Below are 72,089 nucleotides of genomic sequence, written 5' to 3' on the forward strand. Positions count from 1 at the left end.
CGATATCTATCTTTTAAAGATTTATGTTTTAAATTCGATATCTACCATTTAAAGATTTATGCTTTAAATTTGATATCTACTTTTTTAAAGATTTTCTCAATTCTCTCTCTTAGATTCTAATTAGATTTTCATAAATCTCTGCACATTAATTTACCCATTTAAGGAGTTCATCTAAAAGAATCAAAACGATTAGAGGAACTGGAAAAAAGCTCATATTTGGAAGATTATATACAATGACGAGATGGAGAATAGTGAACTTCTTGGAGAAAGAAAAAGGAAGTAATTTGTGAGTGATTTTGAAGAAAAAATTAGTGATGATTTTGAAGGGATTGAGAAAAACATTTGAGAAATCAAAGGTTTTCATTTGGATAAAGGATTGATGATTTTGAAGTGATTGGAGACTTTGTTGTTTAATAATGGGCGTTGGTTCCAATCTCTCAGACATAAAAGCATCCGTTTGGCTTTGTACATGTCATGACAACTATCTTAGTATAACGATGGTCTTGGATCGAAGATTATTGAAGATGGAGGGCAATTGGCTTCAAATGCAGGGTATTTTGTGCATAATTTTATTCTCTGAAGTTATTTTCTGATCAAGTTAGTACAAAATATTTTGTGTGATTCAAATTAAGATATATTTTGTGTGAATCAAGTTAAGATTTTATTTTTTAATATATAGACATATTTGCGTACTCAATTTGATAAAGATTTTAGATGTTATAAGGTATTTGTGTGGTTTAGTCCAACTAGGATTTAAATGTTTAGTATTGTTTTTGTAGTATGATGTGTTCTAAAGCTTAGTGAGACTTCATATAATAGTGATTTTAAATATAAGGTATTAATTGTGTTGGTTGAGAGTGTATTTGCAAGGAAAGTTAATCGTAAGTGAGTAAATATTAAGGGAGCTTGTTGAAAATTTCAGGTAACTGAATGTTTTTTTTTTTTTTTTTTTTTTTTTTTTTTGAGAGCATATTGGCAATGAAAATCCATGGGTGAAGCTTACGATTTCCATCAATTTTGTTTTGAGATAATGAGTTTTGAAATTTCATTAAGAAACAGGTGCATCTGACATAATAAAAAAAATGAGATTGGAAGGTTTTTGGGTTTGGAATAGTATTCACCATGTTATGGCACAAAATGTTGGATATTGATCTCATGATTTGGGTGATGTGCTTTTTATGATGGTAGTCTATGAAACACAGATACTTCACGTGAGGCAAAGAATCCGTATCAGACATGCATCAGATAACGATATTTTCAGATACTTATTTGACGAGCGATTTGATATATCTATTTTTACGCTTACTTTTTTTAAAGAAAAAAGACAAACAACTCATCTAATTTTTTTCAATCTAAAACTAGGAAACCTATTTTTTTAAGCAAGAGAAAATGTACCTTCAATGTATCAATACCCTCGTTTTTTATAAATATATATTAAAATAATATATAAAAAATGATGTATCCTTTAACGTATCTGTATCTTTGTTTTTTTAGAAATTGACGAGTCGTCGTATCCAATGGTATCCATATCGTGTAGCCGTATTCGTGCCTGTGCTTCATAGATGGTAGTTGTTGCATAGAAGGTATTCTTTTCATTAACAAGTTTTTTTCTTTGTTAATTTGAATGAATGTTAGATTTTTTTGACACATTAGATTTTTTTTTTAATAGATTTTTTTATTATTATTTTTCTTGATCGATAAGAAGGATTAGGAAGATTTTTTTATTAGTTTTTAGAATTATGTGGTCAGTTAATAAGATTTTGTTTTATTCAACCAATTTTATTTTTAAATACACCAAGAATGTAGGGATTTAATAGGGGCATACTTATTATTTTCTTTTATAGTTTAATGAACTGTTTGAGTGTTCTGGTCATTTTTATAAGTGGAAACTGTTTTGGCTAAATTTTGAAAAGGTAATTTCGTTTTGGCCATTTGTTCAGACAACTTCTTTTATTTCCTTTTGTGGAAAGTAGATAAAACGGACGAACGCATTTTTGACAAACATTCATAAAAGTTTGTTGACAATATTAATTGAAAAATTAATAGTAAGTTGTGGGAAAGATGGCGACACATATTTTTATAAGAAAATTTATTTTAAATGGTAAAATTGCTGATAATATTTACAAGTAATAGTAAAATATTATAATCTATCTGCAATAGACCGCGATAGACTATTATTTGTATCTATTATGGAACAAATTTTGTTGTATTTGAAACTATTTTGGTTTATTTTCCTATATTTGAAAACATTCTTTTGATAATTATGACAACTTTAAGAATGACCGATCGCAAAAGTTAGTATAGTTCAATTTGTATAAAGTGTGCATCATCGATTAAAAGGTTAAAGTTTCGAATATTTCATTGCCATGTTAAGGACCGATATATTTTAAATGGAAAAAATTTCACGGATAGAAAAAATATCAAATTATTTATAGAAATAATAATAATAAAAAAAAAAGAATATTGATAAACTTCTATCCATCTCTATAAAAAAGATTTAATTTTACTATTTTATATAAATACTTTCTCTTATCTTTCTGTTTTTGAAAATCTCCTTTTTTAAATGAGCTTTATTGTTATTATTTTATCATAGGGGACAAATTTTTTGGAATTAAATTCCAAAGTATGATTTAAATACGAGGAACTTGCTAAATTGTGAGAGTAAAATTGTGTGGTTGATTATAAAGGCCTATTTCAAATTTTTTTTTTTTTTCAATATATTCCAAATTAATATTCTTATCACAAGGTTTAGAAAATGATTTTAGATAATCTTTGAATTCATTTGACCATTAGTTAACTAACAAAAATATTATGCATTAGTTTAATAGTTGAGATTCGACAAAAATATATTAAATAAAATTTGGAGGTGACGTTGTCTCCATTTTCTTCTTCTTCCCCCCTTTGACAAATCTTGTCACTTATTAGACATCCATCATTTAACTATTTTGTTCTACATCTAAAGGCTCTATGTAACGAAGCGATTAGGTTTCGGTTGAGCTGCTTTTTCTTTTTTGAATTGTAAATGGAATCGAATTGGCTGAGTCTTGAAAATTTCAACCTATCGAAATCTAAAATTTTCCTAGTCTAACCCAACTCTTACGATTAAGATCAAGTTGGTTGAGTTTTTGAGTTTGTTAATTTTTTTTGAACAACCCTAATCTTATGTCCCTCAACTGTTCATTTGTCTTTTAACTATTAATGTCCGGTCTTTTCTAGTAATTAATATATATTTATATGATGGGTATGATTGTGACTTTATTATAATATAGCCTATAGTCGTAATTTTTTAATTATTCTTATTGAAAGTGGTTTCTTGTTGTGACCATGAAATATAAATTTTCAAATAAACTAAAATATTATATTTTCAAAAATTGAGTTAAATCTAAAGTACAATAATATAAGGGGATTATTCCTTTTTCAACACCAAATTAAATAGGTACATGTCATTTTCTCATTTATGGGGCAAAATTTATTATATAAATATGGAGCAAAAACTATTAGGAGCTCACATGGATTGGTTTTTCTTGATTTTTTTTTTTGGTTTAATTAAATCAATGAAATTGACACTTAATTTATTAAAGGACCACATTACATATTTGAACTATAAATAGAATTTCAATTGATTTGGTAACTTGGGTTTGGTTTTGTTCTTTATTTTTGTCCCTCTCAAGATTTTTAAAACATTTATTTTCCATCACATACATTAGTGGAAATGGAATACATGAAACTTCTATTCTTAGAAAAATACACAAACTAATTTTAATCATTGTTCTTTCTAAAAAATATTGAAATATAGTAAAATTTAGAATAAAAAATGAAGTTTAAGTAAATTAAGACGATTGCTAAAAAAAAAAGACAATTCTAATCCATTTGAAAGTTTCACGTTTGTTTAAATATTTAATTTTGGTAGGTACTAGGTAACTTTTCATTTATGTGTCAAGTCAACCTTAACATAACTCAATTGACATGAATTTGTACATGCTATCAATTTCAAGGTTAGATGTTCGATTTTCCCAACCTATATATTGTAAAAGAAAAAAAATCTTCATTTATATCTTTTAATAACATTTGTAGTACGTAATGTTTGTTGATTTTGACAATAAAACATGATAAATTTAAAACGGTTAGAAATATGTTAGATAACAAATTTGGTCCATATAATTTAGAGAAAATTAGAATCTAGTTTCGGTTTATAATTAGAATTTAATCTTATGGTTTATCAAATTCTCCTAAATAGTCCTATGGTGGAGGTTATTCATAAGGAGTTTATCAAACTATGGAGACTATTTATAAGAGTTTTACCAAATTTTAAGGACTAAACTCTAACTTTTAAAATGGTAGAGATTAAATATTAATCTTCTACTAATTATAGGGACAACCATAGAAATAGAATGACTTGATCTTTTTCATACTCACAAAAGTGAATCCATTAGAACCCTAAATAAGTAAATAAACGAATAACGGAATCAACTGAAACTCTAAACTTTAATTTTAGTCTGTGTTAGTGATTCATAAATGTTCTCACTTGATTCTATTTAATATTAACTTAAAATCATCTAAATAAAAGTATTATTCTTTCAAATTTCTACTAAAGTATTAATAAAAATGATTGTGTTAATTCTTGCTAAATAAAAAAATGAAAAATCATGGAGTGTCACCAACTATTTATTTGATTTTCGTTCCTAAAAGGGGTTTAAATAGATTATTTATGAAAGATTAGGTCTCGCTTGGTTCATGATTGAAAATTTTATTTAAAAAACAAAGAATTCAGTAAAAAAAAAAAAAATCCACTCCACCTGTACCAGGGCTTGGGGCTTCCACTCCACCCATCCCAGAGCTCGATCAATCTTCTCCCTCTATTGCACTCTCAGATGAGAAACCCCTTATTATCTATAAGACTATCATTGTTTTTCCACTACTATGTCCTTATTTGAATCGCAGTCCTATAGTAAGGCTTGTACTAACCCTCTTTGGTAGCAAGCTATGGATGAGAAACTCCAGGCTTTAGAAAAGACTTACACTTGGGAGTATTTCGATTTACTGCATGGCAAGAAACCTATTGGATGTAGGTGAATCTATAAAAACAAGATTCGTTCTGATGGATCTGTCAAACGCTATAAAGCTTGTTTGGTGGCCAAAGGGTATTCACAGGAATATGGTATTGACTATGAGGAAACATCCGCTCCAGTTACACGAATGACTTCTGTCTGGAGTTTGTTAACCGTAGCAACTACCAAGCAGTGGCTCCTTCTTCAAATGGATATTAAGAATGCTTTTCTCAATGGCACATTGTCTGAAGAATTCTATATGCAGCCACCACCTGATGTCTCCTCTCCACCAAAAAAGGCCTGACTTCTTTATCGAGCATTATATGGGCTCAAACAAGCTCCTCGTGCTTGGTTTGAAACCTTCAATACTATTGTTACTCAGCTTAGGTTTACCTTTAGTACTCATGGCTCTGCCCTGTTTACTAGGAAAACTTCCTGTAGAATTGTTCTCTTCCTGTTATATGTGGATGATATGATCATTATTCGTTATGATCCTCAGACTATTTCGGATCTTCGACACTATCTAGGAGAACATTTTGAGATGAAAGATCTGCGACCACTCAGTTACTTCCTTGGTCTTCAGGTTTCATCATGCTCTGATGGATACTACCTATCTCAAGCGAAATATGCATAAGATCTTTTAGCTTGTTCAAGTATCACTGATTCTGCCACAATACCAACACCGTTGGATTCCGATGTTCTTCTGACCTCTTTTGATGGTGTTCCCCTCCAGGATCCAACACTGTATAGACAACTAGTTGGCAGTAACTCGTCCAAACATAGCTTATGCAGTTCATGTTGTCAATTAATTCATGTCCACTCCCCGCACTATTCATTTCACAACTATTCTTCGTATTCTACGTTATGTTAAAGGTACACTGGGACATGGGCTTCAATTCTCCTCTAAATCCTCTTTGGTCTTGTTTGGATACTCTGATGCTGATTAGGCAGGCGATCCTACGGATAAACGATCCACCATAGGTTATTGCTTTTATTTGGGTGATTCTCTCATCTCTTGACGGAGTAAGAAACAAACGGTTGTATCTTGATCCAATACTGAATCGGAGTATTGTGCATTTGCTGATGCACCTTTCGAGGTCTTATGGTTGCGTTGGCTCTTGGCTGACATGGGGCTCCTCAAAATTCTGCCTATTTTTCATTGTGACTATCATAGTGTCATTCAGATAGAACATAATGATGTGTTTCATGAACGAACAAAGCACATTGAGACTGACTGCCACTTTGTCTGTCATCATCTTTAGAATTCTACTATGCGCCTTCAATCCATACCTACAACCGAGCAACCGACTGACATCTTCACCAAAGCCCCTCTGGCCACTTTCTTTAGCTATTGTGCAAACTCAAGTTGGTCTCTACCATTTCGTCTTGAGTTTGAGGGGAGACATTAAATTATAAAAATTGTTAGGATTTCCATATGTGAGGTTGGGTTTTGTTAGAAGATCTGTTAGCTATTTTTGGTTATTGTATCCCTATTTATACAGACAGAAACTATTCATTCAAGCCTATTTTCTAAAAAATGAAGTCTAATAACAAAAGTTTTTTATTATAGCTTAATAAAAAGAAACAAAGTATACTTCAAAGTTCTCTCCCATAAGAGAAATCCTTCTCAACAAGAGAAACTAAGAATAAATCCTTCTTTCTAAACCTCCATTTATTACATCAACAATTGTGCATCTCTTTCATAAAATTTGGTAACTTTCATTTTGTTGATTTTGCTATTTTAGAAGTAAGTTTACATTGATAAACATAAAAGGGAAAAATTCTCAAGGATATTTCAAATCTATATCAATGACATAAATTTTCAACTCAAATTCAACGATTACTGAATCAGTTAAATTAAAACGACTCCATTTAATAGTTTTTCTAAGTTTGAGTTAAGATAATCGAGTCATAAGAAAATTATTTAATGCAGCTATCACATTGTCGCTATCTTTGACATTCAATGATATAAAACTGCTAAACACGTTATACCAACGTCTTTAAATAATTTCTTGAAGGTATAGGGAAAAAATCTTAATCTCCACTCTCCAAAAAAGAGGGAGAAAAATCTTTTCACCTATCTTGTTGGATATCAAATCTTAAAAGAGATCTAAACTTATAAGACTTTTCATCATCCCTAAATCTTCTCCAATTAATACTAAAAAAATTGACTTAGTTATACACACTCCTATAAATTTTCAAAGATGGGGGCTATAAATACACACTCACAAACTAACCAAACTAAATGTACAGATTTAAAAGCTCCAATCTTTGTCCACGACGATTACCTAGAAATCAGTGGGAATGGAATAGGAATTGGGATTGGGAAAAAGATATAGAAGGGAAGGTTGAAATTTGAATTGAGTTGACTATTCAAAACCAATTTCAGCGTAAGAACAAAGGCAACGACGTGACCATCATTCATTCATTCACTGAATGACGTTTCCTTCGAATATTACAAAGACATGGCCCCGCGCCAAATCACCAATTCCTTTTTCTTTCTCTCCTTTCCCTTCTTTTTCCTTCGCCAAAATAGTTTTCTCGAGGACCCATCTTCTTGATTTGCTCCAAATCACTCACTGTTCATCAATTTCTCTGTTTTCCTTGAACCCCATCTCGAAAAATGGTTGCTGCTCAATTTTTACTAGTTCTTGCCATGGGGGATGGGTTAACTTAGCGTATTCTAACAACCCTTCTTGGGTTTCTTATGATTATTCTTCTATCTCTCTCTATCTATACCCTTTTTTTGCTGGATTCGATTACTTCTTGAAACGTGTGATTTAGCGGTGGAGTGAGTTAGTCCCGAGGGCGAAACGAACGCTTGCCCCTGACCCTGTTTCTGGGTTTGCTCGTATCAGCTGGCTTTGTCTCCTCAGCGATAACCGATGTGATTTGTATGAAATCTTATTGAGATCTGCATTGACTGTCGGGGAATTTTATCGGGTTTTATTGTGGAAGAGTTGAGATGTTTATATATGTTGACTAGTCAATCCTCAAATAGCTTCAATAGTGCAGAATTTGGAGTGTTCTTACTGTAGTTTCATCTGAGTACTTTCCCTTTTTCTTGCATTATTGAGCTTTGTCTTTTGGTTCAGCTTGCTACGAATAATTTGGATCATTATCAGTAGATATCGTGTGTTTACTGTGCTTTGATTTTCTAAGAATTATTGTAGCCCTGAAACTTCTGTAGATCTTGGAAAAGGAGAATTTTGAAAAGCCGTTTTCTCGGGAGAAGGGGGTGTTATGTCATCATTGAAATTAGCTTTTATTTGAACCATGATTTTTGTGTTGAATACGTGTGAATGGATTTCTTTTGATCTTTTGTGTGTGTTTTCATTGCTTTATTGGTTGGTATGAATTACTTTTATAACTAAAGCTATTTATGATGATGTTGAGTTTGCTTAAGTGGCATGTGCAATTCCTTCAAGCGGTTCTTATTTTCTTAGATGAGTTAAGCATTTAGAGAGTCCTTTTGAGTTTAAGAAAAACTTAATAAGCCAGATTCCTATGAGCTTGTTGGCTAGATTGGAACTTGCACGATCACTGTTAAGATTTCTTTGATAATTTGTAAGTAATCTTCTTCTTCCTAAGGATCTGATTGTCATGTAAAGCTGTTTATATCTTCTTAAACGTACTAATTTTGCACCATCTGGTGTCAACAAGGCATGTTAATTATTTCCTTAAACCCACTTTCTACTTTTCTGCTACAAATTTAAACTCAAGTTCAAATAATCTGTTTATAGTATTTTTAATCAATCAAGTTTGAGTAAGTGTTAAAGTTTCAATAAACATGTGGTTGAAGCATACTGATGATGCATTTTCCTTGTTGTGGTTCAATTTCACGAAACTTTATTAACACACCATCCGTATAAAACTTCAGGAGGTGCTTCTGAAGACGAGGTGAATTTTGTTTTTTGCCTGGAGCCTTCTGACAGTGACAGAAGACGTTTTGATCTTTTTTTAATTCAAATGCAAGATGGCGAAAAAGAAAAAAATCACACAGTACAGGGAGAGGCTAGACAAAACACTTGCATCTCCTGATCTGACAAACCAGGAGTCTATTAAATCCCATGTGTCAAATCAACTTTGTCGTTTGAATTTGAAACATGATACTGAAGGTTGGTGATGGTGATGGGTCAAGATATTTAGACATCTTGAGCTTATGTATGTCCTCATCATGTTGGTTTAGCCATCCATTCTGGAGGTGCTGATATTTCTTTTATATGTTGAAGGATCTAGTGAGAACGTGGTAGCACGAAGAACTGCTGAAGTATCAAATTTTCTTGACATGATGAGAAGTGCTTCAAGTAATGATAATGATAGCAGCAGGGCTTCAGAGACGGTGCATTCTGAATGGAAAGTATGTTATTCTGAAATCTCATCTTCATTGTTTCTGTTGTATTTAAGTCTAAATTCTGTTTTCTCATTTCACAGAAAATAAGAGGGAAAGTTGGATAAGTAATCCAATAAAAAGAAAATCAATTACTATACCTAAAGTCTCCATCACTTTGTAGGTTACCTGTATCCCCAATTGTTAAATTTAAAAAAGAAGCGGGGAGGAAGAACATTCTGATGATCTGTCTTTATTCTTTCCCTCCTCCCCCCGACAGAGGTATTGGGGGACAACTTGTTTGTTGATCTTTGTTGCCTCTGTATATGGTGAAACCTTGCCAAATGCCTTAATTATGTTTACATGCAATTTGCAGAAGTTTTGAAGCTTTGACAAGTTGTGTAGTTATTGTCGCAACTGATTCTTACTCCTACATATCAGAAAATGTTAAAATTTTCTTGTATAATACAACTTGTCTCAGGGTCCGTGAAGCCAATTTTATTTGAAACAGGTGGGTAGCATGTGGATTCTGTGATAATTTTTTTTTCAATGTTCCAGATAAAGCACGATGATGAAGAATTTCGAGTTATGTATCGTGAAGGACCAAAGGGCACTCCATATCATACGTTACTTGTTGAAGGCTTTGTAGATGGGCCTGTTGATATTTGTAAGTGTTACTGATAAATAGTTGATTTTATCCTAAAAATTTGAATTTGTTATATCACCTATAACCTCAATGTGATTAATGATCAGGACACAACTCCCACTTATTTGTTTGCAGGTTTGTGCACGTCCTGGGAGTCTGAACTTTATAAAAGATGGTGGGCATAATTTTTGATCTTTTGTGTATTTTGGAAAAGATGTCTAGTTGTGCATGCCTAATATAAACATAGTTAATCTCTGTTTGCTAAGCATGTACTAGTTTGCGAAAAAAAAAAAAAAAAGAAACAAGTAAAAGAAGCTTCTCTTATGCACTGAAGTCGATAAGATAAACATAAGCTAAATTCTATTACTCTACATTTTGTCTTTTGTTCTTTCTGTTCTTATCAACTTTCCTTCCAATTATTATAAAACATCTTTGTGGATGGTCAATGGTATTTGGTTGGAATGATCTTCCCAGCATCCAGTTATTCTATCTCTTCCTTTTTTTTTTTTTTAATATATATATATGTGTGTGTGTGCACGTGCGCACGAAGAGTATTAAGAATCTTATCTGAAGTGGCCTATTTCTCAATTCATAATGCGACTTCACTCACTCAAAGACCAGCTTCAGGAAACAACAATAGATAAGATTATTACTAGGGGACTTCATCTGGCTATGAAAAAATCACCCTAATTCACCTTGAACCCACCATCATGGCATCGGCCATAGCCGAACCACTGAATAATAGGAGTTCTATATTAACTCTTAACAATGAATTGATTGAATGACGTTTGTAGGAGTTTTAGTCACTGGTTTCCTCTTTCCACTGTTCTCCCTCAGGTGGCCTCAATTTAGTTTGCCATCTTTCAAAATTCTCACCAGCAAATGTCTCCAGAAAATACGGATTGGTGAACAGATTGCTTTAGTAAGGTTTGTCTAGCTGTACGGTTGGCACTTACTACACACACACACACAAACATGTCAACATCCTTCATCACGTCTCATTTCTATTTTGAAATACTGAACTTCTTTTAATTTTTTGAAAGCAAGGGTGAAGGTTTCATGGCCTCTGTCAACCAGGGAGATTGTTGTACACTACTTTTTATTTGAGTACTTTCAGGATGACCTTATCGTTGTTCTTCTGAACTCGGTAAGTGTTTCATTAAGTTTATGCAGTTGTAGATCTTCTAAACCATGTAAATCACTGTCAACTACTTGGAAGTTTGTTTGTATGTTTTTTTTAATGCTCCTTGTTTTTTTGGGGCAAAGTTCTAGATTGAAATCTGAATACAAAGATGATTTATTGGTTTTTTTTATATTTTTTATATTTCAGATATCTGATCTGGACAGCATCGATGTAACTACTCATGGATTCACCAGGCATGCTATCCCGGACGCAGATGACGTTATAAGGATCGATGTTGTGGGAGGCTTTGCTCTACAGAAGGTGACAGATAACAGGAGCTACTTCCGGTGAGGAGTTTCTCTCTATTTTATCTTTGACATTAATTTACTAATCCCAGCTAACTCTGTTGTTAATAAATGAAGTTAAACATAAACATTATCAGAAATTGATGTACCGTTGATAAGGATTGGTGTGATCTTGACTTAGACAATAATTTTTTAATCTTCATTAACAGCAAGGACCACTGGAATTGATAAGTTGAACGATGAGGATAAAGTAGAAACTTCTACATAAAAGTGCAAGGTTGAAAAGTATAATTTAACCCTTTTTTAAACAAATGTATAAGTTAACCTGAATCGAGTAGTACCTTACCAAATTTATTTTTGTAAGCAGTTCAAATGTTATTGAAGTTTGCAATTGAAATGGCATAAAATAGCTCATTTGGGACAAGAATTTATTAGAATAAAGTTATTGATTCTGCTATGCCAGAATTATTTAGAATCTCTTCTATAAATAGCTTTTTGTCATGAATTTTCTAAGATTTAGTTTGTAGTGCATTTTGGGTTGTAAAATAACTTGAGAATCAAAATTATCATCCATCTGCTATAATGCACCACCATGGGAATTGGAAAGAGACCTATCTTAAAAATTTATTGCCCTTGACTCCTTGTTTGGAAAAATCCTTTTTTAATACCTAGTCCATATCACAAGGAACTTGAACAGTGAAAAATCTTGCAGGACAATAGCAAACATGGACATGAAGCTGGATTTTGTCCCCCCATCGCTCATTAACTTCGTCTCAAGACAACTCATTGGCAGTGGTTTCCGTCTCTATCAAAAGGTTATACATTTTTCGAACCCAATATAATCAGGAACTAATCCTCAAAATCATGTTATTTGTTGCTCTATTCTTCTAGTTCTCATTTTCAAATTACCTAGTTTTCCATTTGGTATGACCAAGCATACTCAAATAATTCATGTGTAAGAGGGTTTGGATACTCGTAGAATAAACTTCAAAATTTACCTGAGATGCAAGTATTCTACTCTTATGTTCCGCTTAATTTTTAAAATTCAATTGTCAATAATATTGCAGGTTGTGTCTTCTATGTTCAAATCTGATGAAGATTTTATGAAGGCTTTGAATGACCCACTGTACACTCGTATAAGTGAAGCTCTCTACCAGAGGAATAAAAAAGAGAAGGCACTCGAAGAAAAAGAACGCTGTTATCAAATCGATCAAGCTGGAATGCATCATTTTCAAGAAGAACAGCTGGAAGAGCAGCAGGAAAACTCTATGGAAGACCAGAAGGTTCATGCCATTTATGATGCAAATGGGCCCCCAAAAAGTATCATCCAAATTAACGAAACAAAATCTTTTGGGGAGATTGAGGAGGAAGATAGCAAAGAAAGTAGGGATGATAAAGAAGAAGAAGAAGAAGGAGAATATCAGGATAAAGATGACATTTTAGAAAAAAGTATTGAAGAAAAGTGTAACTTTAAGGGTCAAAGAATCTCTATAATCAGTCCAGAGGTGGAAAAAGCTCTGCAAACTTTAGATGAGGTCATTAATATGATGAGGAAATGTAGACTCAATACTGAAGCGAAGGCTGCTTCTTGTTTGAGTGATGAAAGGCCTCCAGATATGGATAAGGATATTGAGAAGAACTTAAGTACTTCCAAAGACAGCAATGTTCATCCGGAAGTCTTAGCTTCAGACGAACCACCTCAAACTAGCTCTAACCGTAGTTCCAGGTAATAATTTTGATTGAACCGCTTCATTTTCTTTGTTGCTCTTACAATGAATGCTTTCAAAACCATCATAGCTTGCCTTAGTGGTCAGTAAGGATCACAAGTTCAGTAAAGGGCTTTGGAAAAATGAGTTTAATCTATGCAAGCGACTCCTATGAGTTTTCTTAACACCTAAATGTTGTTGGGTTAGGCGGGTTGTTCCATGAAATTAGTTGAGGTGCACGGTATATGACACAAATAATTACTGATATAGAAAAAAAAAAAAAAAGAATGCTTTCAAATGATATTTGAATCAGATGGCATCTAGTGGTCTGGGATTCTTTACATTATTCTCTCTGAGTTTGTTCTTGAAACTCCATGTTTAGTTCATTTTTCTGTTATATATCTGGATCATGCTATCATAGTTAAACTAATTTTTATGGATTATTGTATAGCTATTATTAATGTTTAGCCAATGATGAATCTTTTATCCTCAACCCTCTTTTGTGCTGCCTTCCTTGTGAAAACCCACCAGATCGACCCGAAAGGCTGAATTATTTTTAAGTGTTGCCAAAGCAACGTCTTGGGATCCAAGAGACAAACAGTAAATCTAGACTTAGGCTATAAGGTCAAACTTGGTTACCATCTACTTGTGACATTGAATATATCCTAGGAGGTGTTTGGCCCACTGACTTCATAAATCGGTTTTAAATAACTTAACACCACCAACTTCAATAATGTTCGCTATTGAAGTTTGCACATTTATGAGGAAGAACTCCATCTTCCCCTCTCTCTTTTACACGTTGATCGAGGAACTCCATCTTCACAACTCTACAGATCCTATACTCAAACTTCCTAACTCCAACATATTAACTCTAAATTTTAGAACTCAACTCAATACCCTAAACACACTATCAGTTTTTTTTTTGGTCAAGTTCAAACGGTTGTTCTATAAGATTAGTTGAGTATGTATCAAAATCTACACTGATTTAGGCAAAGAAAAGGGGTCCATTTTATTAGGGTCTTAAGGAGGGGCATGGAAACATACAAAAACCCGAGGGGCATGGAAACATATAAAAACTCTGGAATGAAAATGCATCTCAGTAGTTTGGCAAATTTGCATAATCAATTGAATTGTATTGCAGGCGTTTAGGATCATCAAATTCTTTGTCCAAGGATGTCAACCACAACAAAATAGTTCCAGCATCTCCAGAACAGAAATTTTTACCCCCTGGACCTGCTGAAGTTAACCACACAATATCGAGTTTCATCGACCATGGAACAACAGAAAACCTGCATTCAGATCAAAATTCACACGATCATGCAAAGCAACCAATCAGTGAGCGTAATAGCATTGACGAAATCAGTGAGGATGCAGTTGAGAGGTATATGAGGAACAGAAAAACCCGGTTCTGGTGTTTTCCGGGCAGTCCGATACGGCTTAAGAAGGGAAGGAGTTGAAATCTAGTTAAAGGTGAAGCAGAAATGGGAAAAGCTTTTCTGAAGAAGCCACCCTTAACTGATGATTTAACAAGGTTTCTTCTTAACATCCTACTACATCTGTAAAAATATCAATAAACTCCAATTTGGCTGAATTTTTTGTGTTTTTTTAAATTACCAATGTTATATTTATTTACCTTGGCTTTCTTTCTTTTATGTGATTCTAACTCTGATAATTTGAGGAAGGAATGAGCTCCCTGAATAAACCCTTCTGGCATAAATTAATGTGCAAAGGTTTCAATGTGAATACTCTTTTTTCAAAAGACAGTCTTGATAAAATGTGTGCAAGTCTTGCAAATTTGGCAAGTTCCATAGCATTTTGGAAACATTATTATATGTATCATAATGGAGTTTGGGAAGAAATTTTATTATGTTTATTTTTTGTACAATAATAATAGACTTGGGATTCAAATATCGTGTAATGCGTTAACTAGTTGAGCAATAATTGTATTTGAATGATTATTTAAGTCAATGTGAGAATCAAAATTCCTATCTATATTTCATGTGACATTAAGAATCAACATATTAGAAAGCTACAACATATTCGAAAGCTATTTACTTACTCTCTTTCAAAAAAGAAAAAAAAAAACTATTTTTTAACTCACTTCTCTCACTTTCGTTTTTTCTTCGTTCATTTGTTGATAAATTTCAAAACAATATGAAGCGTCTATTCTCAAAATTATTTTAAAACCTATTCATTAATAATAATTATAAAGTATATATTATAACTACAGTAAGATTTTGGTTAAAAATCATTATTAGTAACAAATTTGGTCAACAATGACATGCCAATTATTGTTTTTAGCGATTGTATACCATGTGGTCAATGATAGTTTTCCATTTTGAGATATGCGATTGCCTACCACTAAAGGTAACCACATATATGCTTATTGCTAACATGTAGCATAGTGATCCATTTCCACAAGTATGTGATCATTAATTAATGTTAGCGATTGCTATGCATAGTTACATGATCGTTAATCCTCTGTCCGTTTGTGGGTAAGATGTATGGTTGTCTTCTTTCGATTATAAGCATTTTTTGTCTTGCTCTAAATCCACGAAAAAAATGTAAATCTTCATTGCAATACCTCAATAAATGGCAAACAAAGAATGAGTTGAGAGTGCATAGCTTGTTCAAAAATCGAGAGTAATCAATCGAACTGTGAAGCAGAAAAAGATTGATGTTTACTTATCCTATGTTTGATATCAGTAACATTGAGTGTTAATGGTATAAGGTTGATGGAGAGTAGATGTTAACATAGAATAAAAACTATTGGTGTTAAGTTCATGGTCATTGAAGAGGAGGAAGAAGAAAGATATAGATGAGTGATGCATTTAATATTGGGGAAATTTGGTCCAATGACCTAATATCTAGGTCCATAATGCCAAATGACCCGATTTTTTAAAAAACTGTCAATTGATCTTTTGCTGACATTATCACGGCATGGACCCGATTTTTTAAAAAACTGTCAATGACCTAATATCTGGGTCCATAACTATCTCGCTCTCACTACGTGGATCTCTCTCTCGCTGTCTGTCTATCTTCCATCGTGATGTGATTGTCACTGTATGATTGATTTGACAATTTTCAAGAAATCTATCTACAACTTAAAATAGTTAACACACAACAAACATGTAATGGTGAATTCTTTAAAATCTAAACTTCATTTGAACTGTCATTTCTTTGAACGGAGATTTATTAAATGAGGTTTTCCAAAATGAAGTTTTTCGGAACCAAACGGAGTTTTCAGAACAGAACAGACTTTTCTTGAACCTGATTTCATTGGTGTTTGTAGGAATGTGGTCTCAAAAAAGGTATGTAAATAACATAACGAAAGGGGTGTGAGAAAAAATGACAACGAGAAAGGTGGAGAGAGCAAGATAAAGCGACAACGAGAGAGCGAGAAAGAGCGACAGCGTGAGAGCGAGAGCAATTGGGAGCGACAGCGAGAGAGATCCATGTGTATTACTATCTACTTAATAAGAAATGTTCTCTTTCTTTGTAGGATGATAGAAAAGTGTCTACTAATTCGATATGGAGGTCATTGGGATGAGAACCAAAATTTGTATGTTGAAGGCGAGCTAACAAGAATCATTGTGCCTATTACATTGAAGTATGAAGAACTTAAAGCTCACATTTATAGGGTTGCAAATGTAAGTTGCTCAGAGTTTGATGTTGTTATGAGAGCTAAATATAAGCTTGACTTTGAAGCCCTTTCATAGTGCATACGGAATGACGGTGATGTTCACTCCCTTATTTTCTGGGAAGATCTTTGTAGAGTTTAACTATATGTAATGCTAAATCATATCACGACGGAGACGTGAATATGAATTATAATGGTACAAGTGTAGACAGACAATACGAGGTATCATTTGAACTTAATTGAGAAGAGGACAATATTCCATTGCCTATGAACACTCAACCTTCAACAGTATCAATAGACAATGACAGCATTCATGCAGTAGACTTAGAAAGAGAAACTCAATGTAACGGACCTGTGCTTGGTAATGAGAGACAAGGAGGACTTACTTCAATGGATTGTGGTTCTTCAGAAGAGCATGATCCTTTCGTTGTTGGTAATGAGAGATCAGTAGGCTTGAATTTTATGGATTGTGGTCCTTCAGAAGAGTGTGATCCTTTCGTGGTTGATAATGAAAGATCAGTAGGATTGAATTCTATGGATTGTAGTCCTTCAGAGGTGCATAGACCTTCAGTGGCTGTTAATGAGAGATCAACATGATTGAATTCCACGTCTTCATGTCATAGAGAGGAATTGATTATGCATCTGAGACAGATATTGAAGTTGGTAAACTTTTCTTGAGTAAGAGTGATTTAAAAATGAGATTGTCTATTCTGTCCATAAGTAATAATTTTGAATATAAGGTAAGGAAGTCAACTAAGTCTTTATTTACTGTCAAATGTATAGAGGATAATTGTAAGTGGAGCCTTCGTGCAGTGAAAATTCCAGGGTGTGACATATTTAAGATCACGAAGTATATGCGGTCGCACATATGTTCTATTGAAATTTTAAATCATGACCATAGACAAGCAATGGTTGTAGTAGTTGGTGAACTAATTAAAGATAAGTTTACAGACATAGGACATGTTTATAAACTTCGTCACATCGTTGAGGATATGAGGAAAGAGTACGACGTAAACATAAGTTATGATAAGGCATGACGTGCAAGGGAAACCGCTTATGCTCTAACTAGGGGTACTCCAGAAGAGTCGTACGCTGTTTTACATGCATATGGTGAAGTGTTAAAAATGGAGAATTCAGGTACAAGGTTTGAAATCGAACTTGAAAATGATGTCCATTTCAAGTACATATTTATGGCATTAGGGCCTTGTATTAGATGTTTTTCAAGTTGTCAATTTGTGATAACTGTTGATGGATCGCATCTGAAAGGAAAATACAAAGGGACCATGTTGGTCGGTGTTTCCATGGACGGTAACAACCAAGTTTACCCACTAGCATATGCCATAGTGGACAATGAAACTGATCGAGCTTGGAAGTGGTTTATATCGAATTTGAAGTGTGCCATTAGAGAACCCCCTAACTTGGAGTTCGTGTCTGATCGAGCTGTATCTATTGGCAATGCCATTTGTGCAGTTTTTCCTATGGCATTTCATGGATTGTACACATACCACCTAGAAAATAATAATCTTTCCAACTTTAAGGACAATATGATTATTGTGATGTTCAAGGATGCAACCAGGGTATTTTGCATGTTAGAGTTCCAAGAACACTGGAACCAACTAGGTACTTTTCGAAATGGTGTTGTATCGAAATATTTGGAGGATATTGGTCTTGAAAGGTGGGCGCGTGTTTACCAAACATAATGAAGATATGATAACGTGGCATCCAATAGTGTAGAGCGTTTCAATTCGTTGACCAAATAATATCGACAGTTGCCCATAATGTGATTATTGGAACATGTTCGAGGCCTCATTAGTTCATGGTTTTATGAATGGAGAAATTATTGGGCATCTTGAGCAACGTCACAGCTGGATTGCTGTGAAAATCGATTAGCAACTGAGTGTGACAAGTGTAGACGATATTGAGTTGAGCTGATTGATTGTTATAGGATCAATGTGCAGGACAATCGATTGGACGGTATTGCGAACCTCCATACGAAGGAATGCACGTGCAAGGAATTTGACTCACTCGGTATCCCATGTTCGCATGCAATTGTGGCTCTGCAAGAACGAAACATCCCCATCCGAGGTTTGTGCAGTCCATTCTATAGCGTTGACTTCCTCATGGCTGCTTATGCAAAATCCGTAAATCCACTTGGTCACATATTTGAATGGAAAAGACCACTGGCATATGTGGAAAAACATATTGTACCTCCTAGAAGAGTGGTACAAGTCGGGCGACGAAGAGTAGAAAGAATACCATTAAGAGAAGAACACTGCATACAAATAAAATGTGGTAGGTGTTGGAACTACGGGCATAATCGACAAAACTGTAATGAACAGCTCACGTCTGGGCGACCTACTGATTCTAATCCAAATGATTCAAATGTCGGTCGATTGTAATTTTCTATGTGCCACTTGTAATCCTCAAAACTATAATTTTCTATGTGCCACTTGTAATTTTCTATGTATTGGTCGATTGAAATGTCTTGCTCATCTCGCTCTTGCATTTCTCGCTAAACTTGCTCTCCTTTTTATAAGTTTAATTAAGTGGTTGTCTATTCATGAATCATTCTGGAAATGTCTCGCTCTCTCTAGATCTCGCTCTCGCTAATCTCGCTATCACTTGTAATCCCTTTTATAATGTCTCCCTTATAAGTTTAATTACTAAAGTTTGTCTATTCACAAATCTCTTCAAATGTCTGGCTTATCTCGCTCTCCTTTTTATAAGTTTAATTAACTTGTTGGCTATTCATGAATCTTTCTGCAAACGTCTTGCTCTCTTTGGATTTCGCTCTCGCTAATCTCGCTATCACTTGTAATCCCTTTTATAATGTCTCATTTATAAGTTTAATTACTAAAGTTTGTCTATTCATGAATCTCTTCGAAAGTCTCACTTATCTCACTTTCCCTTTTATAAGTTTAATTAACTTGTTGGCTATTCATGAATGTTTCTGGAAATGTCTCGCTCTCTCTGGATCTCGCTTTCGCTAATCTCACTATCACTTACACAACTTTCCTCAAGTTTGTCTATTTATGTTACTCAAATGTTTGTCTATTCATGTTAGTTCTACACTAATAATTTAAATAACATGTTAGTAAAATTACATCAATAATATACATAATATACATATACATCAATAATATGAAGTGTTCGTCCACAATTGACATGCCAATTGCATTCAATAGTGACTCATCTTCTCCTGAGTGATTATAGATAGGGCATTACCAGTCACTAAATGTTATAAGAATTTTACAACAAATATTTCACAATCTAGTGACCCATGTTATGTGTTCATAGAGGTAGGTCGGGATATCTTCCAATGAGACGTTTCTATGTCCGACTTCCAACGTTTGAAGTCACAGTAGCGAAGAAGCGATGGTAGGGTGTAAGTCAACGGTTCAAGGCAAGACTCTAGCTTATTCTTCGACGTCATGGATGGTAGTGAATCAAATACGAACAACCGGCCTTTATTTAGATCGAATGCAATCAACATCCAATGTTGATCGATGTTTTTTGTCGTACACACGAAGTCCATATCTGACCACTTGATGTCGAATTTACCCATGACATAATCCGAAAACGTCTCTTCCCCCCATACAATGGCAGCATGCAAAGTTAACTTATTCTTAATATGTTTGTAGACCCTATCTCGAGAAGTTAGGTGACTCTACACAGCGAAATGAACATTAAAAACACATAGTAGTCAACCAACGTATTCCTATTCAGAAGTGCAATAAATGGTTACCGTTATTCCAATTGGCAGGATGGTGAAGCTGGCCATACACATGTCTGGTCGCCTATAGAATTTATCTTTTATGAACTGAAATAGTATATTTAGGATCTGCATTTAGAACAAGATATACGTTAGGAGAGGGGAGTAAACTGTATATACTTGGTAAAAAGGACAAGAATCGTAAACTTACGTCACACTCAACCCATGAACTTGGTTCGATAAACTCCTGGAAAAAGGACTTGGATAATGGCTGAACTGCATTTTTCTCAAACCTCGTTGTCCATATTCTTATCGGCAATCCAATTCATCATTTCCATGAATACAACAGCTGGAACCTCATGCTCCAAGAAGTACTGGATCGTCGCTTTAAACTCTATCGTAGGTACCCTAGGGAAAGGGTACTTAATATTTGGATGATCTGAAGGAAGTTGAACCTTAATTTCCTTCTCTTTTGTTTTTTTTTTTTGGTTCGATCAGAGGTGTGTATTTATCAACAGCCTTTTGTCTCATGTGTTGTTTTTCGACTCTCGATCATAACCTACATAAATATAAAAAATGGTGAGCATGTCAAATAACAAATATGAAGAAAGAAATTTTCGAATCATATAATGATCATACCTGTGAATCGAGATGTATGGTGTCAGAAGAGGCCATGATATCAAGCTGTACAGATGAATCGAGAGGTAGAGGTAGGTTAGGTGATTAGGTGGAGATGGGGTAGGTGACTTAGGTACAGGTTGGGTGGGTGATCGAGATAAAGTTGGGATGGGTGACATGGTAGCATCGTGGCCTATCTATAGAGTAGGGGACCTCGCCACCTCAAACACTGTGGAATCCTTTATAGACTGTAATAGAGACAAAATGGTTGACAATTGTGCTATGATATCTCTTGTGTCCATCTCCAGGTTCGATACAAGGGCATCCAAGCTCGATATTGAGCTGTCAATGCTCCGCAGGTATGAATATATATCAGGATCAACATTGACTCCTTCCTTATAGCCCAAAACCTCAAGCTCAGAACAATCCTCCTCCGGGACAGAACACTCCTCCTCAGGCTTAGGATGTACCCACCAGCACATCATGAAACATATCCTCGCTAGGGTGTAAGTAGACTGGTGGATGTTTTGGTCCCCATCAGATTCGTCGTCCCTCATTCCACCTTATGAATTACCCTGCTGTTCACCTTCCCCACCTTCTGAACTGTTCTCTGAACTACTGCCAGTCTCTGAACTATTAGAGCTCCCTGAACTCTTGGTGTCGGAGTGAACTTGTCTTACGACTCATCTATCAATTGGGATGTCCCGAAACTCCTTCTCAACATTGGACACGATAAGACCCTCTTTGAATTTTGTCTGCATTAAGGATCCAACCCAGTAAAATGGTTAGTGTACATTTTACAACTGAAAAAACATACTGTGGCTGGATTATACTTACATTTTTAGACTCAAAAAATGTCTCTCTCGAGTACTTTGAATGACACTGAGTGGGAGCATGACCACCGTAATATACAAGGCACAGCTACCTTGCTCTTTTGAGTGGCAACGTTCCTTACTATCGACGATAGGATCTCGTACGTCCACACCTAAATCCAAACAACTCGTATTTATAACTATGTTAATGTTAAACCAAAGATAAAGTTAAATTAAGGAACATCTAACTGAAATTCTAGGGAAAATCCACGGAGCGAGTATTTCACAACATAATTTTTATTTCTCCTCACATTCTCCTTGTATAAACCAACCTTGTCATTTAGTGCAGTCTTCAGGGCGTTGAATGTCCTCTACCAAATAATTGTACCCCAATCAAGATTGTTGTAGTAACTATGTCTTTAACATCATCAAATAGAGTACGATCGACAACATTATTTTGCTTGTTTTTATCCGTCATTGCAACCTCTATGTAATATACTAGGGTGATTTTAACAGCATCATCGTCGTTTTCAAATACCAATTTTTTGTATTCTTTTTCCAGTAAATTCAAGTGGAATGCATCTGAGGTCGATTGATTACTAAAGTACCTCGTCGCAAGTTCTTGTGAAGACTTCTTACTTCGTACAACTCGCGTAGGAGACCGCCACAAACCAGTGATCAATAAAAAACCGTCCTTCGAAAATCTAACGACCTTTCCTCTGACAAAGAAACTAATCGAGTTCGCTCCCGACTTCTTCACTTCCTTCAATAACATATGGTGGATTAGTGAGCTTTTGAATACAAGTTCAATGTCTACAAATCGCCAAAAAACTGTTCTCTTGAACATCTCTAACTGCCTTTCGGTAAGCTTCTACTTTACAATCTTATTGGCATTGGCAACGTGGGCAGGCTGGTTACTTGCCCGGAAAACCTATCAACTTCACGAATTTTCAAAGATTTTGACATCTTAAATTACTCTTGCATTGTATGAACATTCAAAATAGGTTCGTACTAAAAAATCACTAACAATACATACTATTAAAGTCTCGCTCTCGCTAATCTCGCTCATCTCGCTCTCGCTTGCCTTGCTCTCGCTTATCTCCCTCTCTCTTATCTCACTCTAGTTGTATACCCTGAGCCCTAATTTCTCTGCTTGTGTATGTTCACTATTGAGACCAGTATGGTGAGTAGGTTAATGTGAGAATCAATGTTTAATTGTAGGGAAAAGGATGAAGAGCTAGAAGAAATGTTTAAGTTTGGAAACTTGACTCTTGGGTGAAGCTAGAAAATTGGCTAAGTGTTTGCCCATGCATTGGCCTTGTGCTAGGCATTGGAGTTGAACCATGTGTTGGCTTTACCTTTTGTTGAGGTTAGTTGGACTCTTAAGGAAGCCAAGTGTGGCCGAGTGAAGAAAAACCATGCGTTCGTTGTGCACGCTAAGAGGAGCGTGTTGAGAGCAAGCAATATTATGCATGGACAAGGCATGCGGCAGCTAAGTCTTAAGAGGTTAGAATGCATGCGGCAACATCAGGTGTGCGTGAGTGTGGGCACTGGGAATTAGACGTTGTGCGCGTAGATGATCGTGTAGCTACTTGCAGTGCTAAAGATGAGCTAGACGATAGCACTAAACGATGGGCGATGGCGCTACACGATAAGCATAAGCGCTAAGTGATGGCGCTACACGATAGGCGTGAGTGCTGGACGATGGACGTGATGCGCTAGAAGATGGGTTAAGCGCTACACGATGAGCGACAATGAGAGCTATGTGATGTGTGCAGAGCTAAACGATTGAGGCTTGTGTGCAAGCGAACCAGGATAGGCGTTTAGTGCTGGCTACTCAGTGTGCTTTAGAGCTGTACACTGAAGTAAGACTGGCTATGCGTTGGTCAAGCTTGTCATGCGATGAGTAGAGCTTACGTGGGTCAGGCTATACAAATCTCAAAGGGCTAAATGTATGATGATTGAGGTCGAGAGGAGGCCAAGGCATAAAACAGATGCGTTGGAATAGGTTTGCGTGAGAACTAAGGTGTGCGTTGAACCTAGTTGGAAGCCTGTGTTGTTAGTAGGTGAAGCATCAGTCTTAACTCACTCAAGGGGCAACGGCTGTCATAAGCACTAGATTTAACTCCACTTGAGCTGAAGGTGTCATGCTAAGCATTAATGGTAAACGGTGGGAAGCAGTATAAAAGGGAGGTTGAATTTAAAAAACTTAGTTTGAAAAATTCCTCTGTGCAAATTGAGAGATCTTGGTGCTTTTGGAAAGCTATGAGAGTCTAGTCTCACAGGTGGTACTACTGGAAGAAGATCTCACCAGAATAATGCCAGAGAAGGGAAAAAGTGACCAGAGATTCAGTTCACAGGTGAATCTGGGCCGTCAATTAAGAATTGAGGTTTCAGGATGAACCACAGAGAGTTTGAACCTGAAAGTTTAAGATAAGCTTCCTAAACAATTCTAAACAAGTTTGTAGAAGGAAATTTCTTGAGATGAGCTCTAGAATTTGATTTATTAATGATGTAAGTCGAATATGGAATTTTATGAATAAGTAGGCAGCTGCTTGGGTTGAGTAAGTTGGCAGCTCAAAGTAGGTGCTCGGGCAGACTAAGGGCTGAACACTCCTATGCATTGGATTTGTTGTGTGGGCTGAGAAGACTTGCGTTGAAGGCTAGGACGTATAAAGGCCTTTGTGGATGACCATGTGCGACTGAAGGAACACTTAGAGCAAGTGTGGTTACACAAGTGGGGATGCGTTTATGAGAGGTGTTAGATGCATAGAAAGAGCCAAAGTCTCAAGGAAATTTCTAAGTACTAGACCTACAACCAAGTATGTGTTTGAGTGAAGGTCCTCTAGGTGAAGGCTAAACGCAAGGCTTACTTAAGAGTTAATCTCAAGAGGGAGACCAATGCTAATAGCTAAATATATGCTTTTGTATCCATAGGATTGACACTATTACTAGAAGCATATCAACCTTTGAGGAGTAGTCCTAAAATTTGTGAGGGACTAAGTATTTACAATGTTTTTAAAGAAACCATGTGTTAGATGTCAGAATGATGATGATGGGAATGAACGCAATTATTATGTGTGCTGCATGCTTAAGCTATGCGTTTATACCCATACATCGGAGGTCATGTGTTGGAATGAAAATGAGTTAATCTAGTATGCAATGACCATGCATTCTTATCACAAGTTTTCTTACCTTCTCGCTAAGTATAATGAAAATGCAAGTTTCTCGGGTAATTCGAGGTCGAACACAGGGACTTGTCACTCAATAATGCTTGTGAAGCAATGCGTTTGAGGTGATGAATAAAAGTAAAAAGAAGAAGTTTAATGGATTTACACATTACTTCTACTTCTAACTAAATAGATTGAGTAATAGAAGACTTGGGATGAGAATTGATAGATACACAACAACTGTTAATGCATAGTAATGTTTATTATCTTAAATCGCTCGAGTAATCCCAGCTCATCACACTAACGCATCACACACCTCTCAGTGGTCAGCGGCATGACTATGTCTCTATAGTGCATGGGTGCATTGAGCATAAGACCGTGCCTATCTCTAAAAACAATACATACTTTGCTTTAGTGCGTTCCATCTCTTACCTTCTCAGGTAGGTAGATGCAGTTAATTAGCTCATAGACAAGCATTGCAACAAGCCATCGAAAAACGTTGCTACAACCTTTCACCAAGCAAAGAGGATTAACTTACTATACTCACACAACGCACACCTCTCAGTGGGTTGCTACATGCGTCCTATCTCTAGGCTATACGATTAAGTATGCGATCGCCTTTGATAAAATAACAATGAAGGTAAACGATGATAAAGATAAAGAAGATGAAGAAGACGGCATTGAAGGAATCAAGATATGCATTGATTACAAAATGTCTTAATATCTTAAGCCAAAATGTAATACAATACAGAGGTTAGAGGAGAAATGAAAGACTCTACGTCAAGGCTGCTGGTAGTGCCATGGAGGGATGGTGAAGACGTCTCTCTCGAGTTCTATCTCCGGCGAAAGCTTCGGTCGTCACTTGGTCTGGTTTGTGGAGATGAAGAATTCTCACTGAAAATCTCGCTCATGTTCTCATCTATGATCGCAAACCTCTGCCTTAAGGTAGAAGTTCAGATACTTTGAAATGAAGGTCCAATGGGCTATTTATAAAGTTTAAACGCCGATGGCTATCATGATTGCATTATGTCTCACTGCTGCCTTTGTCGTGGTATGGCAATGTCACATCATTTTATCTTGTTGATACTCCCAAGGTATGCGTCCGAGCTTGATTTAACTGAAGTATCAACGCATTCTACCCATCTTGCGATCACCTTTCTATTATGGTTATCACTTAGTGGCCGCAACTCCAAGTGATTACCGCATTCGCTTGATCACTGCAACTTCCATGTGATGGACGCATGCGATCATCGCATCCGTTCGTCTTTGTGATAGCTCGGCTTTCAGCACATGCATTTGTCTTTGTGATCGCCTGGCTTCAGCGCATGCATTTGATTACGATTGTTTATTTCCAGCGCATGTGTTTGATTCCTGTGATAGCTATAAAAATAGACACTTTGGCACGGAGTAACGCATAATATTGGGGTCAGTGAGGATTTAGGTGCTAATCGATGCAAAACTCAATTTTTCATAAATTCTAAGTATTATCACCGCATTTTCTACTTGTTAGCCCTCATAATTCTAAATAAAAGGCTTAAAATAACCGACATTTCTGCCAATTATCACACCTCCAAACTTAGAATCGTGCTTGTCCTCAAGCATGCATTATACTTCAAGAAATTCTTACCTCACTTTTCGGCGTTTCTTTGCGATGACCAGCTTCTCAGAATATAATTTACTCGTACCTCTAACCATGACCGCAATGCTCTCTTCCACCTTGGCTGCTTTTTCAAAGAGATCTTTTCTAAGTTTAAAGTCAACAAGCCTTTGCTCAAAAGCTTTTTATTCATTCTCTGCAACTTTGTGTTCAGCTCTTGAGAATGCTTTCGTTCAAAACAATTCAAGATTATGCGATTACTTATTCGAATGCGGCGTTGAACCTGGTTACGCTCTTCGTTTTGGCTTACCCCCACGTGTGTCATGATGGCATCCAACTTCGGTCGCATTCCATATTCAACTCAACTTTTGTCTTGCTTAATTTGGCTTGCGTCAGACAGAGGAGTTGTGCTTATGCGTTGATCCTGGCGACTTACCTTCATTTTGGCTTGCCCCCATGGGTGTCATGCGGACATCGAACTATGGGCAAGTGTCTTTCACAACTTAACTATTTATCAACATAGGTTTCCCCATTGCGTTGACATTGGAGTTGTTATTCCAATTTTTTTTATTATTTATTTATTTTTTTTATTATTTATTTTTTATAAAAGATCGCAATGTAATCAACGCAATTCTCTGAGACCGCTGCCACCCCCAAACTTAGAGGTTGGCAGCATTCTCACCGCAAGCTAAAAGAAAACTCACAGGAATGCGGTAACAAATGTTTAAACAAAGGTTTGCGCGTAATAAAACTTAAGACTTTCAAAATTCAAAGAAGGTATTAAAAGTAAGGAGAACCTTGCGATGCTTAATTCGCGGATGCGGTGAATTATTTGTACCATCATAGATGCGCAAAGGACCGCTATCGAACAAGGAGAATTTCAAAAGAATAATGCATAAAAGATAACAAGAAAGGAACCTTAAGTAGAATAACGCATGCGACAATGCGTTGGAATTCATGCGATCGAAGCCATGCATTGATGGATGTGGAGGATTCTTCCATTATAGTTGTGCACCAAGGATAGTTATTATCGTACCTACAAGGAGCAAACACACCACAACCAAGGAAGCAGTCGCATATCCAAAATAACAATAAAAATAAACTAAACTAAGAAAGCAAGGTAAAGATAGAGTAGAAGACTTCCTTGGAGAAATTGGAGTGTTGTCACTGCAAGGAGCCTTCCATGCAGGAGATTGATCTCAACTGCTTAGGTCAAGACTCGTTGTCCTGACCATTGGAGCTTCCAACAATTGTTGGATGCATGATAGTTGACATGCGCCTAAGACTGCTTCCAACTCATGCGACAAATAGCCTTTCTATCTCGGGGTCAACATTGACTTTTGGCGTCTTTCCTTTACTCAAATATTGTTTGCAACTTGGTCGCACAAGCTACAATACGCCTAAGACTGAAAGGGTGCCTGCGAAAACATAGAACTTAACAAACCATTAGCTGCCAAGTCCTCGGCAATGGCGCTAAAAACTTGTTAGATGTAGGAATGATAATGATGGGAATGAATGCAATTATTGTGTGTGCTGCATGCTTAAGCTATGCGTTTATACCCATGCGTCGGAGGTCATGCGTTGGAATGAAAATGTATTAATCTAGTATACAATGACCATGCATTCCTATCACAAGTTTTCTTGCCTTCTCACCAAGTATAACGAAAATGCAAGTTTCTCGGGTAATCCGAGGTCGAACATAGGGACTTGTCACTTAATAATGCTTGTGAAGTAATATGTTTGAGGCGATGAATAAAAGTAAAAAGAAGAAGTTTAATGGATTTACACACTACTCCTACTCCTAACTAAACAGATTGAGCAATAGAAGACTTGCGATGAGAATTGGTAGATACACAACAACCGTTAACGCATAGTAATGTTTATTATCTTAAATCGATCGAGTAATCCCAGTTCATCAAAATAACGCATCGCACACCTCTCGGTGGTCAGCCGCATGACTATATCTCTATAGTGCATGGGTGCGTCGAGCATAAGACCGTGCCTATCTCTAGGAACAATACATACTTTGCTTTAGTGCGTTCCATCTCTTACCTTCTCAGGCAGGTAGATGCAGCTAATTTTCTCATAGACAAGCATTGCAACAACCTATCAACAAGCGTTGCTACACCCTTTCACCAAGAAAAGAAGATTAACTCACTATACTCGCACAACGCATACCTCTCGGTGGGTTTCTACATGCATCCTTTCTCTAGGCTACACGATTAAGTATGCGATCGCCTTTGATAAAATAACGATGAAGGTAAACGATGATAAAGATAAAGAAGATGAAGAAGACGACATTGAAGGAATCAAGATATGTATTGATTACAAAATGTCTTAATATCTTAAGCCAAAATGTAATACAATACAGAGGTTAGAGGAGAAATGAAAGACTCTGCATCAAGGCTGCTGGTGGTGCCATGGAGGGATGGTGGAGACATCTCTCTCAAGTTCTATCTCCAACGAAAGCTCTAGTCATCACTCGGTCTGGTTTGTGGAGATGAAGAATTCTCACTGAAAATCTCGCTCATGCTCTCATCTGTGATCGCAAACCTCTACCTTAAGGCAGAAGTTCAGATACTTTGAAATGAAGATCCAATGGGCTATTTATAGAGTTTAAACGCCAACAGCTATCATGATTGCGTTATGTCTCACTGCTGCCTTTGTTGTAGTATGGGCAATGTCACATCATCTTATCTTGTTGTTACTCTCAAGGTATGCGTCTGAGCTTGATTCAACTGAAGTATCAATGTATTCTACCCATCTTGCGATCGCCCTTCTATTATGGTTATCACTCAGTGGCCGTAATCTCCAAGTGATTACTGCATTCGCTTGATCACTACAACTTCCATGCGATGGATGCATTTGATCACCGTAACTTCCATGCGATGGACGCATTTGATCATCGTAACTTCCATGCGATGGACGAATACGATCATCACATCCGTTCGTCTTTACGATAGCTCGGTTTTCAGCGCATGCGTTTGTCTTTGCGGTCGCCTGGCTTCAACGTATGCATTTGATTGTGATTGCTTATTTCCAGCATATGCGTTTGATTCCTGCGATAGCTACAAAAATAGACACTTTGGCACAAAATAACGCATAATATTGGGGCCAGTGAGGATTTAGGTGCTAATCGACGCAAAACTCAATTTTTCACAAATTCTAAGTATTATTACTGCATTTTCTACTTGTTAGCCCTCATAATTTTAAATATAAGGCTTAAAATAACTGGCATTTCTGCCAGTTATCACAATGATTTTAAGAAAGATTATTCTTATGCTAGCTATTTTACAAAGTAGCTTTCCAAACAAACTATGAGTTTATATTTTCAAACGCATGCCATATATGAAAGTTTGTTGAAAAACTATTTAAGTGTGTTCATATACACAAAACATGCGTTAGTACCTTTAAAGACATGTTTTCATGCGTTTAGCTTTACATGCTTTAAAGAGTAAGTCATAGTATGACTAGTGTTACTATAAGCTTGATATTGAGGGACATTGAGAAGGTATCCAAGCAGTTCGATACTGAGAGACATTGAGAAGGTATCTGACCAGTAGTACCTAAGGTATGACAGTACTCATAACCACATGCACGTAGGTAGTTTAAGGTCAGAGATTGAGCAAAAGGGTTCTCTCTTGACTAAGTCAGAGATTGAGAAAAATGGTTCTCTCTTGACCAAGCAGTTGACGTTGGGATTTAACCATAATAGGGTTACTCTCGACTAAACAGTTTAATGTTTTATGATGAAAACAACTTTACATGTTTTATGCTTGGAAAATGTTTATATTTTAGTATAAGGTTACTGGTGATGGAAATTAGGTGAAACGCAATATGCGATGCATGTCTTAGGTTATGCATTGGTTCTTATGCGTCGGTGGTCATGCGTTGGAATGAGAATATGCGATGACCATGCGTTCCTGTCACAAGTTTTCTTGCGCTCTCGCCAAGTATAAAAAGAACGCAAGTTTCTCGGGTGATTTGAGGTCGAACTCAGGGACTTGTAGCTGAATGTATGCGGTGATGTGTTTGCGATGGATGAATAAAAGAATGATGGGGGTTATAAGCTATAAACTACTCCTATTTCTAACTAACAGACAAAGCAGTGGAAATACGAATGAGAGGTAGAGACATGGTAAATGTTGACGCGTAGTAAAATGCATGGAAAAATAGATAAAATGTGAGGATGTCTTCACTGCAACATTAAGCTTGACCGCAAGGGTAACCCCAGCCAGCGCAAGCTATGCGATCATGCTACACACACTTGTGCCTAATTCTAGGACACATGCGATTGTTAGAGTTAAACAACATGCAACGGAAGTATCAAGGATCCATAAGCATTCTAATTCACTAATTTTGGCAAAAACTAAAGCATGTTGTTCATAAAAATGGGTTTTCAGAACATACCTTTGAAGAACTCTTCAAGAAAATCATCTATTCAGTTGATGTATTCACTTAATATCAACGTGAACCACCTCAAAGCCTTCCCTACTATGCTCTTGGAGCTTTAGGTAGAGTTGTGGGACTCAAGAACAACTTGTAGATATGGAGAAATAAAGAAAGCTCACAGCAGCAAGTTGAAGAAGACAACTTCTTCTTCACCGTGATTTTTCTCTCAAAATTCTGTATTCATCTTCTTCTCCAACAACTCCAACCTTCTTTATATATCAAGATGAACATGCAAAGAGATGGAGTGCATGGCTTGCAACTCATCCTTGGAGAATCAAGGTAGAGAAGATCATGGTTTGTGTGTGAGCATAAAGATGATGATAATGGAAAAAAACTTTTTCCACTTTGTGCCATGCAAAACGATCTTTCCATTTTCCTTTTTAAAACAAAAAAATGACTTTTAAATCATTTTAATTTAAAAATAGATTTTCTTAAATTAATTTAATATCAAATATTAAATTAATTTTTGCACAATAATCATCTTTATATATTTAAATCATATTTAAATATTTATTCTCTTGTTCCGTTTAATTTGAACGTTTCAAATTAATTTCACAAGCTACCCTAAAGCGTACCCATTTACGAACTAGTAGGGGGACCTCGCGGACCTACAAATCATGGGCTCCAACGATCCGAGATTAATCGGCTAAACTCATAGACCGATCTAACCCCCATTCGTTAACTAATGGGTGATTCCACTAAAGCCCATAGCTGAACTCTCCTCACTGTAGATATATTATGTCCACTCGATATAATCATGATTAGTAAGTTAACCCTTCACAGGTTTCTCGTAATAATGGCTGGGTCGAATCTCTGCTTTACCCCCAAAATGGTAAGCTTATTGAGAGAGGAAATTGGTCTACTCTCACTATTTGCAAATCAAAGGATAATCCCGAACAAACAAGAGTTCATAGTTAGCTCAGGATTAAGGTTAAATTACCTAGGTCATCGCTTTAAAATTGTCAGTCTTAAACAGTAAACATCGTTATAAAGTAAGAGTGATAAGTTTCGTGGTCCGATCTTGCACAAAACTCATTTGCACAGGATACCCTCACTCCTCATGTCTCAACATGCACGAATTAGGATCACTTCGTATGTAGCACTTTACAATACTTTGTAACAACTACAGTAGGCCGCATCCAATAGTGTTACCAGAATAATGTACCTAACCTTATTCATATACTATAGATCATTTTGACTATTCACTCGAACCTGATCCACTTGTATGTCTCCACATAAAGTTCAAATACTCATATAATAGTCAAGGGACTTAGGTTTATTGGATTTCTGAAGAACAATATATTCAACAACAACTTTATTGAATTCTCAGAATAAGTTCTAATGTTTACAAACCACGAGTTTTAGGACCTAAAACCCAACAATGTATATGCGATAATGCCGAGAAGCCTATTTCTAAGCCTCCATAACCCGCTCACGTGCTCTCACACATAAGCGTGATGACCACATACCACCGTATCCTACTTCTGGACGCATGCAATATCTTATCCGTAGGGTGCATATGCTGTGTAATAACAAACAGAGTTTATCTCTAAGTTCCCCATTCTTGCTTATGCGATCCGATCTGCTCTCTCGAGTCTTAGATCTAGTTTTTAGACTACTCTCCCAAGTATGCCTAAGTGATGAATGATGCGCTCATAAGACAAGGTAATCACATAAACATGACTGACGTAAGATTATTTCTATCTCTAATGAATACTTGCTTACATTTCTTAATACGACCAACCACTTACCCTCCCGGGCAGTTAGTTGTTGCTGATTCTACTCATAAACAAGCATTGTGTCCACTTATAGAAAAACGTTGCTATAGCTTCACACTAAGAAAATAAGGTTTTCTCACAATACTCACGCAGCGCACACCTCCTAGTGGTTTGCTACATGCTTCATATTCCTATGCCGCATGATTAAGTATGCGATACTCTAACAGTCTCACTAAGTGATATAATAAAAGTTAAGGATGCTACATAAATGAAGATGGAGATGGAATCGAAGGAAATATAGAAATGCGTTGATCACAAAATGTATTAATTCCTTAAGCCAAAATGTAATACAATACAATACAAGGAAAGAAGAGAAACGAAAGGCAAGTTGGAAGCAATGTCTTGCTTCCAGCAGATGTATGTCAAGGTTGTCGGTGGTGCCATGGATGGGCGGTGGAGCTGACTCTCTCGAGCTCTAGCTCCGACGAAGGCTCCGGTCGTCACTCGGAATGGATGAAGGAGATGAAGAACTCTCAAGCTTTCTTCTCACGCTTTCGTCTGGATTAAAGGATCCACTCGAAGGTAGAAACTTGGATAAATAGAAATTTTGCTCAATGGCTTCTATTTATAGAGCTTGATCGCCGACAACATTAATGGACTTGCTCTGAATCTGACACTCGCAGCGCGATGGTCCTTTTCTGAATCTCTGCTGCTAACGACATGGTAGGTGAAATGTCAACATCATCTTTTGATAATCCCAATGTATGCATTCATGCTTGCATTCCACCAACCTTGCGTTCATCCCTCTATTATGGTTATCATTATGTAGCCACAATCTCCTTGTGTTGACTGCATTTGCTCTATGGCCGCAACTTCTCTATGATGACCGCATTTGCTTGACGACCACAACTTCTATGCGATGGACGCATGCGGTTGATGGCCGCAACATCCATGTGTCGAACGTATGCGTTCGCCTCTACGATGGAGAGATTCTCCGTATGCGATTGTCTTTGTGATAGCCCGACTTCCGCATATGCGTCCGCTTCCTGCGTTAGCTACAAAGATAGAAAATTGAACGCATAATAACTCATAATAGTGGGTTAGTCGAGATTCTTAATGCCGATCGACGCAAACTCATTTTCTCATGAATTCCTAACATATTCGCCGCATATTCTACTTAACAGCCCTCATAATTCTAAATAAAAGGCCTATAATGACGTGCATTTCTGCCCATCATCAGTTACTGTCAAGATTTATATTTCAGTATGATTTCTTTATTGAGACTTATACATAAGAACCAATTTTCTTTCTCAAGTCACTCACTGGGCTAGCAAGCTCACCCCATTTTTCAAATGTTTTCTTTCCCCAGGTAGCAGTCAAATCCTCCGAAGGTAGCTCTGCATCTGCTCTGCCACTTAAAGACAAGAGTTCTTGTAACCCTTCAACTGTGTGGTTACTGTAAATATTGTGCACATGTTATAGTTGTTTCATGTAGGGACTAAGTTTGGGTGTTGAGACCTATGAGACTTGTGACGTAATCTCTGTATATTTTTTGTATTTAATGGTTAATGTTTATTTAGTCATAGTGGCAACCGCTGTGTTTGAAATTACATGTTGTTATCAAATTAGTTACTAAAGAGTTAGTAGGCAGTAAGTGAAAGGGTTGATAATTGCTGCAGTCATGTCACCTTCTAGGCTAAGAGAGTAGTCTGGGAGGGGGTGTGACATTAGCCCATCTCGCTTTCACTCGTCTCGCTCTAGCAAAACTCGCTCACTACCTTGTCTGGTTCTAACTATATCTTCTTCGTCCTCAACCAATGTAGAACATATAAAAAACACATCCAAACCCAAAATAAAAAAAGACACGGCCGATTAAACCCCGAAACCAGTTATGAACGTGACAACTGATCAAACGAAACCAACCTAAACAGACGCAACACAACATGCAAGACAAAAATTAAATTCACTTACCCAAGGACTTCGTTTACGACAGTAGATGGACGATGGTTTTACAGAACAAGATTGAATGGCACTTGCACGAAAGTTTTGAGCGTGAGATGATCGTTGAGTTTGAGCGTACGAGTATCGTATAGACTAGAGGGACATTTATGTAATCTCTTATCGTGATGACGTAAAGAAATGGTCAATTGACAATTTTTTTAAAAATGGGGTCATTTCACATTATGGACCGAAATATTAAGTAATCGGCCCAAATTTCCCTTTAATATTGAGGGCAAACTTAATTTGATTTAAGTTTTTGGGTTTTCAATTATTTTTGACAAATTTTCCTTTCCAAACTCCAAAGCTATTCGACGAGCACTCTAAAATCTCGTTAAACCCCTCCAGAGGAGATTCAGTTCCAAACAAATCGGACCAATTTTTCTTCCAATGTTGAAGACGAAGCTTCGAACTTCACTTTTCGCCGTTCTACGCAGCAATTCAGCTCTCTCTTCCGCCATTAATTTCCCAAATGTTTCTAATTCGGCTCTGTCAGCCCAAATTTCTTCAAATCCACAACTTCCTTCCACCGCTGAATGCTCTCGACCATGGCGATCCACTGCATGTGAATTGCTCGATAATCTCAGGTTTCCCTCGAGGTGTTTTTGCTCCCGGTCGGTGGAGGCGTCGGACCTGAAACCCAGGTGCTGGAATTGTGGCACTTTGGCTCCAACGTCGGCGGTGTTTCTGGTGTGTGATTCTTGTCGGAGCATTCAGCCCGTGGACCAGTCGGTGGATTATTTTCAGATATTTGGATTGTAAGTGTATATAACAACAAGGATTGCTTTACGCTTTCTTAATTTATGTTAATTTTGTATTGGTAGCTGAGGAGAGTGAGTCGAATTTGGAATTTGATTGTCTGCTGATCATGGGAAGAGATGAAAGGTTTGGACTTAGGGCATGATGGGTCTGTTATAATCCATTTTCTTTGAAATTTGCTGTGCCCAAATCGAATGAAATTTTTTTGATGCATCGATTTGTTACAAAGCTTCTCTCTCCCCGTCTCTCTTCATGTCCTGTCCTGTCCTATGTGAATGTACTTCTTGCCTTTAACTGCTCAAGGTCCATGGAAACTTGGGATAATGGTTTTCTGATTTCGATAATTGATGTAATCAACTGGCCATGTTTCTTACCTTGAACCTTCAGCCTCACTTACTAGAGGGCATATGGGATCTCTTCTCTGACTCATTGCTAGTTGGTGGGTTATAAAATTCTCGAATGAAGTGATGTATAATTAAGATTCTTAAATCTTTTTCCAGGGAAAAGGAGTATGAAATTGGAGATGTCAATCTGGAGAGCAAGTATAAAGATTGGCAGAAGAAATTACATCCCGACTTAGTTCATTCTAAATCAGACGTCTGTCTCATTTCATCTTTTTAAAGTTTGGTAGTCTTTGAGGGGCTCTAATTTTCCTTTTTCTTGTGCTTTGTAGAAAGAAAGAGAATATGCTGCTGAACAATCTGCTCGAGTGATCGATGCTTACCGTACTCTTAGTAAGCCGTTGTCAAGAGCAATATATATTGTAAGTGTGCATGGCTACCTTACAATTTTTTTTAGCTTATTTGAGTTTTAAATGCCATGCTATCATCCATTTCTGCCTCTAAATACTTCGTCATGTGATAGTGATTCAAGCTGGGTCATTGGAACAAAACATTTTAGGAAATTTCTGTATCAAGTTTTCTTATTAGTTCGTTTGCAACCCCATCCCATTTAGAGTATACATGGAAGTGATGGTAATTGGAATTGATTGTGCTTCTTCGTAGCAATTATGCTTTGAAAGAATTGATTACCGCTATTTTCTGTGATTTGCTATTTTGGAGTTAGCACGTCTCATGTTTGAGTTTTGATGCACTCGGTGAGGGTTGTTTTTCCATTTTTTCCTTTGGAGGCAGCACATCAATCAAAATATAGAGTCAGACTTATGAGTCCTAGAACGGCATGGACTTGTTTGTAATGTCTAAATGGAAAGACGTAGAGACTGCACTCTTAAGCATAATCCTCAGTGATGTTTAGTCTTGGGATCAAATAACATTTCCCCATGACGGCTGAAGGTTTTGGAAGGGTTTACTTCCTTTGCCCTACCTACGCCAATTTTATTTCCTACTTGTAATCTTGAATAAACTCTATTAGAAGAGAAAACTTTATAGTCCATATAACATTTGCTCTCCCGAAGGGCAACCTTGCTGGTTAGAACTTGAAATGTGGGAATACCTTATAGGTTTTGAGTTCAAACAGTCGGCACGAAAGATCATGGAAATTAATTCTCCTACTCTGGATGTCTCCCGGAGCTAGTTTTAGGGGCATCTAGGTCTCTTTTTCTTACGATTTTCATTATGGAAAGCTCAACCAATTACTTATATTCTGGTGTTAATTTCCTTTTTCTTATATTAATGAGATACGTTTGCATCTCTGTAGTTTGATGATTGTGATCTTGGGTTATATGCATTATGTTTATGACATCTGCAATCTAAAATATCAATTTGAACATTTTGAAGTGGTCTTGGTGATAGTTATAGACTTCCTTTCTAACGTTCAAATTATCTACATTCTACAATATTCAGTCTTTCCCTCCAATGAGTTTGTAATATTTTCTTGCCATCCTTTTCAGCTGAAACTCGAGGGTGTAGATGTCGATGAGGAGGATACAATTTCTGAACCAGAGTTGCTAAATGAGGTAATTAGTAAGAACCTGTGTTCAACTGAGTCCAGGCTATTCAGTTCTATGAGAGCTTTTGGCTTTTTCGTTTCGTAAGAGCATTTTTATGCGATGAGATTATGCATTGCGAGGAGAAGAAGAAACACATGCGGCTGATTTTCAAAGCTCTAACTGCAAGCTTGTGTTCTATTTAGAGTTTGATTGATATAAAGTTATCAAACCCACTTTTGCAGATTATGGAAATCAGGGAAGCTGTAGAAGATACATCTGGATCTCAGGGATTAAACCAGATTCAATCACAGGTGCGTGCTACTGTTCTCGTTCTGTCTATTGTCATCATTTCTCTTCTTTATACATTCATAGATTTGGGTGCGAGATTGGAGGAGGGGAGTTGCATTTAAAGAATTAAAGTAGCATTGTATGACGCCTTAACCTGTTTCATCTGCCTTCTTGTTCATCTAGATGCAAGAGAAACTAAATCATTGGTCTAATACATTTGCAAAAGCGTTGCAAAACCGGAGATTCAATGACGCTGTCTCGTCCGTGCAGCGAATGACATACTACGAGCGAGTGAAAGAAGAAATTACAAAGAAGCTTTAGTGCAGGAGGTATAATACATGGAAGCACCGTGTATCTCTTGGAGAAAGTTTTGATTGGTTATAAGTCAGAAATAACAAATGATTCAATCTTTATTTACCTCTTTAAAAACTTCCGCATATTTCAGTTTTTTTTAGTATTTAAAAGATTCATAGGTCGCTGGTTAATATTCAAGCCGGGAGTAAAATATTTCATATTAATTTTGTAATTCTTATGTTGCTCAATCTCACTGCATCAATAAAAAGACAGACAATCAGGAATGTTAAAGAAACGGCCTACATATAATAAATATTCATTAATTTGTCTTGTTTAAGAAATTTTGTGAGTGTATTCAAAGAAAAAAAAGATGGAAGAAATTTTGTGGACGGTTTTTGGATTTATCATTGGGAAATTTGGGCAGAGGATCCAAGATTTGGGCCTAAAATGTCAAATGACTTCTTTCTTTCTTTCTTTCTTATTATTTTTTCTATTTTTAATGTCAAATGACCTTTGTCGATGCCATCACCATACCAGATTACAAAATTGCCCTCCCCTTTTGTCTTTCATACGAAATTTCTCTCTTCAAATGTAATGGTACTATGGTGTTGAAGTGTTGCTCGGTATTTTTGTGTGGAAGTGTCACCCAATCTCTCATTGCAAAATTGCCCATCTGCTGTCAACATTCGAAGCTCTTGGGTAAGTGAATCTAATCTTCGTCGTGCATGTTGTGTCTGTTTAGGTTTTGGGTTGCAATCGATTGACACGTTATGTGGGTTTCAGGGTTTAGTAATCGGTCGCATCTGTTTGTATTTTGGGTTTTGATATGTTCTGTGTCATTGAGGATCAAGACGAGCTATAGTTAGAGCCAGATAAGGCAAGAGCGAGATTTACGAGAGGGATATAGGTGTGAGCAATATATGTGAGAGCAAGACTGTCGAGAGCGATCCAAGCGAGAGTGAGACAAGTGAGAGCGAGTCTAGCGAGACTTAAACAGAATGTATGGTTATTGATTTTTTTTTTTTTTTTTAAGAACATGCTAACTAATAAATTGAATGTTCATTTCATGCTGGAGTAATTTAAGATGTCAAAGGTTTGAAAATACGTGAAGTTGATCGGTTTCTCAGGCAAGTAACGAGCTTGGCATACATTGTGAATGCCAATAAGATTGTGAAGGAGAAGCTTACTCGAGGACAGTTAGTGATGTTCAAGAGAACAGTTTTTGGGTGATTTGTAGACTGTGACTAGAGATGTCTCATTTCCCCATGGGGACGGGGCCCCGCCCCGATTAGGTGGGGAATGGGGGAAAAAATTTCCCGTGAGCTAAACAGGGACGGGAACGGGGAATGTTCCCCGTCCCCGTTTAGCTCACAGGAAATTCTCGTCCTCGTCCCCGTCCCCGCCCTCGCCCCTGTCCTGTTCCCCGTCCCTGTTCCGATTAGCTTTTATATATTTATTTAGTATAGTTATCTATGTTATGTTATTATTATTATTATATAAATATTACATTTAAATTTCAAATTTGATTATTTATTGGGAAAGATAATAAATATATTTGAATATTTAAATTTAGATTATATATATGAATCATTTGACTTATATTTATTTCTTTCTACTAAAATTAATTAACTTTTTTAGACCAAAATTTGAGTAATTTATCTTTAAATTCAATTTGTCATGTAAATTTAACCATAATAAACAATTTAGTGATAAAGTTAATTATTTAATTAAAATTTGTTCACATTAGTGATTAAATTAAATGATTTTTTACAAAAAAAAAAAATAATAATAAAAAAGTAACGAGAAAAAATTTCCCGCAGGGAACCTGATCCTCGCGAATTCCCCGCGGGGAATCTTCGCCCTGATCCCCGTAGAGAATTTCACGGGGATGGGAAATGAAATGGGGAGCGGGGACGGGGATGGGGAATAACATCCCTGGCCTTACTCCGCCCCGTGGACATCTCTAACTGTGACATCGTGTTCAACAACCCACTTGTCCACGATATGTTGTTGAGGGGAGTGAAGACGAAGAAAGTTGACTCAATCAACTTCTTCATTAGGGGAAAGGTCGTCACATTTTTTAAAGACGGATTTTTGTTGATTATTGGTTTGTGGCGGTCTCCTACGCAAGTTGTTCGGAGTGGAGAGCCCTTACAAGAACTTGCGACAAAGTACTTTGGTAATTAGTTGACTTCAGATTCATTCCACCTGAATTTACTAGAAGTAGAATATAAGAAGTTGAAGTTCGAAAACTATGATGATGTTGTTAAGAATACTTTAGTGTATTACACAGAGGTTACAATGATGGGAAAGAACAACAAAAGAGTGCAGTCAATTGCACACTATTTTTAGACATTGAGGACTTAGATAATTACAATAGTCTAGATTGGGGTACAATTATTTGGAAGAGGACATTCGACGCCCTAAAGACTGCATTGAATGATAAGGTTGGCCTATAAGGAGAATGTGAAAGGAAATAAAAATTACATCTTGAAGTACTCTCTACATGAATTTCCCTAAGCATTCCAGGTAGATGTTCTTTAATATATGTTTATCTTTGGTTTAACATTAACATAGTTTTGAATATGTGTCGTTTCATATTTAGATATGGGCGTATGAGATCCTATCATCCATAGTAGGTAACATTGCCACTTGAAAGAGTAAGGTAGTTGTATATTACGGTGGTCATGCTTCCACTCGATGTCATTCAAAGTACTAGAGAGAGACATTTTTTTAGTCCCAAAATGTAAGTGTAATCTAGCTACGATATGTTTATTTGGTTTTTAAATTGACACTAACCATTTTATTGTATTGGGTTGAGAAGAAGTTTTGGGACAAACCAGTGGATAGACGGGCCGTAAGATAAGTACATTCCGACATCAAGAGTTTGGGAAGCTCTAGTAGTTCAGAAAGTGGTGGTAGTTCGAATGGGGACGATAGTTCAAAAAGTGGGGATGGTGATGAGTAGGAAGATGCTCAAGGTGGAGAGAGGGACAACGAATCTGATGACATAAACATCTATGAGTCCACTTACACCCCTAGTGAAGATATGTTTCATGATGTATTGGTGGGCCATGTATGTCCTGAGCCTGAGGAGGAGCATCTTGAGCTTGAGCTTTCAGGTCGTAGGAAGGGAGCCAATGTTAATCCTTCTATATATTCATACCAACGGAGTATTAAAACTCAATATCGAGGTTGGATGACTGTGTATCAAACCTTAAGGGAGATACGAGAGACATGAAAGCACAACTGTCAACCATTATGTCTCTGTTACAGTCTTTGAAGAGTTCCACGGTGTTTGAGGCGATGAGGTCACCCGCTCCATAGACTGGCCATGATGCCACTAGGTAACCCATCCCTCCTCTATCTCGGTCACTCACCTCACCTCTACTTAGGTCACCCATCCCACCCCTACTTCGGTTACCCATTCAACCTCTACCTAGGTCACCCACTCTACCACTACCTTGGTCACCCATCCAACGCCTACCTCGATCCCTCATCCAGCCTCTACCTAGGTCACCCACCCCACCATTACCTCAATCACCTATCTCACCTTTCCCTTCGGATACCACCACCTCACATGCTTCACTTCCACTTCAGGATCCTGATACCACCACTTCACCCATTCCTCTTCTACCCGCAAAGCTCGATACTATAGCTTTATCTATTTCTCACCCACCCGTAGAGCCTGATACCAGAACCTCACCTACCTACTTCCACTTTTAGACCTTGATACCTCTACCTCACCCACCCTACTTCCACCTCCAGAGTGAGATACCGTTGTTTTACCCACTATCCTTCCACATCCAGATCTTAATTCGAGTAAAGAGGACATTGAACCTCCAGTTTCTAAGATACAATGTCTACTAAAACCAGTGCCTATTGCACAATCTGATACCACGCATCTCGATCCACTAGTATCCTTCTCTGATTGGAAAATCTCCTTATTCATATTTATTGCTCGACATGTTCACCATTTTTTTTATATTAATGTAGGTTATAGTCGAAAGGCAAAAAATCGCTCGTAAAAGGAAGAGTGTTGACAAGTACATTATCACTCTCGAGTTCGCCTTTGAAACCTAAAAGAAGGCGTGAGGACGACAGATACCACCCTTTTGTGATACCTATTGCCTGGATCTTCTCTATTCACTTTAACCTAATTTAAATCAGGATTTAGAAAAACAATTGGAAATACAACTCATTTGAAAATCATCAGTTTATATAAATTTCAGTAGGATTTTTACAAATATTTATTCAATACCAAATACAACTAATTTAATAACATTCTAGCTCGTGGCAGACCTCGAATTTTTGCAACAACCTAGACTCTTCTGCTACCTGCGAAGGAAAACATAAGAGAAAAGTGTGAGCCTTAAGCTCAGGGAGTGGTTACATTCTTAAAGAGTCTCTTTCAACATAAAAGCATATCACATCACGAGGTTAATACTCAAACCTCCATCTTGAACGAGTCTGTTTTCTGCTCTACCTACACGCACAATAGATATTCAAACTCATTTCTTATAATCTCGTCATATCTACTCTCTCTCCTATGAGCAAATAGCTCCTCCTATTATGGGCTCAGAAACTAGGCTCGTAGGCCCTCTGACCATCCCGCACGAGGATTCCTTCCACATGCTCAGGAACTAGGCCTCATGACCTCCTAACTATCTCGGGTCTAATATTCTCATTCTCGTTTAGGCTACTCATGCTACAACAAAACATAGAGTCTAAAGGATATGCTTAAATTTCTTAAAAGAATACCGCTCACAAGTTAATCGCAGGAACCTTATTCTCGCAAATTTCCTAGTTTTCCCTGGTTCCTTCTTAACTCCCGAGCCTGAACTAGTTCATTATTCAGCTTAGAATCTCATGATTATGGTTAGAATAACCTTAGAATACCTTACTAGCCTTAAAATTAACTTACCAACTCGTACTGATATGAAACTAGGTCTCTGGACACTTTTGGACAACAGTTGGACGCAAGGCAAGACTCCCTTAAGTAGTTGGACACATGGTAGTACCTTTTGGACCCCTGGACAACACTTGATCAATGCATGGGCAGTGTTGGGCACATGGCCTACTTCTGATCAATGCATCCCTCTTGTGGTCAACGCATGGCCTTCCCCTAGAAACCCTAATTCTCCCTCAAACAATCCATTAGTTTCTTTTGAAGGAAGAATGTGTTGTGAGCTAGAATGAAACCTTATTGGGGTATTTATAGGCCTTCAAAATCTCCTCTGTCATCAGCCACAAGCCTCCAATGCATGCCACATGTATTGCATGAAAATCCTAAGTGTCATCACCATGCAATGTTCAGCACAAAGGTCTATCACATCGCCTACTTGCATGAGAGCTTGAGGTGTCCTTACCATGCCATGTCCAATGCATAGGCTTCCTTTGGGTGTCATTCCGGCCTCTTGCATACCCTAATATTCATCCACCTCCTCTTAGGCTCATGCGGTGCTTCATTTGGTTAAGCCACGTACTCAATTTTGCTATCATTCCGACCTTGTTTCCCCAAGTTTCCTCCCAATAACGCATATGACCTAGGTTGGGCGCATGGTTGCATCAACCACCCACCCCATGCATCCAATATTCCCCCCTATGCGTTTATGGTGAAGTTTCCAACGCATGCTCCCTTAGTTTTGTTGATTTGGTTCTCTATGCTCAACTCATAGCTTCCTTTTAAACTTCAACCATAGCATGCGCCCAAGTTCTTATCATCATGCGTCCATCTTGCTCACTATGTGGTCATCTAAGATTTTAGGCTCTCCTTGGTGTAACTTTCTCCCATGGGTTTATCTTACGCTTCCATCTTGCTTCTTCTAGTTCCCCAATGGAAAACTTGTGTCCTTTTATGTGCCAACCCTAGTTCTCCATGCGCTCATCATGCTCTATGCACCAACTCTATTTCTTCCTCCTTCTTTCTTGGTTCCTATTTTCCCTTGCTAGGCATAGAATTCCTTCCATACACAAAGACTTAGCCATTTGTTCCCCTTGTCTTGCTTTCCCTTCATGTATGTGCCCATTTATGTGCCCATGTAGTCCTGGATGCGCCAATGACTCCCTCTTGCATCCTTTTTAGGGTTTCTTCTCTTGTGGTGTCTCATGTTCTCCAACACTTGGCCAATTTTCCTCCTTCCAAAAGCCTTATCCGTTCATCAAGATCCCTTATATGTCCATGAGGGTACCTTATGCGCCCATGTTGTCTCTATGCGCCCATGAGTGTATCCTATGCGTTCTTCTGGTTGTTCAACACATAGTCCACTCAACTCCCCCCATAGCTTCCTTCTTCCTCTAAACATCCCATGTTGTCCCAAAACTCTCTTTAGGATGCATTTATAGGGCTCCATATGCATCGAAGGCTTCCCTCTTTCCTATGTTATGAACTCAACTTCTATTCTCATAACATAGCTTTGGACACTTAGCCAAATTTTGGGCTCTTAACTTACTATGCCTCCAACACTTGGAAAATTTTCTTCTTCTAAAGCATAGTTGAGTAACTTAGCAAAACTTCTTTTCCCAAGGCTTGCACTCCAAGCTTCTTCCTTCCTTAAAGGAATCTTGTAAGGGTAAAGGTGTTACATACACACCTCTAGCCCCACCAAAAAAGAAAATAACGAAACAGAAAGAAAGTAGGGTACATTTTCCTTTGGATAGACCAAGGATTACGTATCCTCTCCCTGGAGTACCTATGACACTATTTAGAGCGAGAGTCCAATACAACTTAGTACATGAGGTTCCATCTGTCGTTTTTACAGAAATGATGAATTGGATTGTCGATAAGAATACAGACCACAAGGTTCAAGAAAATGCATTTAAGCCATTATCCAAGTCATTTTTTCATGAATTAACTAAACCAAGTTCATGGGTTGAGTGCAATGTAAGTTTACAAACCTTATTTTATTTTTATTTTTATTTTTTACAATTGGATACAATGAAATCCTCTTTCCTAACTTATACCTTATTCTGGATGTGTACCATAAATATTTTGTTTCGGTTCATAAAAGATAAATTTTACAACCGATCGGACATGTGCATGAACAAGTTCACCATCTTGTCAATTGGAATAACGGTAACTATTTACTGCACTTGTGAATAGGACTATGTTGGTTGTTTATTATGTGTTGTTCATGTTGAATTCATTGTGTAGAGTCACCTTAATGCTTGAGATGAGATATATAAAGGGATTAAGAACAAGTCGACACTGCACGTTGCCATAGTATGGGGGGAAGAAGACACGTATAAGGATTACGTTATGGGTAAATTTGACATTAAGTGGACAGATGTGGATTTTGTGTATACAACAACAAACATCAGTGAACATTGGATGCTAATTGTAGTGAATATTAATAGACGATTGTTCATGTTTGATTCACTCCCATCCAATACGCCAAAGAAGAAGCTGGAGTCTTGGCTTGATCCATTGACTTGCACCCTTCCATCGCTTCTTCACTATTATGGTTTGAAACGTTTGAAGTCGGACCTAGATATATCCCGTTGGAAAATATCTCGACCTACTACTATGAACATACAACACGGGTCCCTTGATTGTGGCATATTTTCAATAAAATTTTTAGAACATTTATTGACGGGTGATGATCCTTCTATAATCACTTAGGAAAAAAATGATTAACTATAAGATGTCGTTGGCATGTCGGTTATGGGCAAACACTCCATATTTTTTTATGTATATAAAATCTCAGTGTAATTTTACATGCGATGCATATAAAATAAATCTCAGTGTAATTTTTTATGTATAAAATCTCAATGTAATTTTACATGCGATGTATATAAAATGAATCTCGGTGTAATTTTTTATGTATATAAAATCTCAGTGTAATTTTACTAACAACTCGTACACAGATATCGAGACTTAGAGAGGGTTATTAGAGAGAGCGAGACATTAACAGAACTAGTCATAAAGAGATAGAAAATGCTAAGCAACATTATTAGAGAGAGCGAGAATTAGCGATAGCAAGACTTAGAGAGAACGAGACATTAACAAAATGAGTCATAAACAGATAACATATATTAAGTAACGTTACTAGAGAGAGCAAGAATTAGCGATAGCGAGACTCAGAGGGAGCGAGACATTAACAGAATGAGTTATAAAGAGATGCATATGCTAAGTAATGTTATTAGAGAGAGTGAGAAATAACGAGAGCGAGACTTAAAGGAAGCGAGACACTAATAAAACAAGTCATAAAGAGATAGCATATTGCTAAGTAACATTACTAGAGAGAGCGAGAATTAGTGAGAGTGAGACTCAGAGGGAGTGAGACATTAACATAACGAGTCATAATGAGATTGCGGATGAAAAGCAACATAAAACTTAAACAATTTGTTTGTATATAGAACATATATTAAGGAGGATAGTGGCACATACAATTTAAACACTTTAGCCGGTGGACATTTTTTTGTACATAGAGTATACAATAAGGAGGAAAAATGGCACATAGAAAATCAATCTTGACCAACATTTGAATTGTTTCTACTATGTTCAGTATGTAGCCCGGTCGTGAGCGGTTCACTGCAGTTTTGTCGGTTATGCCCATAATTCCCATACCTACCACATTTTACTTGTTTGTGATGTTCTCCTCTAGATGGCATTCTTTGTACTCTTTGTCGCCCGACCTGTGCCACTCTTCTTAGAGGAAGAATATTCTTTTTCACATATCCTGGAGGTCTCTTCCATTCAGATGTGTGACCGAGTGGATTTACAAGCTCTACATAAGTAACCATAAGGGAGTCAATGCTATAAAATCGATTGTAAAGACTTTGGATAGGGATATCTCGTTCCCAGATGACCACAATTTCATGTGAACATGGGATATCAAGTGAGTTAAATTCCTTACACGTGCATTCTTTCATATGAAAGTTCACAATATCATCCAATCGATTGTCCCGCACATGGACCCTATAACAATCAATCAGCTCAACTCGATATTGTCTACCCTTATCACACTCACTTGCTAATCGATTTTCACAATAGTTCGAGTGTAACGTTGTTCAAGATGTCCAATAATTCCTCTGTTCATAAAACCACGAGTGGATGAGGCCTCTAACATGTTCCAACAAGCACATTAGGGCAACTCATGATATTCTTTAGTTAAGAAATTGAAACACTCTGCACTATTAGACGTCATGTTTTCATATCTTGGTTCTATTTGGTAAACACGCACTTACCTTTTAGGATTGATCCTCCAAATATTTCTTTACAGTACCATCTTGAAAAGAAGTTGATCCCAGTGTGATTGGAATTTTGACATGCGGAATGCCCTGGCTACATCATTGAACATCCTAACAATCGTACTGTCCTTAAAGTGGGTTCTTCAATGGTACACTTCAAATTTGACATAAACCATTTCCATGCTTGATCAGTTTCATTGTCCACTATAGCATATGCTAGTGGGTATACTTGTTCCATCCATGGAAATGCTAAACAACATGGTCCATTTGAATTTTCCTTTCAAATGTGACCCCTCAACAATTATCACAGGCCGACAATTTGCAAAACCTCTAATACAAGGCCCAAATGGCATAAACATATACTTGAAATGTACATCATCTTCAAGTTCGATTTCAAACATTGTACTTAGATTCTCCATTTTTAACGCTTCCCCGTAAGCATGTAAAACGGCGTATGACTCTTCTAGAGTACCCCTAGTGGGAGCACAACCGGTTCCCTTTCCATGCCACGCTTTGTCGTAACTTATGTTTACACCATACTCTTTCCTCATATTCTCTTGGATGTGATGAGGTTTATAAACATGTCTTATGCCTATAAACTTGTCTTTGATTAGCTGACCAACTACCACAATCGTTGCCTGTCTATGGTCATGATTCAAAATTCTAATAGAACATGTGTGCATTCGGATATACTTTGTGATCTTGAATATATTACACCCTAATATTTTTGTTGCACGAAGGTTCCACTTACAACTCTTTCCAATACATTTGACAGTGAATAAATACTTACTTGACTTAATTACCTTATATTTAAAATTATTGTTTATGGATAGAGTAAATAATCTCATTTTCAAGTCACTTTTACTAAAAAAAAAAATAAGTTGACCAATTTCAACATCTGTCCCAGATGAAGAGGTATTAAGCATAATCAATTCTCCTCTATGACATGAAGACTTGGATTGTGGAAACACTGAAGCCACTACATGTCCACGCACCTCTATAGGACCACAGTTCATCGAATCCAATCCTATTGATCTCTCATTACTAGCTACGAAAGGATAAAGCTCTACTGGAGGGCCACAATCCATAGAATTCAATCCTGCTAATCTCTCGTTACCAACTATAAAAGACGCTCTTCTGGAGGACCACAATCCATTGAATTAAATTCTGCCGATCTCTCATTAGCAAGTACCGGTTGGTTACTCAAAGTTTCTCTTTCCAAGTCCCATGGATTAATGCGGTCATTATCTATTGACAATGTTGATGGTTGAGTGTTCATAGACAATGGAATATCATCCTCTTCTCAATTAAACTCATATGATTCCTCATTTGTATGTCTACACCTATATCATCATAACTCATATTCACATTTTCTTCATGGTTCAATTTTAGCATTACAAATAGTTGAACTCTAGAAAGATCTTCCCGAAAAAAAAGGAAGCGAACACCATCATCATTTCCTATGTACTATGGAGGGGCTGCATAGTTAAGCTTATATTTAACTCTCATGATAATATCAAACTCTGAAGAACTTACATTTGTAACCCTATAAATGTTTTAAGTTTGTCATACTTCAATGTAATAGGCACAATGATTCTTGTCAGCTTGCCTCTAATATATAAACTTTGATTCTCATCCCAATCACCTCCATATCAAATGAGTAAACACTTTTATGTCATCCTATAACGCAAGAGAACATTTGTCATTAAGTTGTATAAGCAGATAAACATCAACTCAATACACAATTTCAATTATGCTCTCGCTCTCTCACGTTGTCGATCTCTCTCGCTATCACCTTCAATTACTCTCGCTCTTTCTCACTGTCACTTTCTCTCGCTGTTGCTCTAAACCATTAGTAATGGTCTCTCGCTCTCACTCTCCCACTCTTTTCGTTAAGCTATTTACATACCTTTTTTGACAAATCACTCGGCTCCAATGAAACCATGTTTTGTAAAAATCTGTTTCGATTTGAAAAGCCCTGTTATAGAAAACCTCGTTCAATAAAACTTCGTTAAAAAAAACACCGTTGAATTGAACCCTGTTCAACAAAAGCACAGTTGAAATGAAGTCTATATTTTAAAGAATTCACTATTTTATGTTTAAAGTATTAACGATTTGGGCTTTCCGATAGATTATTTTGCGAAAATTGTCAAATCATTCGTACACTGACAAACAATCACATCACGAAGGAAGAGTGAGAGCAAGAAAGAGCAAAAATGAGTGAAGAGAAAGTGAGCCCATATCGTGAGGGGGCAATTCCAGTAATTTGGTATGGCGATGACGCAACATTGGGTCATTTGACATTATTTTAAAAAAAAAGGGTCATTTGACATTTTCGGCCCAAATATTGGGTCATCCATACAAATTTTCCTTTTATCTTTGAATGATTCTATCTGATTGCAGGAGATAACAATTAATAAAATTATTTTGAATTCTATCGAACTATGAAATTTTAACCAAGAGTTTTGATTAACTTATGAAACTTTAGGATTTTTAATCGAGACGAGTCGAGGTTTTAAGTGATATAACTTCAAAATTTAGTCTCTAGTTTCAAATTTGTTCATAACTATATGAATGGATTTTTTTCTTTGTTGATTTCTTATTCAAATTTAACTTTATCAAAGACAACTAGGAATTTATGGGATGGTGCAGGAATGGAGATAACTTCTCTATCCTCACCTCACATCTAGATTTTTTTTTAAACCCTAGTTAAATTGATTCTTTTGGAAAATTTTCAATAAGATATTTAATTTCTCAAGAAAAATCTTTTCTAAATCGTTAATTTCTCATCTAGAATCATATTCAAAGAGAAAAATCTTATACTTTCTATTTGAAAGTTATAATTCAAATGTTCAACCATATTGTTGAATTGTTTAAAGTATTTAATTACCCAAATATTTAACAATGTGGTTCAAATATGTTAGATTATTCAAGTTATTACATAATGAGAAAGTTAAAAATTATCTTATCTCCACCCTCGCATAAAATTTCCCCCACTCACTCTCTCATTCTTCGCCTTGTTAGGGGTAAATCCCCATGGAGTCTTGTCCAATATAGAACACCTTATATTGCTAATACAATCAACCAAACTAGTAAACACGTGCTTAATATCAAGGATGAAAATATCCGTCGATATGTCGATATAACCATTGATATATTCATAAATCAAAGGATTCGACATCGATATTAAATATCCATGGATATTTTCAACATCTTTTATAAATGCTCATAAAACATAAAAAATGGATCTATTTAGTTCAATATGAATAGGAATATAAATAAAAATATCCATAACTTAGTTTGGGAGTAAGGCAACTTAATTATTAATGTAAATAAATTTTATTATTTTTTATAACTTACAAAAATATTCGTCGATCAATATTTTTATCGATATATCTATAAAATTGAAATCTTGATATCGATATTTTAATCCTTACTTAATAGTATGCAAACAAAAATATGTCACATGTTTAATCTAGCAACAATAACTTGTTAAGAAGGCTGACCTAAATATAGTTCAATAGGATAAAACATCAATTATCAACACAAAGGTTAAACATTTGCATACTGTTGAATGCGAAATTTTAGACCAATCACAAATTGCCATATCATTCACTAGATTATGACGAAATTCCAAATCATTAAATTTGAGACCAATTAGGAGTTAACATGTGTCCCAAAATGAAGTTGAAGACAAATTTCAATGACGCTACGTGGTTTCATTATGACCGTTGAATTAGATAAGATTAATTTGACCCAATTTAATATTATTATTTGAATTAAAGTCCATTTGAGCCCAAAAATGGGTTGAATTTGACCTAAATGTCAAATCAAGCTCGAATCCAACTAATTAGGCCCAAAGGGCCCATGAACCAACCAAGAACAAGTTGAATGAATCAGGCCTAAGGGCCAGGCCCATGAACCAACCAAGCCTAAGCCCACGAGGCTCACCAGAGAACTCTATCAATAAAGGAGCTCTCCTCATTTGTGGAGGTCAACAATTCCACACTCTAGAGAACCTAGAGAGAATTTTCCCAACAATCAGAAGACGCCCAAACTCCTAAAGCTGACCACACTTGAAGACTGAATTCCTTTGAAGATACAAACATTCTTCCAAGACTCCAAGCTCAAGAGCATCCACATGCTCCGCTTCTATATATCAAGCGTACGCATTCAACCGAGAGAGAATCAGAAGATCGAGTACTAGAGATCGAACCACATCGCATCAAATCAACATCAACTCAAGTTCAACTACATGAAAAAGGTTTCTCCGAAAGCCTCGTGTGAACACTAATCCTCCATATACCCCGGATGCCAAGTCCCGTAACTTGCTTTGCTCCCCATCGAAAGAGACCAAGAAGATCATCAAGCCCAAAGGCTGATCATCCAAGAAGATCAACAAACCCAAAATTCGATCATCTAAGAAGATCAACAAGCCCAAAATCCGATCATCCAAGAAGATCAACAAGCCCAAAGGTCGATCATCCAAGAAGATCAACAAGCCCAAAAGTCGATCATCCAAGAAGATCGACAAGTCCAAAGACCGATCATCCAAGAAGATCAACAAGCCCAAAAATCGATCATCTAAGAAGGTCAACAAGCCCAAAGGTGAATCATCTAAGAAGATCAACCAGTTTAAATATTAAAGTTTATTTTGAACATATCAAAGAATTATTATATTAGAGATTGTACTTGCTATATTGAAATCAATACAAACACAACGTTCAAATTCCACGAAATAAGTTTCACTGAAAACCTTGAGCGAACAAATTGGCACACCCAGTGGGACCTTTCTACCTCTCATCTTTCGCTCAATATCCAATCAAATCAATGGCACTAAAGAAAGTTGCATAAAAAATTACCGTCGCAAGCGACACTTACATAGACTTTGTCATCACGAAGAAAATCTAGGAACAGCTGATGGAATCTCCTAAAGGCAGGATCGTCATCAGAGAAAATCCCTTGTTTGACACCTATGCTTCTACTTTTGATCCATCAGAGAAAAAATCGCAGTTTGATGTAGTGTCTGTCATGATGACGGGTGTAACGGCTGAGTTGGTCATGGCAGAGATGGAAAAGAAAATTGATCTCCTAATGAAAGTTACTGAGAAGCGAGACCAAGAAATCGCCACCTTAAGAGATCAAATGCAAACTTGAGAAATTGCAGAGACAAGTCAAACTCCTGCTGTCAAAACTAATGATAAAGGAAAGACTGTCTTGTAGGAAAGTCAATTGCCACAATCCACCTTTGTCGCCTCCCTGTCAGTTCAGGAGCTGCAGAATACGATCGCAAACTCCATAAGAGCTCAGTATAGAGGATCGTCATGAACTTTTTTTTTTGTACTTCAAGCCGTACACTAAAAGAATTGATAACTTGAGAATGTCAGCTGGGTACCAACCTCCAAAGTTCTAGCAGTTCAATGGAAAAGATAACCCAAAACAAGATGTTGCTCAATTCATTGAAACCTGCAAAAATGTAGGAACTAAAGAAGACCTGCTAGTCAAGCAATTTGTCAGAACCTTAAAAAAGAATGCTTTTGACTGGTACACTAATTTGGAGCTAGAAGTGATTGACAGTTGGGAACAGCTAGAAAGGGAGTTCCTAAACTACTTCTACAGCACAAGGCGCATTGTTAGCATGATGGAGTTGACGAACACCAAACAATGAAAGGGAGAGCCAATCATCGATTACATCAATCGATGGAGAGCTTTGAGTCTAGATTGAAAAGATATACTCACTAAATTATCTACAATGGAGATGTGCACCCAAGGCATGCACTGGGAACTTCTTTACATTCTGCAAGGATAAAGCCTTGTACATTTGAGGAGTTGACAACACGCGCTCGTGATATGAAGCTAAGCATTTCCAACAAGGGAACTAAAGATTTCTTACTCCCTGAAGAGAGAAAGGATAAGAAAGAAATCAAAGGCAATGAAAAGATTGTGAATAGTGCCATAACAGAATCTATGGTCGTAAATACGACCACGTTGGAATTTTTCTCTAAAGGAAAACAAACAAGTTTTGAAAGAAAACATAATAAGGGCGAGAAGCGTCACCCAACTCTTAAAGAAAGACAGAATAAGGTTTATCCATTCCCTGATTTTGATGCGGACATGTTGGAGCAGCTACTAGAGAAGAAACTTATTCAGTTACTGGAATACAAATGACTAGAACAAGCAGGAAAAGTAGATGATCCTAACTACTGCAAGTATCATCGAGTCGTTAGCCACCCAGTGGAAAAGTGCTTCGTGTTGAAGGAGCTAATTATGAAGTTGGCTCGTGAAAAGAAGATCGAGCTAGATTTGGATGAAGTAGTTCAAACAAATAATGCCACAATAGTAACGACTTCAAGTGTTCCAACATCGTCTGCTTCATATGATCAAAGAGAAAGCATGATCCAATTTGGAACCTTCGAGCCTATAGTTGTTTGGTTCCAACAAGAGATTCAAACGATAGACTCCCAGAAGAAAGATGAGTCTGTTGAAGATAATGACAAAGGGTGGATCCTTGTGACTCATAGAAAGAAAATACGGCCAAATTCCACCCAACAAGAGTTGTGCTCCTATTGAAACTATAGAAGAAGGAATAAGACTTATAAAAAGAAAGGCAAAAAGATGGCATGGAAGCCTAAGCCTGGTAAAGAAGAAGACAAGAACTTTCCTAAAGTTCGACGACCGGTAGCTTTGGCAGAATTTCTCCCGAGAAGCTCCCTCGATGATCATCCAGATAAAGTATCAGAAGTTATTACATGCCACACTATTAGCATAGTGGAAGTCGACAGCAACCATATAACTACTAAAGAAGTCGATGATTCAAAATAAATTGAGCAAAGAATTTATGTCTTCAACTGTATCAAGCCTTCATCTACTCGATCTTCAATCTTCCAAAGATTGAGTATGGCCACGATAGAAGAAGAAAGTCAATGTCCAACGTCTACTGCAACTCGAACTTCAGCTTTCAAGAGGCTAAGTATCTTCACATCAAAGAAAGGTCTGAAGGAACTCTTATCAAATAGTACCTATGAGCGGAAGCAAGATCGTTCCAAATTCATTGTGATAGAAAAACTGCATTCACAACCAAACATACAAGTTATACATTTAACAACAAATTACGGCATGCTTAGAACAAAACTTGAATGTAAAGGAACGAGAGACATACTAGTTGAAGAACTTTTCTTCCCTTGAACTCTCGCTCTCGTTAGGAATGGCAACTCATGCAATCGTTGTGATCACCCGGTCTATTGTCCACCAAATCACATTGTCGCTCACCAGCGAATGGACTTCTACATGAACAAGGCAGCAAAAAGGACACAACCACTCGAAAACCTCGGTATTCTCGGAGTGAGAATCCAGAAGGTGTGGGCTCTGTTGGATTTGGTAGAGGGGAGGAGGAAAAGATGATCGTTTACAACGACCAAGAAAATGGGAGAGGTTTTATGTCTATCGCGTAGATGGGTTTTTGATCGTTTAGCAAAAGGTGCACGATCGTTTAGTAAAAAGGGCTTGATCGTTTAGACGATTGTTTAGTAAAATTGCTTGCCCGCGCGATCGCTTAGAAAAACCTAGACGATCGTTTAGGAAAGTTGCGCGTGTATATGATTGTTTAGGACAACTTAAGCTATCGTGTAGGCTCTCGCTTACTAGACGATGGGCAGTGTACTTAATCGCTAAAGTGATTATTTGATCTCTTTGCAAAATGAAAACTATTTCATTTTATCCTTCAGTTACGAAAACTAAATGTAACCTCCCACTATCTCATGTGGTTATGGAGAAAAAACAACATTTATCTCATAATTGTTTAATTAAAAAACAAATATAATCATATTATATTTATAACCTATAGTTGTAATATCACATCATATGCAACATATAAACCATAGTCCTTTTCTCCTCCACTAGATATAAATCATATTTATATCATTTTTCTCCAATTAATGTATCTCATACATCATGTCAACTATATCATATATAATTGACTCGAAACAATTCAAACTGACCCAAAGACTGATTCTCAACTTGAATCCATTGAGCTACCAAGGGAACTTTATGGACCTGTGGCTCGAAGCTCCAACGGTACGTGAATAACTGACTAAACTCTTTAGCCATGAGATCCACCATCCGTTAACTGCCAGGCATTCCACTAAAGACCGACAATTGCACTCTTCTCACCACAAATATATTTCTGTGTCCATCGGATATAACCAATCAACAATATGATAACCCTTCACAGATGCTCGTAAGTATAGCTAGGCCAATTTACCGTTTTGCCCCCATAGTTACATCTAACTCCTCAAGTACCGCTGATCCCTCTAATGAACAATACAACAGAGTCATACTATGTGTAGACACCTCTCGGGCCATGAGAAGGTGTATGGCGCCACATCGTTCAAGCCCTAGAATCAGCCCTTAAGGAAGCAATCTATCTACTTACCCCTACTTCGGGTAAGGAGTGAATTCCATCTTGAGTAGCTGAGTTCACAGCTTCTAAATCAGACGAATCCCCAAAGTGGTATGTTTGAGTCGGAAATCTGGCCACTCGTACCTATGCAAATCCAAAGATCTCCCTCAAAAGCAGGATTTCCCACACTCATGATTAACGTCATGTTACCTATGGTCATCCTAGTGAAGTGAAGTCTCTGTCATGAACGGCGTTATATAACGGGACTATAACACTTCGTGGTTCAGTTTTATACAAACTTCTTTGTATAGGACACCCCCACTCGCATGTCTCCACATGAATAATCAGGATCAGACCATCTGTAGCAAGTCACAACACTTGTAAATATTCTACAAAGTGGGTCGCATCCGTAGCGTCACCAGAATAAGGTTTCCCTCCTTTATCCATATAGTACAGACCATTTTGGTTATCACTTAAGGCATGATCCACCTGTATGTCTCCACATATATGCTTAAGTTACAACGAAAACCATGGATCTTAGTTTATTGGTTTTGTGGTAAAGAAATTAAAACATCCAATGATTCATAGACAATAGTGAAGAAAAATATCATATATTATTACATCACAGGAGTTTGTTTAAAACAATGTTTACAAACTACAAGACCCAACCATATTTTAGGGCATCATCCCCAACAAGATCGACCTTTAATATCTGCTTTTGATCGTCTTAAGATGACAAGCAAACAACATAAAAGAAAGATGAAAACCTTGAAGGTAAGACTATTTCATGAAGAAAACAACGACGAAAAGATTCACAGTTGTGTCCTTTCACGCATGAAAAGGAAATTGTTTGTTGATATAAATATAGAAGGTTCCTTGATAGTGAAGCCAAAACTCATCATATTGACGAATCCTACAAATGAAAAGGATGATCAAAGCCATGATGAAATAAGAGCTTCTGAAGTTTAAATGTAGAAGCTCCTCATCTCAAAAGCCTAAACTGCATGTTGCTCCTATCCCACATGAGCTTAATAGGTGAACGACCTTAAAAAAAAAACAAACAAACTTTGTATGAACTATGTTATGACTTGATCCCTGTCATTGTAAAGGGTACATAGGCAACTTAAAGAAATTTAAGTTCAGTCACATGAAAAAAAAAACGTTCTCTTGAACTATGTCATGACTTGATTCCTTTCTTCAAGGGTACCACAACCACCTAAGTATGACACTTTAAGATTGATGTTGTTCATTCCCATTATAGAATGACACTCCAAATTGAAGATGGTCATCCCTGTTAAGAGCAACACATAAATTTGAAGATGTTCATTTATACTTGGGGAAACATGACAAAGTGAAGATATCCATCCCTTGTAAGAAGGTAACACAATAAATTAAAGGCACACACTTGGAATGGTGCTTCACTTCCTCTTCGAAGTCAAGTTTGGAGGCTTCCCCACTCCCTCTTTGAAGTCAAGTTTGGACGTTTCACTTTTTCCTTTTCGAAGTTCAGCTTTGGTGCAACTTCTCTACTTCCCATCCAAAATGTTCTTCCCGGCTTCCTCTCCAAAATATTGGTATAGCTTCGCTCCCTCCAAAATGTTGGTGTAACTCCACCTCTTTTCCAAAATGTTGGTGCAACTTCTCTCCTCCAAAATATTGGTGTAACTTCCTTCCTTCTCTAAAATGTTTGTGCAACTTTGCTTCCTCTCCAAAAATGTTAGTGCGGCTTTACTTTTTCTCCAAAATGTTGATAAGCTTCACCCCCTCTTAAAAAATGCTGGTACAAGCTTCTCCAAAAATATTAGTACGGCTTCGCCTCATATGAGAAATCAAGTTTGGTCTGCTTGGATCCACTTCATATGCGAGATCAACTTCGATCCGCCTTGCTCCACCTCATATGCAAGATTAAGTCCAGTCCTCATGGCTCCACCTCATACACGAGACCAAGTTTGAGCTGTCCAGCTCTGCCCAAACTGCACAGTCAAATCCAGTCTGCCTTGATTCGCTTCATCTGTTCGATTAATTCAATCTACCAAGTTTCACATTCAGTCTACCAGGCTTTGCCTTGTATGCAAGATCAGGTCACACACTAAGATTAAAGCCAATAGAGGGCAGAGACCAGAGTCATTAGAGCACTGAGTTGGAAACCGACCAAATTCTCATGTCAAAGATTGAAACTAGGGCCGATAGAATCCTCAAGTCGCATACTAAGATCGAAGCCAATAGGGGGCGAGATCAGAGTCGTTAAAGCACTGAATTGAAAATTGACAAAATGCTCAAGTCAAAGACTGAGGCTGGGACCAATGAAATCCTTAGGTCGCGTACTAAGTTCAAATCCAACAAGGGGCAGAGATCAGAGCTGTTAGAGCATTAAGTTGGAAACCGACGGAATGCTCAAGTCAAAGATTGAGACTGGGACCGAAGGAATCCTCAGGCCGCGTACTAAGATTGAAGCCTAAGGGGATGGAGATTAGAGCCGTTAGAGAATTGTGTTGGAAACCGACGGAATGCTCAAGTCAAGGACTGAGGCTGGGACCACAGAATCCTTAGGTCACGTACTAAGATCAAAGTCAATAGGGGGCAGAAATCAGAGCCATTAGAGTACTGAGTTAGAAACCGACGAAATGCTCGAGTCAAAGATTAAGGCTGGGGTCAATAGAATCCTTAGGTCGCATACTAAGATCGAAGGCTATAAAGGACGGAGATAAGAGTCGTTAGAGTACTGAGTTGGAAACCGAATGCTCAAGTCAAAGATTGAGGCTAGGACCGACGAAATCCTCAGGCTGCTAAGATTGAAACCAATAAGGGGCAGAAATCAGAGCCGTTAGAGCACTGAGCTGGAAATTGACGGAATGCTCAAGTCAAAGACTAAGGTTGGGACCGATGGAATCCTCCGACTGCGTACTAAGATCGAAGCCAATAGAATGGCAAAGTCCTCAAGGACTTAAGGCAAAATCTTCAGGTCACAGACTAAGATCAGGCTTGTAGAAGGACAGTTAAATTTGACCCCTCAGGCTACCTTGCATTTTGTTCATAGCTGCAAAAAAAAATACAAAAAAAAAAAGGTAAGCAAAAGTCAACAAAGAAAAAGGATGTTGCTCACTCGAATTGCAAGCTACAAATGACTTGGGTTCCTGTTAAACAAAAATAGGGACAAGTTAGTAAAAAGATAATTATTGTTTGGACTTTTCAGCAATTAGAAAAAATAAGAAAAAATAAGAAAACAAAAAGAAAGAAAATAAAACAAAAAAAAAAAAAAGAAAAGAAAAGAAAAAGAGAGAGGGAAAAAAAGAAAAGGAAAAAAGGGGGAAAATGAACACTAAAAAAAAAAGAAAAGAAGAAGAAAACGAAAAAAAAAGTCAACGGCGGTGACCAGCGACGACTGACAGCAAACGAAAAAGGCTAATGGCTCGGCTGGCGGTGGCTCGCAGTTAGGCTAGCTCGCACGAAGAAGGGGAGGCGACTCGGCTCGGCTAACTCCTGAACAGTGGATCGTGGCTATGCTTAGCTCACCTGGGCAAGGCGAAAGGGGGCTCGGCTTAGCGACTCCTAAGAGCAGCTCAGTGGCTTGGAAAGAAAAAAGGGAAAGAGAAGAAGGTTTTTCTTTACCTAGCAGATTGTTTGAAATGGAATTGCAGGGGGTCTGGCTCTTATTTGGAGGGACTTCACCAAATCCAGAATCAAATTAGGAAATCCAAATTAAATAAAGATTTGATTTAAACTATTAGATTTTATTAGATTTCCTAATTTGATTTTATCCTAATTTCAAATTATTTTTTTAAAAAAAATCAAATTAAGGTCCTATTTAATTTAATTTTATTAGGTTTTGTCCTCAAGTTTATCTTCAACAAGATTTGGAAATATGCCAAATTTTATTCAAGAAAATAAAATTTAAATTGTGGATAAAATCTCAAATTAAAATTTAGCCATATTCTAAATTTTATCTCATATTCAAATCAAATTTAGTTTTTATCCTCCATCCAAATCAAATTGAGAGTAAAATCTCAATTTTATTTGAAATTAAAATTTGGCTATATTCCAAATTTTATCTCATATTCAAATCAAATTTAGCTTTTATCCTCAATCCAAATTAAATTGAGAGTAAAATCTCAAATTTATTTTAAATTAAAATTTGGTCATATTCCAAATTTTATCCAAACTCAAATTGTTCAACTTTTATATTAAATTGTGAATAAAATGTCAAGTTAAAATTTTGTCATATTTCAAATTTCATCGCAAATTCAAATCAAGTTTAGCTTTTATCCTATTTCCAAATCAAATTGTGATAAAATCTCAAATTAGAATTTGGTCATATTCCAAATTTTATTAAAATATCAAATGGTCCAACCTTGGGATTAAATTATGTATAAAATCTCAAATTAAAATTTGGACAAATTCCAAATTTTATCCCAAATTCAAGTTAAATTTATGTACTAAATTCATAGTTTGACTGACACATCAATTGAGATCAAATTCAAGAATAGATATATTTGAATTTCGATTCCAACTTTATATTTTTCGAGATTCATCCACCTATATATGTGCATAAATCTCAAAAAGGGGCATTTGTTGAATGACAAATTTTGGACCGATCAAAAATTGCCACATCATTTATTAAATTAATGATGAAATTCCAAATCATCAAATTTGGGACCAATTAAGAGTTGACATATGTCCCAAATTGAAATTGAAGACAAATTTCGATGACGTCACATGGTTTCACCATAACCATTGAATCATATAAGATTAATTTGACCCAATTTAATATTATTATTTGGGTTAAAGTCCAACTATGCCCAAAAAGGATTGAATTTGACCCAAATGTCAAATCAGATCCAAATCCAACTAATTGAGCCCAAAAGCCAGTCCCATGGACCAACCAAGCACAAGTCGAACAAATCAGTCCCAAGGACCAGGCCCATGGACCAACAAAGCCCAAACCCACGAGGCCCACCAGAGAACTCTACAAATAGAACAACTCTCCTCATTGTGGAGGTCAACAATTTCACCTTCAGAGGACCTAGAGAGAATTTTCCCAACAATCAGAAGACACCCAAACTCTTGAAGTTGACCACACTTGAAGAGATACAAGCATTCTGTCCACACTTGAAGACTAAAGTCCTTTGAAGATACAAGCATTCTTCTAAGACTCCAAGCTCAAGAACATCCACACCCTTTGCTTCTATACATTAAACGTACGCATTCAACTGAGAGAGAATCAAAGGATCAAGTACTAGAGATTGAACCATATTGCATCAAATCAACATCAACACCAACTCAAGTTCAACTCTATGAAACAAGTTTCTCCAGAAGCCTCATGCGAACACTAATTCTCTAAGAAGATCATCAAGCCCAATGGCCGATCATCCAAGAAGATCAACAAGCCCAAAGGCCGATCATCTAAGAAGATCGACAAGCCCAAAGGTCGATCATCCAAGAAGATCAACAAGCCCAAAAGTCGATCATCTAAGAAGGTCAACAAGCCCAAAGCCGATCATCCAAGAAGATCAACTAGTTTAAATATTAAATTTTATTTTGAACGCATCAAAGAATTATTATATTAGAGATTGTACTTGCTATATTGAAATCAATATAGATACAACATTCAAATTCCACGGAATAAGTTTTCTCGAAAACCTCGTGCGAACATAGACACACTATTATTTTTTTTAAAAAAAATCTTATGAAGTTCAACTAAACCACAAAAATTAAATTGAATTTTTCTAAATTTGGAAGTTGAAATTAGGTCTAAATTATAAAATTCAAAACCGGATTGTTTAAAACTACTTCAATTTGTCAAAAAAAAAAAAAATACTTCAATAAAAAAAAGTTATTTTCTTGTACAACGTAAAAATATGTTAAGCCGCCAAAATGAGCATTGCTCGACTGACATAATGCTTGTACTATTAGCTTCAAGTCAGAGGTGTGATTCCCTCATCCCACGTGCTGTACAAAAAATGTTAATTCTAAAAGAAAAACAAGTTTTGTAACTTTGTTGATATAATAAATAGATTATTAGAATTTGAACTTCCACTTTGTGTAGATGAGATGTATAAGTGAATAATTAATGTCAAAATGAGCTTAACTAAGTGATAATTGACATGCATCTTCAAATTGGATTTTTTTTTTGTTTTTTAATATTATGAAAATTTGATTTGTAGTATTAAATTTCTGTCGACATGTTAATATTTCTACGTTTATATAGGTTCGATATCAACCTAAGAGTGAATTGATAATTTCATTATATCGTAGAAAAATCCAAAAATCATAATATAAAAAACATTTGTCACTAATGTAAATATAATATAGATAATAGATATGTTAACTTGTTTAAAAATCATAAAATACTTATTTACTAATTTAAATTTATTTTTTGTTTTTAAAGTTTTTCCAGAAATATCCATCAATATCACATTTTTATCGATATTTATATCAAAATTTCTATAAAATTAAGACCTCGATATTTTTGTCGATAATGATATTTTAAACTGATAATCTCTCCAATTGTCATATTAAAAAAGGGAATTCTGAAAAGAAAAAAAAAACAAAAACAAAAGGAATATAAAAACTTAAAAGGTTTTTTGTATGGATGATCTTCTCTCAAACGCGCTATTGAATTTTAACCCGCCCCCTGCTAATGTATTAACCTTCTGCTGAAATCATAGGCACTTTTCCATATCAAAGGCCCCATCGCATTCGTGCTGAAATTCCTAGCTCGACGGTGGATTGTCCCTAGCCCAATGACACTTCCAAGCGCGAACTTCACTTTTTAACAGTTGTTGCCACGAACCATCAGTTGCGATAGGGAGGATTCATGATCCCAACACATTTAGTGAATCCCTAGCTAATTTCAGTAATTCAACCCAATGGTTAATATATGTTAATTGAAGAAACATGTTCTGATCGTGATAGAGGTATCCCACTTAGCCCGATGAAACCTGCAAAGTCCTGGCCCGAATTCAAAAAGTTAGCGCGACATGAGAAATTGAGCCTTATACATTAGAAAACTATTCGTAACCTCGCCTTCCTGTCGCGATAGGGACACCTGAAGGAACTCTTATACAAGAGTACCTATGAGCGGAAGCGGATCTTTCCAATTCATTGTGACAGAATTTCCACATATACATTCACACATATAGATATATATTAACAACACTAAATTACTGGCATGCTTAACGATAAAAAACAAGAGAACGAGTAAACATACCAATTGAAGACCTTCTTCTCGGCAAGACTTGCTCTCTCCACGAACGAACTCCTCTCGCTCTCGCTAGACCAGCACACAATCGTTCAGCACCACTCCGGTCGTCTACCACGAATGGCTTCGCACGAACAGTAGGAAATGGGAACGACACCGCCACTCAAAGCCCTCAGTATTCTCGAAGTGAAAATCCAAAGGGTGGGCTTTGTTTGGGTTTGGTAGAGTTGAGGAGGAAAGGCTATCGTGTACAAAGATCAAGCAAGTGGGAGAAGGCAGCAACTATCATATAGTCGGGATGCTTGATCGTTTAGGCGAGGTACACGATCGTGTAGGGAAAGCTAAGCGATCGTTTGGTAAAGCTCGGGCGCTAAGCGATCGTTTAGTAAATGGTAAGCGATCATTTAGAGAAGCGCGCGCAGGTGAATACGGTCGTTTAGTAAACTGGCGCTATCGTATAGGCTCTGAAAATACTAAGCGATGGAATGCAAATTACACCGAGAGAAATTATCCATATCTTCTTCAAATGAAAACAATTTTCATTTTATTCTTCAGTTACAAAAACTGAATTGAACTTCCCACTATCTTATGGTTGCGGAGAAAACGCTGGGCAATTATCTCATACTGTCCATTTAATAAAATAATAAATATAATCATATTATATTCTTAACCTATAGTTTGATATCATATATCAACCATAATTTTTTCTCCTCTACTTGATATAAATCATATTTATATCCAATTTCCTTCAAAATAATGTAACTCATACATTTAGCCATTCATATCATATATAATTAACCAGTTCAATTATATCATATATAATCGAACTCCCTCTTATCAATTTGAACATTTTAAACTAACCAAAAACTGATTCTCAACTAATATCCAAGCTACCAAGGGGACCTTATGGACCTATGGCTCGAAGCTCCAACAGTACATGAATAACAGACTAAAGTTTTTAGCCACAAGATCCACCATCTGTTAACTGCCTGACATTCCACTAAAGACCGACAACTGAACTCTTCTTACCACAGATATATTTCTATGTCCATCGAATATAACCAATCGTCAGTACGATAACCCTTCACAGATGCTCATAAGTACAGTTGGGCCAATTTACTGTTTTGCCCCTGTAGTTACATCTAACTCCTTAAGTACCATTGATCCCTCTAATGAACAATACAACATAGTTCTACTATGTGTGAACACCTCTTGGGCCATGAAAAGGTGTGTGGCGCCACATTGTTCAAGTCCCGGGATCAGCCTTTAAGGGAGCTATCTATCTACTTATCCCTACTTTGGGGAATAAGTGAATTCCATCTTGTGTAGCTGAGTTCCCAGCTCCCAAATCAGACGAATCCCTAAAGTGGTAGGATTGAGTCGGTGGCCTGGCCACTCACACCCATGCAAATCAAAGAACTGCCCTCAATGGCATGAGTGTGAAACCCGGATTTTCATTTTCCTTACTTAAGCAGGTGTTAAAAGGAATTAACTAAGTGAAAGTTAAATCCTACGTTGAATTGATGAAATTTCTAAGTGTTGAATAGATTTTCCTTTAATAGTTTTGAGTTAAGCATTAATTGATGAAATATTGGCTAAGTGTAAGGTCAAAAAAGGACCCATGCGTGAAGGGTTAGGAGACATTAATGCATAAGTTAAGATGGCAACCATGCGTTAAGGTTGGACGCATGATTGGCCGAAGTATTGGCAAGAGGCATTGCCAAGAGTAACCATGCGTTGGAAGCCAAGGAGAAAAATGACTACGTATTTGACAAAGCCTTAGTGTGTGCCATGCGTTGGCTATTAGACTTTGAGAGGTTATTTGGGAGATTAGTAGTGCATACAGCAGCCAAGGTCTTAAAGAGGTTAGAATAACACATGTGCCAACCTTAATTTGCACATCCAAGGGTGCTGGACGTTGGATACGATGGATGCGTTGGATGCGATGGATAAAGGCATGCGGCGATGGAGGCAGGCGCGATGGATGCATTGGACGCGATAGTATGCGGCCAATGGTTTGCGGCCGAAGGGTTGCATTGGTAGAATGCGACGATGGATGGCATGCGATGATGGGGGTATGCGTCGATGGTATACGATAGCACTATGCGTTGGTGTCAGACGGTGATGCTATGCGTTGATGACATGCGGCAGTGCTATGCGTTGATGACATGGAATGGTGCTATGCGTTGTGCGGCCAAAGGCATGCGGTGCAAGGGCATGCGATGCAAAGGTATGCGATGATGCGAGGGCATGCGGTGATGCAGCCTATGGTATGCGACCGAAGGGATGCGGCCGATGGTATTCCCGTATGCGACCGAAGGAATGCGTTGGTAGTATGCGATGGCATGCAGCGATGGACGCAATGGATATGATGGATGCGGCAGTGGCATGTGGTGATGCTGCACGATGGATGCGATGGCATACGGTGGCCTTGTTAAGGTATAAGCTATGCAATGTAACGAGCTAAGGTGGACGTGTGGTGATTTGTCCTTGCGTTGTTAAGGCTTGCGTTGACAAAGTAAATGAGTTGGGTTGCGTTGTAAGAGATGTGATGGTGTTGAGTTGAGAACCAAATTGATCCAAGGGTTGCAATGCGTTGGTGATATACTATGCATTGGTGATATGCCATGCGTTGGTGATATACTATATGTTGATGATATACTATGCGCTGGTGATATACTATGCGTTGATGATATACTATGCGCTAGTGATATACTATGCGTTGATGATATACTATGCGCTGGTGACATACTAAGTGTTGGTGATAGGCTATGCGTTGGTGATATGCCATGCGTTGGTGGTATGCTATGCGTTGGTGATGGTATGCATTGATATCCGAGGCTAGCAGTATGCATTGAAAGAGGTGTTGGCCATCATCTTAGTTGAACGCATATTGAGTTGGATGGATGCATATGAAGGATGAACGCATATGAAGGACGTCATCCAGACATGTGGCTTGCTAGGAGGGAGTCTTAGGCCTTAAGGAAATGAGGTGGATACACGAGTAGACATGCAAAGTTAAGCCTCAAGCGTTGGCTATGGAGGAGGAAGACACTTGAGATTGCATTGATGGTGTGAGGTGAAGATACCTCAAGTAGGAGGTGGAGAAAGCTGGAAGTTGGCAGATGCTAAGGAAAACACTTGGACATGCGGCCAAGTAGGAGGTGTCGACCTTAGAGCAATCTTTGACGCATATAAATAGGGACAAGGACTTTAGATGAGAACTCAAATTCTCTTCAAAGGACATAAAGAAGAGTGTATTGAGAGGAGACCATGCGTTGGTAGCAAGACCATGCCTTGGTCAGGAGGTTCCAAGAGGGGAGATGTTGTCAGACAAAAAGGACAGGAAGTAGCATCAGATTGGGATGAGGAGTTCTCCCAGAATACTTGTGCATTTGATGTGATTTCAAATCCATATGAAAGCTAAAAGAGTCTAGTTTTCAGAGTAGGGCTTCCGGAGAAGAATCTCCAAGGAATCGGGCTGGAGAATGAGGAAAATACATAGGGGTCAAGCTGTCGGGTAAGCTAGGCCAATCTTAATTTTTTGATGTTTTCGGCCAAACCACGAAGATTTATGAGCTAATACTTTGAGGTAATCTTCCTGAGATATTTTAGAGAATATTTGTAGAAGGAAGTAACTCGAGATAAAGCATAGAACTATGAGTAGTCTAAGCTTTAAGTTGAATCTGGAATTTAGGGTTCAAAAGAGGAGCCCGGGAAGATCAAGGAACTTCTAGAGAGAAAGGTTCCTAAACGACCAAGGTGAGTGGTACTTTCCTTTAAGTCTTAAAGCATATATTTTAGAGTAAATTGTATATACTTATGTTATGAATGAGCATCTAGCATGAGAATGAGATTATGTGATCAGGATGGTCAAGGGGTCAATAGACCTAGTTCCTGAGCCAGTAAGCAAAACCTCACGGGATGGTCAGGGGACCGAGAAGTCTAGTTCCTGAGCCTATGGGAGGATCCTCGTATGGGATGGTCAGAAGGTCGATAGGCCTAGCTTCTGAGCCCATGAGCGGGGAGCTATGTGCACATAGGAGACAAAGGAAATGTAAAGAGTAAGCGTTGTATTTAGTAACAGTTATCTATCTACCGTATGTGTAGGTAGACAACATACTCATTCTAGTTACTTATTAGTTTAGCTATCTACCGTGCGTGTAGATAGAGTTGAAAACAGACTCATTCAAGGCGGAGGTTTGAATGTAACCTCGTATTTATGATATGCTTGTTATTTATGAGTTGAAATAAACTCAAGAAGTTTCTTACCACTCACTGAGCTTTGTGAAGCTCATTATGTTATTTCATGTTTTTCTTCCCAGGTAGTGCTAGGTGAAGAGTTCCAGGATGCTACTAAGGTCAAGGTCTGCCACAAGCCACAGTTACACTTCCGGAGGGTTTTACAGTTGTTGTTGTAAACTTTGTAGTTAAGTCTTGGATTTGTATAAACGTTACATTGTTGTAATAAAATGGGCCTACTTAATCAGTTGTTGATTGCCTCCTTGACTTAATCAGTTGGTTGTTGAATTTGTTCATTGGTATCAGAGTTTTTCGCATGAGTTATTAGGTAGTAAGTGTCAACAAAAGGATTGATAACTACTACAGTCATGTCCTTTCCTAGGCTCACAGAGTAGTCTAGGATGGGGAGTGACAACTTGGTATCAGAGCATAAGTTTTTGGAAAAATTGAGGAATTAGTTTGTACAAGCTTAGTATCAAAGTATAAGTTTCTGGGAAAGTTGAAGGGTTAGTTGATACTAGTTTGGTATCAAAGTATATGTTCTTGGAAACCAGAGGGTTGAGTTAGGAAAACCTGAGGTTTGAGTACAATAAAACCAGGGGGAAGTGTGGTAGAGTAAAGGTTTAAAGAGAAACCTAAGAATTAGTAAAGGTAGACTAAGAGGAATGGCAGAAGTGGCATGACCTAGCAGGCAACCGGAGCTGGAACTCATAACGCTACCTGAAGATCTACTGAGGAAGGTGAGTGTGAATTTAAGTTATTCTCATTTAGTATTTGAGATAAAAATGATTATGTTGTAGATATTTAGTTCAACATCTAGCTTAGAGATGGCTAGGTGAGGTATTGTTGGACAAACTAAGGAGTTGATATCAGAATAGCGCAATGGAAGTGTGGTAATAGACAAGGTTATAAAAGATTACAACAATGGTTGTTGTGAAACCTTTAAACCAGAGTTAGTTCGAGTAAATTTCAAGGAGGAAATTTTCTTAAGAGGGAAGTAAATGTGAAACCTGGATTTCCATTTTCCTTACTTAAGCAGGTGTTAAAAGGAATTAATTAAGTGAAAGTTAAATCCTATGTTGAATTGAATGAAATTTCTAAGTGTTGTATAGATTTTCCTTGAGTAGTTTTGAGTTAAGCATTAATTGATGAAATATTGGCTAAGTGTAAGGTCAAAAAAGGACCCATGCGTGAAGGATTAGGTGACATTAACGCATAAGTTGAGATGGAAACCATGCGTTTGTAAGGTTGGATGCATGATTGGACGAAGTATTGGCAAGAGGCATTGCCAAGAGTAACCATGCGTTGGAAGCCAAGGAGAAAAATGACTACGTATTTGACAAAGCCTTGGTGTGTGCCATGCATTGGCCATTAGACTTTGAAAGGTTATTTGGGAGATTAGTAGTGCATGCAACAACCAAGGTCTTGAAGAGGTTAGAACAACGCATGCGACATCCTCAAGTTGCGCATCCAAGGGTACTGGACGTTAGATACGTCAGATGCGATGGATGCGTTGGATGCCATGGATAGAGGCATGTGGTGATGGAGGCAGGCGCGATGAATGCGTTGGGCACGACAGTATGCGGCCAATGGTTTGCGACTGAAGGGTTGCGTTGGTAGCATGCAACGATGGATGGCATGCAGTGATGGGGGTATGCGTCGATGGTATACGGTAGCACTATGCGTTGGTGTCACACGGTGCTATGCTTTGATGACATGGGACAGTGCTATGCGTTGGGCAGCCGAAGGCATGCGGTGATGCGAGGGTATGCGGTGATGCGAACTATGGTATGTGTTCATTGCTATCGTGATTCGAGTTGGGAGTGTATTGTATAAAATAAATTGGAAAAATAAGTTTGAAGTATAAATGATGCATTGATGCTTTCATGCGTTTATGTATTTGTAACGCGTTGGTGCATTAGAGATGTGCAACAGACACACGACACTCCCGACGTTCAAGTTTTCCTAAATTAGACCCAAGTATAAATCCAATTTAGGTTCCTGGTAAGTCCAGGGTCGAATTCAGGGATTCAGTTAAGCTAACGCATACCCTGCGTTGTTGCTATTGTAGGGGTTTCCTAAATGTATGAGAGAAATGTGTTATTTACACTAAGATGTTGTGCTTGTGCAAGAATATACAAAAGAGTTGAGTAATGAGTAATGGATCATGCGAAAATGGATTTTAATGTAAGTGGTATACGTCAATCTAAGATGAATGTACACGAACTAGAATGTGATGTGGATGAGGTGGCTTGCTTACCTTTGTTTATGTGTTAGACTCTTATTCGACACTTCTCAATGCGAATAACATACAAAGCCTATCTCTAGGATGCATGCATCGAACACAGAATGCAATAAACACCAGTAAGTCTATCTCTAGATGTACTAGGCGTTTTACTTGATGCTGGTTTATTTACTCTTTCGAATAATCTAAGTTAAGGATGCTTTTACCAATTGATCAAGTTGGTTTAAGCGTTTGAAATGAAGTTTTGCATAAAGTATAGATGCATTCAACATAAACAAGAAATAAACCATGGCAAAATGTGATGAATCAAATATATGAATTTATAAAGAAGCAGATTGTCTTTACAAAAGCAATATTTAATCAGATGAAATGAAAGCGATAAATGAGATGAAAGGAACTGAGTCAAGCCGCAGAGTACAATCTCTTGTATCCCTTTGGCTCAATTCTAGTTGTGTACAATCACTTGTATAAAAATTGGACGAAGTGTCTTTCTCAAGCTCGGCTTCCTCCGCTCCTTGACCAGCGGTGATCGTGGTTTTCTACCCTTCTGCTCTTTTTGGCACCACATCACAACTTCTAAAGATCTAAAACTACAACTATGCTAATACTGAGAGTAAGAACTTGAAAATTTTCTGAACTGTGAACTCTGGAGGGCTTTCATCTATTTATAGGCATTGGTCATCTCCATCTTGGTGATGGGTAGCATTAAAGTCCATGCCCTGGTCAGCCGCCTGATACTCAAAAGCTTTTCAGACGCCGCCTGCTGCAGGTGCCCATACTTGCAAGTGGTGATTTGACACGAACAGCCTGCATCAATGAATCTTCTCTGTATTGATTTCCCTCCGACGCATGGCCCATGCATTAGAACTTTGCCTGCGACACTTCTTAATCATGCATTAGCTTCTTGTTGAAATCCTGCAATATAATGCGTTAGTGTCGTAGTATTTAGTAATAAAACTTCTTTTTCATGAGTTTGCTAATGTTTTGAGTAATTCCATGAGTTTCTTCTAAAAATGAGGAGAAATTATCATTAAAAATCTTAGTTGTTTCAACTTAAGAGCCAAAATAACTTGTATTTCTACAAGTTATCACCACCCCCAAATTTGAACAATGCTTGTCCTTAAGCATTCCAAAATAATTCTTTGTTATCTCCCTTGTCTTAAGTGTGCAGAGTTCGCCTCTCATCATATTCAGTTATAAGCTTGAGACAAGAGTTTGGAAAATATAACTCAGATTGACTCTTTTCTAAAAGGAATAATGTTTTGTTTCAGGTGCAACAAGCCTTTTATCAACAACTCTTTTCGTTTCTCAAAACGTTCCCATTTTTTTCTAAACCAGCAATGCGTTAGATGCTCTTTTAAGATAGATGCCAGCTAAAAAGAAAAAAAATATGAATTTTCAATTACCCATGCATTGTTCTAGGTATCCCACTTTCGTTTTAGCTTGCCTCCACGGGTGTCATGCGAGCATCCAACTACGGGTGAGAACCCTTCACAACTAAACTCATATCTAATAGTCATGCGTTTCAAGATACAACTTTCTTAAACTAGATAGAGGAGTTTTATGGGATGCATTGGTCTAGGAGACTTAACTTCGTTTTGGCTTACCCCCATGGGTGTCCTGCGAGCATCCAACTACGGCTAAGTGCCTGTTCTAACTTCTTAACTCATGTCACTTTGAGGTTTTTCTTTTGAAGTACTGACAGAGGAGTTGCGTTTAACATTTTTCTATTTTGTTCCCTTTCTTTTTTATGTACTCGTTTAATGAGTCTTAACTCGGATTTCCCTCATCCTCAAATTTGGAGATGAGTTAAATCCTCATTGCTAAAAGAGAAACAAAGTTTCAAAAAGGCTTTGAGAGTTCCGAAAGGAGTTTTGATTTAGAGCTTATGGTTAGAAAGAAAACATGTAGTCTTTTTAGAGATGTTGAGGCTTTGTTGATTTTCCTAACGCCTACCCTATACTTATATATTTCATATACTTGATATCATTGAGGTCAGGCAAAGCACAAGACTAGAAAATAGCTAAAGAACAAAAAAAGCATGCTAAGGTCAAACGCAAGGAAAAAAATGATAGAAATTTTCATTCATTTTCATAGAGTAACATGAAACAAACAAACAAGTCAAACAAATACAAAAGATCATCAACTAAATCAAAATACAAAATAACCAACACCCCAAAACTTCATTGTGCTAGCATGTCATCCCTGCGTTCTTTTGCAGGGTCTTCATCCATAAAGCGCAAAGTGTTTCTAAGATGAGCAGGTAGTGGAGGCAGGGCAAACATTCCAACCAAGACCTTATTAATGTACTGTGTTGTATAAACAAATTGGTCTTGCATCCTTCTTGTTTGCTGCCTCAAGTAATCTTTTAGAACCCTGTTTTGTTGCTGAAGACCTTCGATGGACATGGCCAATGGTCTGAGTTGATCACTGATGAAAGTTTTCAACTCTTCAAGGTCAGTGTTGCGTTGAGGTGGTACTGGCTCTTCACTTCTTCCAACTGGGTCTTCAAAATTTCCTGCGTTACTCGATCCTAACCCAGTTGGTTCAAAAATGGTTGGAGGAGGCACAAAATTGGGAATTGAACTTGGTGGGGGTGAAGGAAGGGAACAGGGGATGTCTTGATCTATATCAGTAGGTTCTTGGTGCGTCGGATCAAGACTCCCTTCTGGTGGGGCCACTGGTGAGTTTTGGAGAGTGAGATTTAGGA

The 72,089-nt window shown here is 37.3% G+C and overlaps 2 protein-coding genes across 4 annotated transcripts; both read left to right on the forward strand.

Annotated features, from left to right (window-relative positions):
* The first annotated feature begins 7,574 nt into the window (after positions 1 to 7,574).
* Positions 7,575 to 14,917, forward strand: LOC120090292 (polyketide cyclase/dehydrase/lipid transport superfamily protein). Of its 3 annotated transcripts, none has more exons than XM_090306791.1 (12): positions 7,575 to 7,942; positions 8,929 to 8,948; positions 9,025 to 9,166; positions 9,281 to 9,408; positions 9,937 to 10,045; positions 10,160 to 10,199; positions 10,862 to 10,951; positions 11,072 to 11,171; positions 11,355 to 11,494; positions 12,165 to 12,267; positions 12,520 to 13,178; positions 14,300 to 14,917. In XM_090306791.1, exons 3-12 carry the CDS (start codon positions 9,025 to 9,027, stop codon positions 14,613 to 14,615), a joined length of 1,827 nt encoding a protein of 608 aa, XP_090162917.1. In that variant the 5' UTR covers positions 7,575 to 7,942; positions 8,929 to 8,948; the 3' UTR covers positions 14,616 to 14,917. The 3 variants fall into 3 exon arrangements, with proteins under 3 accessions (XP_090162917.1, XP_090162919.1, XP_090162918.1); XM_090306792.1 differs by lacking the exon at positions 7,575 to 7,942 and adding an exon at positions 8,152 to 8,615; XM_090306793.1 differs by lacking the exon at positions 10,862 to 10,951 and having other exon boundaries at positions 7,802 to 7,942; positions 8,929 to 9,166.
* A 20,189-nt stretch (positions 14,918 to 35,106) lies between these two features.
* Positions 35,107 to 38,445, forward strand: LOC120091257 (DNAJ heat shock N-terminal domain-containing protein). The gene is made up of 6 exons (XM_039049206.2): positions 35,107 to 35,633; positions 36,135 to 36,231; positions 36,308 to 36,397; positions 37,484 to 37,549; positions 37,765 to 37,833; positions 37,994 to 38,445. The coding sequence occupies exons 1-6, from the start codon at positions 35,266 to 35,268 to the stop codon at positions 38,129 to 38,131; spliced, it is 828 nt and encodes a 275-aa protein (XP_038905134.1). The 5' UTR covers positions 35,107 to 35,265; the 3' UTR covers positions 38,132 to 38,445.
* Positions 38,446 to 72,089: the final 33,644 nt, after the last annotated feature.

The sequence above is a fragment of the Benincasa hispida genome, chromosome 11, assembly GCF_027475165.1.
Source record: "Benincasa hispida cultivar pf3 chromosome 11, pf3_genome.v1.1, whole genome shotgun sequence".
NCBI lineage: Eukaryota > Viridiplantae > Streptophyta > Magnoliopsida > Cucurbitales > Cucurbitaceae > Benincasa > Benincasa hispida.

What these genes read in the sequence shown, in the direction of transcription:
- LOC120090292 (XM_090306791.1), top strand. Translation starts at nt 9,025, where the DNA reads ATGGCGAAAAAGAAAAAAATCACACAGTACAGGGAGAGGCTAGACAAA. An exon ending in TCGTTGTTCTTCTGAACTCG is followed by an intron (nt 11,172 to 11,354) that starts GTAAGTGTTTCA and finishes TTTATATTTCAG; the next exon opens with ATATCTGATCTGGACAGCAT. An exon ending in GATAACAGGAGCTACTTCCG is followed by an intron (nt 11,495 to 12,164) that starts GTGAGGAGTTTC and finishes AAAATCTTGCAG; the next exon opens with GACAATAGCAAACATGGACA.
- LOC120091257 (XM_039049206.2), top strand. Translation starts at nt 35,266, where the DNA reads ATGTTGAAGACGAAGCTTCGAACTTCACTTTTCGCCGTTCTACGCAGC. An exon ending in TATTTTCAGATATTTGGATT is followed by an intron (nt 35,634 to 36,134) that starts GTAAGTGTATAT and finishes ATCTTTTTCCAG; the next exon opens with GGAAAAGGAGTATGAAATTG. An exon ending in TAAACCAGATTCAATCACAG is followed by an intron (nt 37,834 to 37,993) that starts GTGCGTGCTACT and finishes TTGTTCATCTAG; the next exon opens with ATGCAAGAGAAACTAAATCA.